The 72,089-nt window shown below is 47.6% G+C and overlaps 1 protein-coding gene across 3 annotated transcripts; it reads right to left on the bottom strand.

Annotated features, from left to right (window-relative positions):
* Positions 1 to 13,379: 13,379 nt before the first annotated feature.
* Positions 13,380 to 43,220, bottom strand: LOC142301837 (uncharacterized). 3 transcript variants are annotated; one of them, XM_075342871.1, is made up of 4 exons: positions 43,137 to 43,220; positions 41,612 to 41,774; positions 35,757 to 35,808; positions 13,380 to 14,878 (listed from the first exon to the last, which is right to left on the bottom strand). In XM_075342871.1, the coding sequence occupies exons 2-4, from the start codon at positions 41,753 to 41,755 to the stop codon at positions 13,440 to 13,442; spliced, it is 1,635 nt and encodes a 544-aa protein (XP_075198986.1). In that variant the 5' UTR covers positions 41,756 to 41,774; positions 43,137 to 43,220; the 3' UTR covers positions 13,380 to 13,439. The 3 variants fall into 3 exon arrangements, with proteins under 3 accessions (XP_075198986.1, XP_075198987.1, XP_075198988.1); XM_075342872.1 differs by having other exon boundaries at positions 41,612 to 41,758; XM_075342873.1 differs by lacking the exon at positions 41,612 to 41,774.
* Positions 43,221 to 72,089: the final 28,869 nt, after the last annotated feature.

Here is a 72,089-nt window from a genome sequence, read left to right as displayed (position 1 = left end):
AGCCGGGTCATCTGTGGGTGCGGCCACTTCCAGGGCCGACGGCTTCGCTTCGCGGATGGGCACCTCCGAAGGGACCTTCCACGGCAGTGGAATCGGTGCGGGCCGTCTCCGGGTAACGCCCACAGGCCGGTCCTCTAGGGCGGACGGGTTAGTTTCCGATGTTGGGGGTAGCGGACCGAGTGGAGGGGCAACAGCAACCGGTACGGATGGGAGACAGCAGGGTGAGCAGACACAGACCGGGCCCCTCAGCCGCAGCGACCGGTCCTTTTCGGACACAGGGGCGTGGGTCGCTTACCTGCTCCTCCAACACTGCCTCCACCTCGCGTCTCCGCACGGCCGCCGCCACTTCCTCCATCTCGGCCACCCAGTGCTCCATCAAGAACCGGACCTGGGTCTGCAGGCCGCAGCACATTTGTGTGGTCCGGGCTTCCACCCACGCCGCCGTTCCTGGCGTGGGCTCGGGAATTTCGGCATCACCGGACGGGACGGACATGCTGCTTGCAGGCTTCCAGGAACTGGATATGTTGCAGAGTCCTGACATCCCCGCTTTTTATGCCCTCGGCTACATTAGGCAGGCTTTCACCCGCCCTCCCCTTGGTTCTTTCTGGCACTTCCGGCTTCAGGGGCGGGGCTTCGCTTTTGTGCCTTTACTGCTCGGAGAAGACGCTCAAGCGGGAAATCTTCGCGCCAAAAGATGGCGGAACTTCGAATTTTTCAGCCGGACGCCGCCTGCGGGGAATGCAAGGCGCACTTCTATTAGTAGGTAGACTGGTTCAATCCTGTTCGTGACGCCAAGTTGTCGCGGGCGGAGGGGCGCGCTCGCCACGCTCGGGTCTGGGGCTTCAGCTGCGTCTGCTCCAGGATGGTGAACTCCTCGATGGGTGGGGCCAACCGCCTGGCTCCACCCCACCTGGTGTGGACATCAGCCCCTGGAGGGGGCAACAAGGATTTGAGTTTGACGGATGGACCTGTCTAGGGGAGGAGGTGTGGGCGGTGTCATGCCTGTGACTACCTGGCTAGTCCAGGGCGTCACACGCATGCTTCTATCAGGCCTCGTTCACACGTTGAGCATTTGTAGACAAAACCAGGAATGGGTAATAAATACAGAAGTGGTGACGTGTTTCTATTATACTTTTCCTCTGTTCCACTCCCAGTTTTGGCTACAAATACTGAGGTAAAATATTGACCACAAGTGAACGTGACCTTAGACTGAAGCAGCTAATGTGATGCCCGACTGTCGCTCCATTCATTTTATATGGGGTTTCTAGAAAAAGTTGAAAGCGGAGTAAAAGTGACCTATTCTGTGGATTGGTGGGGTTCTGAGCAATCTGACCCCAAACAATATATAAGTTATCACCTCTCCTTATACTTTAACAAAAAAACTTCAATCACTTATCTGAGTTAATAGTGGGGGTGAACATACAGTATTTAGAACACTTGTAAGGCATTTGGAAAAGACTTTAAGGGTACGCTCACACGAGCGTAAAAATTGGACGAGTGCAATGTGAGAAAATCTCACATTGCACTCTGACCAATGTTAGGCAATGAGGGCGAGCAGTTGGGCAGCTTTTATCGCATTTAGATTCTGGATGTGAGAAAAGCGGCAGCATGCTGCGATTTTCTGCTACAGCCGTATCCCTCGCACCCATTCAAGTGAATGGATGTGAGAGATACATCGGACTGCACTTGGATGTTATCCCAGTGCAGTGCGATATACGCACAGGCTGACAATGGAGGAGATGGGGGGATTAACCCCTCCCTCTCCTCCGCAGCACCCGCCCTCAGCTTCACAGCTGTGACCCGATCGCAAGATCGGGTTACAGTCGCATGACACTCGGCTCACACTCGCAGCAGAGCCTGAGACGGGGGTCATTAGCATATCACATCTGATGCTCTCGCATCGGATGCCCAGGGCCGGATTATAGGCGGGGCAGGCGGGGCTTCAGCCCCGGGGCCCCCACCAAAAGAGCTTCTAAGGGGGCCCCCACCACCAGGGCCATACTTGCCACCCGTCAGCAATTTTTTTTCTTTTCTTCACACCCGCTCCCCCTCCGTAAAGACAGTCTAAATCAGCTGTGTTTTCGGGGGGGAGCACCTACATTTATTTGTATCTGCGTCTCTAAGACGCAAAAACAAACTGCGGGCGCAGGATGCTGATTGACCTCGGAAGTACCATCGCCTGTACTTCCGGGGTCAGAGGTGTGCCTGCTCCCTGCTCTGCTGCGGCGTCCAATGCTGCGGACGTCACAGCAGGACGCCGCGGACGTCACAGCAGGACGCTGCGGACGTCACAGCAGGACGCCGTGGCGCAGAAGACCCACGCGCGCGGCCGCGAAGGAAAAGACCCACGTGCGCGGCTGCGGAGGAAAAGACCCACGCGCGCGGCCGCGGAGGAGAAGACCCACGCCGCGGCCAGGAGAGGAGACTAACCGGAGCAGGAGGATGGCCGCAGCACCGGAACAGCAGCAAGAGGATGGCGGCCTATACCGGAGCAGCAGGAGGCTGGCATCAGAGCAGGTAGGGGCAGAGCTGAAGAAAGATCTGTGGTGTGATGCAGAGCTGTGTGTGAGTGTGTGAGAAGCAGAGCTGTGTGTGTGTGTGTGTGTGTGTGTGAAGCAGAGCTGTGTGTGTGTGTGTGAAGCAGAGCTGTGTGTGTGTGAAGCAGAGCTGTGTGTGTGAAGCAGAGCTGAAGAAAGATGTGTGGTGTGAATCAGAGCTGTGTGTGTGTGTGTGTGTGTGTGTGTGAAGCAGAGCTGTGTGTGTGTGTGTGTGTGTGTGTGTGTGTGAAGCAGAGCTGTGTGTGTGTGAAGCAGAGCTGTGTGAGTGTGTGTGTGTGTGTGTGAAGCAGAGCTGAAGAAAGATGTGTGGTGTGAAGCAGAGCTGTGTGTGTGTGTGTGTGTGTGTGAAGCAGAGCTGTGTGTGTGTGTGTGTGTGTGTGTGTGTGTGTGAAGCAGAGCTGAAGAAAGATGTGTGGTGTGAAGCAGAGCTGTGTGTGTGTGTGAAGCAGAGCTGAAAAAAGATGTGTGGTGTGAAGCAGAGCTGTGTGTGTGTGTGTGTGTGTGTGAAGCAGAGCTGTGTGTGTGTGTGTGTGTGTGAAGCAGAGCTGAAGAAATATGTGTGGTGTGAAGCAGAGCTGTGTGTGTGTGAAGCAGAGCTGTGTGTGTTAAGCAGAGCTGTGTGTGTGAGAAGCAGAGCTGTGTGTGTGAAGCAGAGCTGAAGAAAGATGTGTGTGAGAAGTAGAGCTGTGTGTGTGTGAAGCAGAGCTGAAGAAAGATGTGTGGTGTGAAGCAGAGCTGTGTGTGTGTGTGTGTGTGTGTGAAGCAGAGCTGTGTGTGTGTGTGTATATATGAATCAGAGCAGTCTATGCGGCACCCCAGAACTATATGGGTCCCCCAGAGCGCTAAGCCACCCATCCCAGTAATGTGTACGCCACCAGAGCTGTTTACCACTCCAGTAACGTCTATGCCCCCCCAGTAATGTCTATGCCCCCTGCCCCTACTGTAATGTATATATTGTAGGCCCCAGCCCCTCCTGTGATGTATATACAGCAGTGCTGTGTCAGTGTGCATAGTGTGCAGTCATGTCTGTTATTGATGGCCATCATGCAACACAGCCATATGTCCTGGAGGAGCTGGAAACAAGCGGGAGAGGTGAGTGAGGCTGCATGTGACTTCTCCATATTAACACCTGTAATGCATCTGTGTCTGCATGTATGTCAGTGTATATGACTGTGTATATATTTGTCTGTTTAAATGTATTTCTGTGAATTTGTCTTCAAATATGTATATGTACGTATGCCTGTATGTGTATGTGCGTGTCTGTGTGTGGATGGGGCCCACTGAGACTCAACCAGGGACCACAAAAACCTGGAGCCGTCCCCGGCTGCCTTAACATTGGGATCAATTAAAAATATGTGAGTAACTCTACTTTCTGTGTATAAGTGACGGCTGTGAGTGATCCTGGACTGTATCTGTATTGTACTGTGTGTATAAGTGATGGCTGTGAGTGATCCTGAACTGTATCTGTATTGTAGTACTGTAAATCTGAATGTGGCAGAACAGGGTAAGATACATGTTCATTGGATTTATATCTAAATGCTACAGTTCGCGCTCTACTGTTATGGCTAAAAATGTTAATGTTTATGGGGCCCCCACCAGATTTTCTGCCCAGGGGCCCCCACCAACCTTAATCCGGCCCTGCGGATGCCATATGCTCGCGTGAGTCCAGCCTAAAAAAGGAAGTCCCCCATTATATTAACCTCACTGTTACATTCTGGACTTTCATTATTTGCATTTGTTGCTATAGATTACCTTTGTCCATGTTACAGAGGAGATACTATTTGGTTACTTACGTGTCCTTGTTGCTAAGCAAATGTTATTAAAAAGCTATGTCATACCATGATACATGTGCTATATACCACTAGCAAAGTTTTATTTCTAGGCAATGTTATGCCATATAGATAGGAATGTTGCAACAGAGTTGAGATTGGAGATATGTCCCCACATTAAGAAATGTCTCCCCAGTGAAGTACTGAGTGTAAAGAAAATGGGGCTGTGTTAGGCCCCCTTCACATGCCCGTGATTCCGGTATGTATGACGTTAGTTTTCATACGTACCAGAGACATGGACATATGCAGACCCATTAAAATCAATGGGTCTGCGCATACATCCGTGTTTTTTCATGGACATGTGTCTGTGTGGCGCACACGTGTGGCGGTGTGTTCCGTACGGAGACATGTCCATTTTTCTCCGGCAGCACTGATATCACACGGACCACACACTGATGTGATCTGTGTGACACGTACTAGAAAAAACATGTGTCTTTGAAATAAAATTATTTTCTATTCTCACCTGTCTCCAGCTCTGTTATTTTCGGCGCTCTTGTCACTTGCTTCAGGGCCCACTCATTATGCTCATGAACATTCACTGCACCGCGGACCCAGAAGCAGCAGCGCCGGGAACATCAGCGCCAGTGACAGCAGAGTCGGGAATAGGTGAGTAAAAAGTTAATGATCTCCGTGTGCTATCACGAATAGCACACGTGCTAAAATCACGGCACACGGATGGCCATACGCACCTTCAACATGGACCGTAAAAAACATGCATTTTTATCACGTACATGTGTAGGGGGCCTTAGGCGCAGGATATTTTTTCCTGTTTCGACACAATATCAGTGTGAAGGCAGCTGGCTGACCAGCTCATTTTAATAGCTAACCAAACCTCTTTCTCTGTTTAGGCATAAGCCAGGGCCGGACTGGGAATAAAAATCAGCCCTGGCATTTAGGGGTACACAGGCCCACTTTTCGCATGGTGAATGTGTAATATATTTCTGCACTTGTATATGTGAGTACTGTATGGTATTATGTGAGCACTGTATTGTACTATCTGACACTGTATGGCACTATGTGACACTGTATGGCGCTATGTGACACTGTGTGGCGCTATGAGACACTGTATCACTCTGTCACACTGTATGGCGCTATGTGACACTGTATGGCACTATGTGAGCACTGTATGGCATTCTGTGACACTGTATGGCACTATGTGAGCACTGTATGGCACTATGTGAGCACTGTATGGCACTATGTGAGCACTGTAGGGCAATATGTGAGTACTGTATGGCACTATGTGAGTACTGTATGGCACTATGTGAGCACTGTATGGCATTATGTGAGTACTGTATCGCACTATGTGAGCACTGTATGGCATTATGTGAATACTGTATGGCATTATGTGAATACTGTATGGCATTATGTGACACTGTATGGCACTATGTGAGCACTGTATGACATTATGTGAGTACTGTATGGCATTATGTGAGTACTGTATGGCACTATGTGAGCACTGTATGGCATTATGTGAGTACTGTATCGCACTATGTGAGCACTGTATGGCATTATGTGAATACTGTATGGCATTATGTGACACTGTATGGCACTATGTGAGCACTTTATGGCATTATGTGAGTACTGTATGGCACTATGTGACACTGTATGGCACTATGTGAGCACTGTATGGCATTATGTGAGCACTGTATGACATTATGTGAGTACTGTATGGCATTATGTGAGTACTGTATGGCACTATGTGAGCACTGTATGGCATTATGTGAGTACTGTATCGCACTATGTGAGCACTGTATGGCATTATGTGAATACTGTATGGCATTATGTGACACTGTATGGCACTATGTGAGCACTTTATGGCATTATGTGAGTACTGTATGGCATTATGTGACACTGTATGGCACTATGTGAGCACTGTATGGCATTATGTGAGCACTGTATGACATTATGTGAGTACTGTATGGCATTATGTGAGTACTGTATCGCACTATGTGAGCACTGTATGGCATTATGTGAGCACTGTATGACATTATGTGAGTACTGTATGGCATTATGTGAGTACTGTATGGCACTATGTGACACATTTTTGCAGTGGGTAGCAGACCTTGATGTATTTTCTGCTCTTTGCTTCCCTGATTTGTGTATTGTTCCGTCACATACCTGTGTCCTAATCACTCTACAAGCGCTGCAGTCACTACAGGGGATTGTACCTGTGCGGACAGGTCCAGGACTAATATCACTGATATCACGCTAATTAGTCCTCAATTAATGACTCCGCGCCCCTCCCCACACACAATACAATGCACCCCCATTACCCCTCCACACACACACACACACACACACACTGCACCCCCATTACCCCTCCACACACACACACACACACACACACACTACAATGCATCCCCATTACCCCTCCCCAGACACACACACACACACACACACAATGTACCCCCATTACCCCTCCCCACACACACAGTACAATGCACCCCTATTACCCACATGCACACACAAACACACGCACACACACACACACACACTCACACACTCACACAATGCACCCCCATTACCACTCCCCCCACACACACAATGCACCCCCATTACCCTCACACACACACACACACACTACAATGCACCCCCATTACCCCCCCTCCCACCCTACACACACAATACAATGCACCCCCATTACACACACACACACACACACACACAATACAATGCACACCATTACAAATACACACACACACACACATACACAATACAATGCACCCCCATTACCCCTCCCCACACACACACAATACAGTGCACCCCATTACACACACACACACACACACACACACACACACACTACAATGCACCCCCATTACTCCTCCCCGCACACACAGTACAATGCACCCCTATTACACACACACAATACAATGCACCGCCATTACCCCTCCCCACACACACCCCCCCAATACAGTGCACGCTCCATTACCCTCACGCACACACACACAATACAATACTCCCCCATTACCCACTACACACACACATACACAATACAATTCACCCCCATTACCCCTCCTCCCTCACACAATACAATGCACCCACCATCACCCCCTACACACACAAATTACACTACCCCATCACTACACACTCCTGCCTCCCCCCCTCCCTCGGAATACAGTACTCCCCCTCTGCCTGTCACAAAGCTGTGTTCCTTCACAAATGTTCCCCATTATGTGTCCTCAGCCCCTTCACACTCACCTCCATTAATTAAACCTGCCATCTTCGGCTCCTCCATGGAGAGCTTACCGCTTCCTGATGTCTCCTGTGTGACGCCCGCAGCACTGTGATGATGTCAGCAAGGTGCTGATCTCCTCACATTGCTGCACGTCGGGGGCGGGTCTAGTCCCGGCGCGCTGTTCAAATGTATTTACGTCTGAAAGACGCAAATACATTTGCATAGGAAGGAAGAAGCTGCAGTCACCGGCACCGGCACTGCCGCGCTCCTCAGCAGTGTGTGCCTGCCGGGCCGGCACAGCAGCACACATCAGGGCCGGCACAGCACAGCGCTGCCTCCTGGTCCTGCTGCAGCTAGTGTGCCCGGCATGTGTGTCGCCCTGGGCAAGCCAGGGGACACAGGTCACACACCACCACACCCTACATCCCAGTTAGGAACACCACAGCTAACCGAAAATCCTTGTTGCCTTCCTCCAGAGGCTGATGATTCACACCAGGGGGTGGGCCAGGCGGTTGGCTCCGCCCACCGAGGAGGACACAGCTCTGGAGGCGGGAAAACCAGGAGTTGAAGTCTAGCTAAGGGCTAGAGAGGAGATAGCTCAGGGACGAGCTTGAGTAAACAACTAAGTGAAAGTAGTGAAAGTAGAAGAAGTGGTAAAGGAGGAAAGCAAGTGAGGTGACAAGAAGGAAGGAAAGCCTGAAGGGTCCAGCTTTGTGTAGGGCCAGGTCAGCAAGGTCAGCAACGGCGGTGACTGTCTGGAGGGGGACCGTTTGGAAGTTCCTGGAAGGACCCAGTTGGCTGTGTGCCCGGCGGTCTGGAGCAGTGTTCCGAAGGACAGTCAGCACCAGGGCAGGGGCCTCTCGGACCCCGGCAAGGCTTGGAGTCGCCACAATTTGCCGAATCCATCAGTGAAGGGGACGTAGATCTCCCCAACAACCAAGTCCCGATTGAAGGCAACAGCTCAACCATTACAGGGGAGACACCGCCACCGCCAGGGCACCAGTTTCCCCAGGGCCAGCGCCTGCGGGCAAAGAGTAGAGCTCCCCCGGTCCAGCTTGCAGCCGGGGAGCGGGTTACCGGTGGGGACCCATCGCAACCAACAAGTACACCAAGGTGCAAGGAAAAGGGACATCACCGTCACCTACTGGGAGAGCAGGTGCAGCCATCCGTGGGACCGTCTATCCAGCCGTATGGTTTACCGTAAAAACTGTGTCACGTCTCAGGCTGAGTGAGTACCACAGTGCCGCAAGGCACAGCGCTGCCCCCGCGTCCCTGCGCCCACCAGGCCCTGCACCCCCATCACCATCACCGGGCCCCGGGATCACCAACCCCTACCCACGGAGGGGCAACACAACACCTGGTTGCTCCGCATCACCATCCCCGGGAGCCCCGTATAAAGCAGCGGTGGGGAAATCACCACAACCGTGGGTGGCGTCACGGACAATAATCATCCCCACACCCAACAAACCCCCCTTTCACTCACGGGCGAGGAGTGCCGCTCGAGAAACCCCCAGGATCCGGCCCACCGCTCGAGCCACCACTGAGCAGTAGCCGCCGGACCCGAGCAGAAGGGGGTCAGCGTAGTGTGCTGACACCCTCCTCCCCGCCCGCGACACATGCACACACTGCTGAGGAGCGCGGCGGTGACTGCAAATACACCGGCCCACTACAGGCACCGGCCCACTACAGGGACCGACCCATCTGGCATTTGCCAGAATTGCCCTATGGTCAGTCCGGGCCTGGCATAAGCCATAGTGGATAGCTGGGTTGGTTGTGATGATATATTGTATTAGTAAAATCTTTATAGCTGATATTCATCTAAAGATATTTTTTAACTTCACTGAGATCTTAAAGAGTACATAAATTTGTATTAAATTATTGATCAGCCTTTTTAAAGTTATATATATTTGCAATTTACATAATTACCTTTTTTACCTTCTTTCCGAAATGCCATGCTGCACTGCTGTTTTAACTGCCTTTTTCAGGCTCCCTAAGATTCTGCTTCAAACAGCTGCTCAGCAACAATCCTCCTACTCTATTTGCAAACAGTCTGAAGATTCCCTGTCAGAGGTTTGGGGAGGGCAGCAGAGAGGCTAAGCAGGGAAAATTCAGTGCTCTGATTGTAAACGGAATATAGGTCCCTGCTGAGCCGCTCAAATCAGATTTTAGGCAGCTTGAAATAGGCAGTTAAAACAGCACTGCAATTATCTGAAAGACAGAGGCAGAAGTGTATTACATAATTTCATAACTTTGTAAATTGTTCTAAAAAAATTACAAAAAAAAAGATTAGTTACATTTTAATAATAAATATATATAAATATATATATATATATATATATATATATATATATATATATATATATATATATATCACCACTTAATGTGTGGTTATGGTTGCCAAGTTCATGTGGACACCTAGTGGGAGGATATGAGGGAGTACATTGTGTACAACTTTGTAGATAATGTATTGGCAGAATTTTGTGCACTTTGTGGTACAATAATAAAATCGTCAGAGTTTTCCATTTTTAAAAGATTTTAACATTAATTGACTTCAGCTCTGATATTGTCTTCTTGCTCATTTGTTATATGCTCAAATTATGTGCTTTGGTTATGTATTTTCAATAACCGGAGTCTGACTGACTACCAGAAGGTGCTTTGGTGGGCCCAGTTCTGACACACTGATTGGCCTCAAATACAATTGGGCCCTAAATACCAAGCAACAGATAATTCTCACTGGAGCTCACAATTCAGTTAATTAATTGCTGGGATAAATACAGACATTAGTTTAAAGGGGTGGTTCATTATGAAGCATTAGTGTCCACATCACTGTAAAACTCATAGGGAAGGATTTTTTCAAATACCTTGTGTAGTACATTCTGCCTCTGAGCGGCGCTATTGCAGTCCGGTCATCTCCATCAAGTGACCCCTTGACTCCGTGACCTCTGAGATCCGGTGATATTGTAGCGCCCTGGAAAACCAGGTAGTTGCACATATAGGCCCCCGCATAACACCAATCCCATGAAGGGTTAAATCAGCCGACCTAAAACCCTAGTCACCCCCCTCAGGGAAGGACAGATGTGCCGCCCCCGTGCCAGTAGCCGGCGCTGCTCAGATCCAGATCTACGGTACGGCTCGAGGGATCCTCCGGTCCCGGGTCTCACGCGGACACGCCGAATGAAAAGGGGGACGTAGTTGTACGGCCTTGGCCGTATTCGGTTTTTGACGCCACCCACGGTGTGTGGTGAAGTGGGACACCACCGCCGCTGTTGTGGGATACCCGGGGAAGATGTAGTGGCAGTCGGATGTTAACCCCTCCGTGGGTAGGGATGGTTGCCCCGGGGCCCAATGTCTCTGTGCAGGGTATGTCGATGGCAGGGGCTCGCGCCCGGACGTACCAGGGGAGGTTTGGTTACTCACAGTCAAATGAATCACTCGGGTCTTTTGGTAAACCAAGGTGCTGGTGGCCGGCCGCCGCGGCCGGTTGTACTCTGGTCCCCCACCAGGGCTGGTGGTCGCCGTCTCTTCCTCTGCACTAGTTGTGGTTGTGTGTTTAGACTTCCCAGTATGGAACACGGGAGTCCGCTCCCGGCTTTCTATGTGCCTGAGGAGCCGTGCCCGCTGACGCTGACCCGTGGGATCTATGGGCCCTGGCGGTTGCCCTATCCCTCTCTGTGGGTGGTTGTCTGCTTTTGGGACTTTGGTTGGAACAGGACCTATAATCCTGCCCTCAATCGGTTGATTACCTAGGCCGTTGGTTTTGGTCCTGGCTTCAGGGTCCGATTACCCACTCTGTGCACGGTTTCCTCCGGTCGGGTCTCCGGTGTCAGTACCGAAGACCCGACATTGACACCGTTCAACTTGAACTTCTCCTCCGGTGGAGCTACACCTAGCTCCAGCCTCCACTCCTCTCAACTTGAACTCCAAACTTAATTTGCTTGTTTTCCCGCCCCGGGCTGTCTAGACCCCTAGGTGGGGGTTCCCTAACTGCCTGGTCCCGCCCACTGGTGTTCCTGTCTTGCCCTGAGGGCGGTGACTAGGGTTTCAGGTTGGCTGTATGTAACCTAGGTGAGGGATGGTGTTCTGCGGGGGCCTAATGTGTGACTACCTGGTTTTGCCAGGGCGTCACACAGACACACCAGTAGGCGGGACCAGGCGGATAGGAAATGTCCACCTAGGGGTCTGGAGAGCAAGGGGTGGGAAAACAGTTAGATAAGTGAAGGTTGAGTTCAAGTCAGGAGGTGAAGTCTGGAGGTGCCAGGGTCGGAGCCCTGACACCTTGGCTAGGTGGCAGATGGTAGCCAGAGCCTGCAGGAGACAGGAAGACGGAGCCGGGGATCCTAGGTGGACTGGGACATGGTTGGAGCCCGCCAGTACCGACATCGGAGAACCGACCCGGAAACAGTGTGCTCAGAGGGGGTACTTGGACCCTGAAGCCAGGACCGGCACCAACTGCCTAGCTAATTAACCAATTGAGGGCTGCATTTTAGGTGCTGTCCCAACCTAAGTCCCGAAAAGTAGACAACCACCCACCGAGAGGGATAGGGCAACTGCCAGGGCCCGTAGATCCCAAGGGTCAGCGTCAGACGGGCATGGCTTCCAACCAAAGGACCAGGAGCTGACTCCCGTGTTTCACAAAGGGAAGTCCTATCTACAATACACCGAGTGCAGAGGAGAGAGGCTTTGACTATCAACCCGGGTGTGGGATCAGATACACCCATCTGCGGCAGCCGTCCACCATCCACTTGGTTTACCACAGGACTCGTGTGCTTTATTCGACCGTGAGTAACATCCCCGGCCTGGCCAGGTGCGCCGGCTCCTGCAATCACCATCCTCCGCACAGAGACACTGGGCCCCGGGACATCCATCCCTACCCATGGTGGGGTTAACATCCAGCTGCCAGCCCAACGTCCCCGGGAGCCCCGCAACGGCAGCGGTGGTGTTACATCTTACCACACACCGTTGTTGGCGTCACAGACATCTTACAACCAATCCCGTATAAATACGTCCCCCTTTTATTCAGAGTGTCCGCGCGACCCCCGGGTCCGGAGGACCCCTCGAGCTGCACCGTAGATCCAGATCCGAGCAGCACCGGCTGCTGGCACGGGGGCGGCACAATATCACGTCAACTTCCAGTTGAACCGACATCACTGAGGCAGCCCCAGTCTCCCAGCGTGACTGGGCTGTGGGCAGAGTTTCACCGCTCGTCACAGCTCAGCATCTCGCACATGTTCTCCTTTGCAGCAGAACGCCACAAGCAGGAGCGATGCTGGGCTGTGATGAGTGGTGAAACTCCGCCCACTACCCTGTCACTCAGGGAGATCGGGGCCACCTTAGTGATATCAGGTCAACTGGAAGTTAACGTGACATCACCAGATCTCAGAGGTCATGGAGCCCGGGGGGGGTCACGTGATGGGGATGAGCTGACCGCAATAGTGCCGGTCAGAGGCAGAATGTACTAAACAAGGTATCTGACAAAAGCCTTCCCTATGAGTTTTACAGTGATGCGGCAACGAATGGTGAGTAGTGAACTACCCTTTAATTAGTGCTTACTGACATGTTCTACAGGTTTATAATTAGTAGCAACAAAGTTTACGATAGAATTAAAAGTTGACATTCACATAGATGTTCTGTTTGGATAGAGGGGGGACCCCAAAGTCATTTCCTTTGGTGTTTCTGGACTTCATATTTATCATATCAAATGACAAATATAGTATTTTCGATTGACTCGGTGAATCAATAGAATAACATAAGGTTATTAAAAAAATTCAAAACCTAAAAAACCCCAAGAACTCAATCTATTGAAAGTATTATTTATTGAAGCTAGATAGACTCTCCTCTTGGGACATGACATAAAAATGGTTGCTCCATATATTGCTATAGTGATTTTTGCCTTTCACAGAGTTCTTTTGTAGTTCTGCCACTCAACAGTCTTCTCTGGTGAGGATTCGGCATGATGGTGTTAAGAAGGAATGTTCTGAAACTGTTAAAAGAAACAGGATGCCTGAATATCGATGTATTATCTGAAACTGTGGTGTGTAAAGGTCGTGTTGATGTCTTTCCTTCTGAACATGAAGAGGTGACCTTCTTGATCATTTTGGTAGATAAGCATTGATCATCTACTAGAGAATTAGATGAAACATGAGGTTCTTGCACAGGGTTGGCACATATGTGACTGGTGACACCGGTGATTGGTCGTTCCTGAGACTTTGGAATAGTTATGTCATTGCTTTCATCTTCTTCTATCTCCTTCAATTTATTATTTATGTTTGTGGTTTGTTTTGATCTCTCAACCACTAAGTCTTCTTTGATTCCAGGTTCCAGAAAAGGGTTCTGTATTTTGTAATTAGCTGTTCTATTTGTTATTTCTATATGAGATTTATCTATGCAGATGTCAGGAGATAAGGTTTGCATAGTTTTTATACCAAAGTGTAAGATGGTGTTTATTGGTAGATCTGTTTCTTTTCTGGACTGTCTCTTTGATCTTTTAAAGCTTTTAAGCTTTTTGGAATTACTCTTCTCCGTAAAGGGTAATGGCACTTTTTCCGGCACTGTATTGGAGCAATATCCCATGACTGCTATGGTATTCTTAGATAATGGTGTTACATTTTGCACTGGGGTGTCACTCTTAAGTTTTGGGGTACGTTCTGGCGCATTATAATCCAGGTAAGGTTGTGTTGGTACACTAAACTTTTTCCAATTAGAAGATATCTGGCAATTTTCATTGTACGCTTGCACTGATCTCTGAACAATTTTGGGGTAGGACATCATTAGATTTTCAAAAATTTTCCTGAGGAAATGCATTTTGAGTTTTGAAACATTCCCGAGAGGTGATTTTATAGGAGATCTAGTTTGTTCTTGAAGGTCAACTCCTGGCATGTGTTTTAGTTCTCCATATTCCTGATGTTCCCAAAAATTTGAATTGGTGGGAACTGGTGGTGAGAACAAGTCATTTGAAAGTTCTTTAGTTTGCTGTACATTTGAGATTTGTTGTTCATCATGTGTCTTCAGTCCGTACTGCTTCATCTCATCATCAAGACCAAGGAATAAAGATGGAGACATGCTTCTAAAGTACTTGTTACCTGTTTTTACATTAAGTGCAGTTGATTTATCAGTGACGGAATCTATAGGGATCATTTCTGGTTGAATCCATGATGATGCAGACTTTCTTGGTCTTCCTGGTGCACAATCTTTGAAGTGCAATTTCTTTGTTGCCAAGTATGAAACCATATTTATTTGGACATTTTGTAAACGTAGGAATTGGTTTGAATGAAAGCGAGTTTTGTGCAAAATTGTAGGAAGTTGAGAAGATGGTTCTGCAAAGAAAAAATGTAACAAATATTACAAAATTTTAATTAAAGCTGCAATATAAGTACTATTAGTTTTTCTTATCTTACATATGGTTAGATACGTATATATAGTCACACATACTGAACACATCTGAGTAGTTGCACATTCCGTTCTCTAGTGTGCTGTGCGTGCCAAATTGTTCAACAGGGTACACACAATATTGGAAAATATGATGTAAGCTTTGCTAAAAAAAAAAAAAAAAGTCATGGAAAACTTAAATAAAGCCCCAATCACACATTTGAGCTTAATGGAAACTGTATGTGTATGTACAATTGTAATCAAGAGTATTCATCCCCAATTGCAAATAAGGTTTATAAACAAAATGTATAAACTTTATGCTGTTTGCAATAAACCTATTAACCCCTTCACCCCGAGCCTGTTTTCACCTTTGGGGGTGCCATATCACATTGGCAGAGCTCCTGACATGCCAGAAAATCAGACCCGCCATAAGTGACCGCATTTTACTAAGTACACCCCTCAATGAATTCATCTAGGGGTACAGTGAACATATTGATACCACAGATGTCCCACATACAGTACAGACCAAAAGTTTGGACACACCTCATCTCTAGAACAACTATTAAGAGGAGACTTTGTGCAGCAGGCCTTCATGGTAAAATAGCTGCTAGGAAACCACTGCTAAGGACAGGCAACAAGCAGAAGAGACTTGTTTGGGCTAAAGAATACAAGGAATGGACATTAGACCAGTGGAAATCTGTGCTTTGGTCTGATGAGTCCAAATTTGAGATCTTTGGATCCAACCACCATGTCTTTGTAGAAAAGGTGAACGGATGGACTCTACTTGCCTGGTTCCCACCATGAAGCATGGAGGAGGAAGTGTGATGGTGTGGGGGTGCTTTGCTGCTGACACTGTTGGGGATTTATTCAAAATTGAAGGCATACAGAACCAGCGTTGCTACCACAGCATCTTGCAGCGCGTGCTATTCCATCCGGTTTGCTTTTAGTTGGACCATAATTTATTTTTCAACAGGACATTGACCTCAAACACACCTCCAGGCTGTGTAAGGGCTATTTGACTAAGAAGGAGAGTGATGGGGTGCTACACCACATGATCTGGCCTCCACAGTCACCAGACCTGAACCCAATCGAGATGGTTTGGGGTGAGCTGGACCGCAGAGTGAAGGCAAAAGGGCCAACAAGTGCTAAGCATCTCTGGGAACTCCTTCAAGACTGTTGGAAGACCATTTCCGGTGACTACCTCTTGAAGCTCACCAAGAGAATGCCAAGAGTATGCAAAGTAGTAATGAAAGCAAAAGGTGGCTACTTTGAAGAACCTGGAATATAAGACATATTTTCAGTTGTTTCACACTTCAAGTATTTCATTCTACATGTTTTAATTCATAGTTTTGATTCCTTCAATGTGAATCTACAATTTTTAGAGTCATGAAAATAAAGAAAACTCTTTGAATGAGGAGGTGTGTCCAAACGTTTGGTCTGTACTGTAGTTTTATACCATTTGGTGGTGAAGAAAGAAAGAATAATTTTTTTTTTACTAAAATTACTAAAATATTGTTTAAAAGAACTAAAGTCCTCAGTGGTTGATACCTTTTAATGGTTCACTGAAAATATTGTTTAAGACCCACGTTTTTATGCTTTATAAGGGCTTGTAAGAAAAAAAATGTACCACTGTTATGCGCACAATAGTGCACATGTGGAAAAATAAAGGTGGAGGGTGCAGCGTAAAAAGTAAGTTTAACCAAATAGGTCACAATCTGCCAGAGAATAGAACTTGGCTGAAAAGCTGTAATTCAAAGCAGGATCTACTTCAGAATCTCACCAGGGGAAGCTCTAAGTAATAACACCTGCCAGGTGATGGAGCAGACTGAATTACAACATGGAAAACTCTTGCTGTCTTAAAAGGAATGAACACAAACAAAAAATGATCAGAACCTAGTCAGAGATTGAACCTGACTGTGGCGCAGTGGAGATGGAAACAAATCACAGCATAGAGGATTTCCGGATCTAGTCCTGAGGTATGACAGTACCCCACTTAAATGAAGAAGAGCCACTGGACCCTCCAAGATCTCCATCCTATGACATCGCTCACAGAACTCTTACCAGATGATCAGCATACTTATCGTCCGCATTAATCCAGGAGTTATCCTATGGACCGTAACCCTTCCATTTAACATTTAACTGCAGCCGGTATCTGGTGCATCTGTGACGCCCTGGGCAAGCCAGGGGTCACAGGTCATTACACCACCACACCCTACACCCCGGATAGGTACACCAAAGCTACACAAAAATCATTGTTGCCTTCCTCCAGGGGCTGATGTTCACACCAGGGGGTGGGCCAGGCGGTTGGCTCCGCCCACCGAGGAGTACACAGCCCTGGAGGTGGGAAAACCAGGCAGTTTTAGCTAGGGAAGTGAAAGAGTTAGAAGTTGGAGTAGAGAGTAGTGAGAGCTGAAGTGAAGTGAAGTGGTAGAGGAGCAAAAGAGAGTGACAGTTGAGAAAGCCTGAAGTTGGTCCGGGTGTGTGCCCCGGACTGAGAACAGCAAGGTTAGCAGACGGCGGTGACTGTCTGCAGGAGAGGCTGCTTGGAGGTTGCCGAAAGGACCGTGGACGGGTGGTGGCCCGGCGGTACCGGAGCGGTATACGAAGAGAAGCCAGCACCATTGGCAGGGGCCTTTCGGATCCCGGCAAGGCTAGGAGTCGCCGTGAATTTGCCAAATCCGTTAGTGAAGGGGACCTCTGGGTCTCCCAACAATCAAGTCCCGATTGAAGGCAACAGTCCAACCGTTAGAAAGTGACACCGCCACCGCCAAGGCACCAGTTTCTCAGGGCCAGCGCCTGCGGGCAACGAGGGGCTCCTCCGGCCCATATCCAAGCCGGGGAGCGGGTTACCGGTGGGAACCCATCGCTACCAACATCATCTTAGGTGCAGGAAAAGGGACCGTCACCGTCAACTACTGGGGAAAAGCAACAGCAGCCGTCCGTGGGAACCGTCTTTCCAGCCGTGTGTTTTACCGAGAACTGTGTCCCCGTCTCAGGCTGAGTGAGTACCACAGTGCCGTGAGGCACAGCGCTGCCCCGCGTCCCTGCACCCCACCAAGCCCTGCACCGGCCCCGCCATCCCTCATCACCCACCTCATCACTGGGCCCCGGGACAACTACCCCCTACCCACGGAGGGGAGAACCAACAACTTTGCTGCTCCCTGTCACCGCTCCCGGGATCCCCATACAGAGCAGCGGTGGTGTCCACACAATCACCACAACCGTGGGTGGCGTCACGGACAATAAATCCCCAAAACCAATCCCCTTTTCACTCACGGGCGAGGAGCGCCGCTCGAGTCCCCGGGATCCGGCCCATCGCTCGAGCCACCGAGCAGCAGAGGCCGCAGCAGCAGCGGCAGCCGGACCCGAGCAGTGGGAGAGCGCAGCGTCCCCTCCTCCGCCCGCGACACATCTGGCACCCAGTACTCGCTCCACCTCACACTTCCGATCCTTCTCCAAATTCACCTCAATTATGTCCTGAGGACCAGAGGTCCTCTCACACTTTTTAAGAAGAGATGAATGGAAGAAATTATTGATCCTCTGGGAGTTAAGCGGGCTTTACACGCTACGATATTTCTAGCAATTGCTAGCGATATCGTATGCAAAAGCACCCGCCCCCATCGTGCATGCGATATCATGTGATCGCTGCCGCAGCGAACCTTATCGCTACGGCAGCGTCACACGCACTTACGCACTTACCTGGTCGGCGGCGTCGCTGTGACTGCCGAACAATCCCTCCCTCAAGGAGGAGGTGCGTTTGGCGTCACCGCGATGTCACCGCGACGTCACTAAGCGGCCGGCGAATCAAAGCGGAGGGGCGGAGATGAGCGGGACGAACATCTCACCCACCTCCTTCACTCCTCTTTGCGGGCGGGACGCAGGTAAGGTGAGGTTCCTCGCTCCTGCGGTGTCACACACAGCGATGTGTGCTGCCGCAGGAACGAGGAACAACATCTATAAACAACCATTAACAATTTTTGGTTTTAGGACGACTTATCTATGGTGAACGATTTTCACCACTTTGGAGGATGTTTAAGGTCGCTGGTAAGTGCTACATGCTGCGATACCATTAATGACGCCGGATGTGCGTCACTAACGACGTGACCCCGACGATAAAACATTAACGATATCGTAGCGTGTAAAGCCCCTTTTAGAGTTTGACTGTCACAGGATTGAGAATTTTAATTACCTTATATGGATCAAGAAATTTGGGAGCAAATTTCTTAATGGTATTTTAAAGGCGAAGTTTTTTGAGGATAACCAAAACAAATTCTAACACCCTAAAGATAGGAGTCCTCCTAAGTCTGCAATCCGCAGTTCTCTTGGTCCGGTCACAAGTTGCCATAAGACTATTTTCAACTTCCCTCTATACCTTAGAAGTGATGGTGGTGCAGAGGATTACAAATCAGAAAAATTCCCAAAAACAGCATGAAAACATCCACAGGAGAAAAAAAGGTCAGTTACCGGTAGCTGTAGAGGTGCGGCTATTGAGAGCGAACTCAGTAAAGGACAGAAATTCTACCCAGTCCTCCTGATGAGATGAAACATTATAAATACTATTCTACCTCTTGGTTCATCCTTTCTCCATTAGTCTCGGGATGATAACTTGAGAAGAATGAAAGTTTAATACCTAATCTGGAGCAAAACTACATCAAAGGCTAGCTAAAAACTGAACCCCTCTATCGACAATAATGTTCTTAGGTACTCCATGTCATTTCCCGATATGCAAAATGAATAATGTAGCTAGACTCTTAGCTGTAGGCGATCTTTGAAGAGGAACCAAATGAACCACCTTGCTGAAAAGGTCCACCACCACCCACAATACTGTTTTATCAGCAGAATTAGGTAGATCAGTGACAAAGTCCATGGCTGCGACGGGACTTCGTTAGGTGAGTGAAAACCAGCTGGGACTCTCGAAAAGCTTTATCCTTGGCACAAACTCTACATCTGCGGACATACTCATCAACATCCTTAAGGTGGCTTTACACGCTACGAGATCACTTTAAAGTGATCTCGTTGGGGTCACGGAATTTGTGATGCACATCCGGCCGCTTTAGTGATGTCGTTGTGTGTGACACTTATGAGCGATTTTGAATCGTCGCAAAAACGTTCAAAATCACTCATCGGTGACATGGGGTCCCTTCCCAATTATCGTTGCTGCTGCAGTAACGATGTTGTTTGTCCTTCCTGCGGCAGTACGCATCGCTATGTGTGACGCCGCTGGAACGACAAACATCTCCTTACCTGCGTCCACCGGAAAAGGAGGAAGGAAGGAGGTGGGCGGGATGTTCCGGCCGCTCATCTCCTCCCCTCCTTTTCTATTGGGCGGCGGTTCAGTGATGCTGCTGTAACATCGCTGTGACGCTGAACAAATCGCCCCCTTAGAGAGGAGGCAGTTCGCCGGTCACAGCGACGTCGATAATGTTTGCTATGGCAGCGATCACCACATATCGTTACAACGACGGGGTGGGTGCTATCGCGCTCGACATCGCTAGCAATTGCTAGCGATGTCGTAGCATGTAAAGCGGCCTTTACAAGCACTCTGCCACCAAATGGCTCCAGAAATAGCTCTCCAAGTGGCAGAAGAACCTGGGTGACCAAGCAACATGGAATCATGCACTTTGTTAAGAAGGTCTGTGTGTAAAGAGGATGGTACAAATAGTTTGTTCAGAGCTCCGTTGCAGTATCCTTAGCCTCCTGAATATGCTGTCTGAGATCAATCCCTAAAGCACCCCCCACCACCAGCCATTCACTAAAGGTCCAGTCACACTAAGCAACTTACCAGCGATCCCAACAACGATAGGGATCGCTGGTAAGTTGCTAGGAGGTTGCTGGTGAGATGTCACACTGCGACGTTCCAGCGATCCCACCAGCAACCTGACCTGGCAGGGATCGCTGGAGCGTCGCTACACGAGTTGCTGGTGAGCTCACCAGCGACCAGCCCCCAGCGCCGCGTGGAAGATGCTGCGCTTGGTAACTAAGGTAAATATCGGGTAACCAACCCGATATTTACCTTGGTTACCAGCGCACGGAGCTACACGTGCAGACAGCAGGGAGCAGCGCACACTGAGCGCTGGCTCCCTGCTCTACTAGTTACAGCACACATCGGGTTAATTACCCGATGTGTGCTGCAGCTACATGTGCACAGAGCAGGGAGCAGCGCACACCGCTTAGCGCTGGCTCCCTGCTCTCTTAGCTACAGCACACATCGGGTTAATTAACCCGATGTGTCCTGCAGCTACATGTGCACAGAGCAGGAGCCGGCACTGACAGTGAGAGCGGCGGAGGCTGGTAACAAAGGTAAATATCGGGTAACCAAGGACAGGGCTTCTTGGTTACCCGATGTTTACTGTGGTTACCAGCCTGCGCAGAAGCCGGCTCCTGCTGCCTGCACATTAGTTGTTGCTGTCTCGCTGTCACACACAGCGATGTGTGCTTCACAGCGGGACAGCAACAACTAAAAAATGGCCCAGGACATTCAGCAACAACCAACGACCTCACAGCAGGGGCCAGGTTGTTGCTGGATGTCACACACAGCAACATCGCTAGCAACGTCACAAAAGTTGTTCGTTAGCAGCGATGTTGCTAGCGATGTTGCTTAGTGTGACGGGGCCTTAAGAATCTAACTCAGATTTTCATCTCTCAGCTCCAGAAGAAAGATAAGGCTTTACAATAAGTGAGAACTTTTTAATGAACTTTTGATAGTAATTAGCAAGACCTAAGAATCTGTGCAATGCTTTAAGGTTCGTAGGTTGTACCCAATCCAAGACGGCCTGTACCTTAATGGGGTCAATTTGAAATCCCAATGAAGAAACCAAATGACTAGAGATGGATTAAACTGAAGTTCGGTGTTTTATGTTCGGCATGAACTCATACTTTTCCCAGAAAATAAAGTTTGGGTGCTTTACGTATGCAAACTACTCGCGTGAGCATCACTGTGCTTGGGTATGCATGGTGCTCAGCCCAGTGTGAGCCACTTGGATTGTTTGAATGGCTTGCACTGGGGGTAACAACTGCGTGAGCAGATGTAGTGTGCAGCTGTACCGCCCCGCGGCCTCGAGTGCGGTCGCCGAGCCGCTCGGATCCGTGTTCGCGTTCTACAGATGGTGGCTCGAGCCTCTCACGGACCTGGGGGTCACGTCGCTTTGCAAGGGGGGTTGGCGTTACACACGGGGGATGCGGGTATTTGGTTTTGGGACGATTGTTCGTGATGCCACCCACGTGTTGTGGTGATGGTGGACACCACCGCTACGGTGAAGGTACGGGGACTCCCGGGAGCGGTGTAGTGGCGCAGCTAAGTATTGACCCCTCCGTGGGTAGGGGATGTTAGTCCCGGGGCCCGGTTGTGCGAGGGTCGGGGTGCAGGGCGCAGGGCTGCGATGCGGCGCAGTGCCGGATGGCACTGGTGTACTCACGATTAAACCACACAGAGTCACTGGTGAACCAAACGAAGGTATGAACGAGGCCCGCAGCCGGCTGCAGCTTCCTAGTCAGGTTTGGCAATGTCCGCCTTTCTCCTGCACCTGTGTTTGTAGTGTGACCACTGTGCCTGGGCACTGGTAGTCCGCTCCCCGGCGTGTATGTGTCGTAGGAGCCCCTTTTGCCCGCAGGCGCTGGCCCTTGGATCTCTGGCCTCTGGCGGTGGCTACTATCCGGACGGGTTGGGCTGTTGCCTTTAATCGGGACTTTGGTGGGAATGAACCCCTGAGGTCCAGACCGCAATCAGTTAATTCGACTATGGTGGTGGCATATAGCCTAGTTCGGGGTCTGAGTACCCTGCATGGTGCTCCGGTATCCAGTTAGATCCCCGGTTCGGTTCCGGGGGGCCACTACCATGTCCCAGTCCCTTACGGTTCCGCTGGTCGTGTTCCCGGTCTCCTGCAGGCGGCCACTGCCGTCTGCCTGCCTGACTGTTTAAACCGTCTGTCTGCACAGAACCCTGTACTGAACTGCTCTCTTTGCTGACCTCTACACAACTCCCTTGTCTTTTCCTGCCTCAGGCCAGCAGACTCCTCGGGGGCGTGTCTTTTTGCCTGACTCCGCCCACCTGGTGTGCCTGTCCAACACTGAGGGAGGCAATCAGGTCTTTGTGGTTGTGGGGGTGTCTGTGGTGACTGTTGTGACCTGTGACCCCTGGGGTCCAGGGCGTCACACAGCCCCCCCAAAAAAATGGGAAAAAAACCTTCCCATCCTCTCCTGGAAGTGCTCTGTTTATGGCTAGCTGCTTGTGGGTGGAGACCCAAACTGCCAATCAGTGACTTCAAATGAAGTTCAGGTCAATTTCTGGTCCAAAGCTGAACTTTAAAAAAGTTTAGCTGGACCAGCAGAACCAAACTTCCACGGGTCCGCTCATCTCTACAAATGACCTGAAAAATGTAAGTTGAACCTCGATTTGAGATTTCTCCAGTTTGGTAAATAAATGATTGTCAAAAAAGATTTGAAGCACCTGTTGAACATGCTCCTGATGTTTATCATGAGAATGTGAATAAATAAATATGTCATCCAAATAAATCACCATAACTCTATCTATCAAAGGGTAAAAAATTTCATTAATGAAGTTTTGAAAAACCACCATAGCATGAGTCAAATGGCATCATCAAATTTTCAAAGTAACCCTCCAGCGTATTGAAAGTGGTTTTTCACTCATTACCTTTTTGAAAATGTATGAGGTTAGATCAAGTTTAGAAAGCCATATGGTTCAGGCTATTACGGTATATTAAACAGGTCAAGTATAAGGGGTAAAGCGTAAGGATTACGGACTGTGATCTTATTAATCTCTCTAAAATCCAAGCATGGACGTAAACCTCCATCTTTTTTCTGAGTCTTGCCAAAGGGCTGTATATGCCCTTTGGCAAGACTCTTTTGAATATACTCTATCAATGCATCTCTTTCTGGAAGAGGGAGGTTAAACATTCAAGACATAGGCATTTTGGCACCTGGTATGCATTTGATTGCGCAGTTATATGAGCTATGCGGAGGAACAACTTCACACTCAGTCTCAGAAAACACATCCTCAAATCCTGAAAAGACCCAGGAAGATGAGATATCACAGATACCAATGGCTTGAAGGAACAAAAATCCCCCCAAGACTAAAAGTCTCAAGTCTCCCAATTAATAGTAGGCTTGTGTTTAACTAACCATAGCATTCCTAACACTAGTTTAGCAAGTAAAGAAGGAAGGACCATGAGTGAAATGGATTCTGTGCGTAACTCTCCCACTTTCATACATTTCATTGTCGACCTAAGAAGTAACATGACTTTGAGCAAGAGAAGAATTATCGATCACTGACACCTCAATAGGATATCCAAGATTAGAAACAATGTACGCACATTCAATAGTGAAATCACTGTCAATGACATCTAAGGTGGAACCTGGATCTACAAATGCAGAGGTGACAATAAACCCAGATTTTGTACACAAAGAAACTTGTAGTAAAAAAACAGATTTATGCATAAAGGATAATTTCGTCATTACACCTTAAAATGTCTTTTTTCTTTTAGAAATGTATTCTTGTACTTAAAGCACTGAATCATAACATGACCTGAATAACCACAGTACAAGCAAAAATGAGCATGGGTTCCCAGTTCAGTTCTATACTTGGACTCTCGGCAGGCACCAATTTGCATAGATTCACTGGAGTCTACTGAATGAGAAGAAGGAGTCACTGACACATCCATAAATGCGCCTTTATCCCTAAGGCTACTTTCACACTTGCGTTTTTTTCCTTCAGTCGCAATCCGCCGTTTTGGAAAACAGCGGAATCCATTAACGGGTTCCGCTGCTTCCCATAGACTTGTATGGACGACGGATTGTGACTGATGGACCTGCGTTGTTTCCGCTAGCCGACGCTGCGTTGCTTCCGCGGGGCGGAAGGAACGCAGCATGTAAGTTTTTTGAGCAGCGGAATCCTTAGGATTTTGCTGCGCATGCTCTCTCTGGCTCCCTGCACACATAACCAGTGTACACATTGGGTTACTAAGCAAAGTGCTTTGCTTAGTTAACCGATATTTACCATGGCTACGTGTGCAAGGAGCCAGCGCTAAGCGGTGTACGCTGGTAACCAAGGTAAACATTGGGTAACCAAGTAAAGTGCTTTGCTTAGTTACCCGATATTTACCCTGGCTACATGTGCAGGGAGCCCGTCACTTCCCCGCTTGGCTCCGCCCCCTCCCGCACTCCACTCCGCATGTACTTACGCACACACACAGAAACACACACACACACAGACGCACACCCGCGCACACACACACACACTCACCTGTCCCCAGCCATGCAGTCTCCGGCACTGACGTCCTCAGCGCCATAGCCCCTCTCGGCTCCACCCACCCCGCACTCCGCCCCCCGCACACATTCTTGGTGGCCGAACGATCAGCTGATCACCCGGCGGCCGGCTGCTGTGAGCGATCAGCTGATCACCCGGCAGCCGAGTGATCAGCTGATCGTTCACAATAGTGCCGCCGGTAAAACTAAAGAAAAAAAAAAAGCAGATTCCGTTGTTTTGTATGATCCGTGGCATCCGTTGTGCCACTATATGCAACGCATCCGTTGCATCCATCACACAACGCAATGCAACGGATGCCATTCAACGCAAGTGTGAAACTAGCCTAAGATGTCTGTATAAATGAACGGCCAGTGACATTGCATCTTCCAGTGACAACAGGGAGGGACTTTAACCTCTCATATCTTTAATCTGACTAGAATGTCCTTAACAAAACCTACTGTAGAGTGCTGGATCATTCCAGGAGTATTCCACTGTTCAACATCTGAACTGAAGGGAATAGTCCTCGACTTTATGATTACCCTGAAACAACCTGCGGATCGCTGATCAGCAACTACAACCTTATTGGGATCGTCCTAAATCAGACCAAGTGCAGAAAATAAAGAATCTACAATGGAAAATATTGGGAATCATCAGTCAAAGAATATGCCCAAGCCTCAGAATCCTCACAAAGCAAATCAAAGCAATGCTTACATGTTGAACTTTCTTCCCAGAGGACACTGGACGGGGGCAAGAAGAAGAAAAAATATTAACTTACATCGGTCCCCATTGAAGCAGTTTGGCAATTTTACCTTGGGTTTGGAGACAACCTTTGGATGAGACGAAACCTCTTCAGTGGTGGCAAGTGATGTTGTTGCTTAAACACCACCACTTCCAAAGCTAGGAATAGCAATTGCATGGCCAAGGCATTCACAGCGTCCATACTGATATCTCAGCACACACAAAAAAATGTGTGCTGGTGATAATGTTATGCTCACAATAGTACACACATGGAAGTATAAACTAAGATCTAACTCAATACAACTACACCTGACTTGCCTGGTTCTTGTACAGACTAAAGGTCCCAGCTGTGCAGTCCCTAAAGCCCCATGCCCAGACTGAAACAACCTTATTCGGGTGACTACGATGACAGCTCGGACCTTGCTTCCTAATAAGCCATCGAGTGTATTACATACCTCCGGGGAAGGCGCAGTACAAAAAGTAAGTTAAACCAAATAGGTGAAATCTGCCATAGAATAGTACTTGGCTGGACAGCTGTAATTTAAAGCAGGGTCCACTTCACAATCTCACTAGCGGGAACGAAAAGCCAAGTCAAGCTTTAAATAGTTACACCTGCCAGATGATAGGAAAGGCTGAATTGCGGCATGGAAAACACCTGCTGCCATAAAAGGAATGAACACAAAAGATGATCAGAACCTGATCAGAAACCAAACTTGACTATGGCTCAGTGGAGAGAGAAACCGATCACAATACAGAGGATTGGTGAATCAAATCCCGAGCAATGACAACCACATAATTAGTAGCATAATTTTTCCTGAGTGTGTCAATACCCTTCATGTAATTAGGAATTACATTTGAGGTACAGTGCAAAGCTGATAAGAGAAGGAGCACCATATTGGACTTCAGAATTTGCTGGAATGGTTTGTGGGTGTCATGTCACATTGGCAGATCCCCCGTGGTAATAGAATGCAGAATTCTCCCATAAGTGACCCTATTTTACAAAAGCACACCCCCTCAATGAATTTATATTCTTATGGTGATAACTGAAGGAGCTAAGTAGGGTCACAGTTTTATAGATTGGGTTGTTTCAGACACGGCAATACTAAATGTGTGTACCTTTTTTGTTTATTTTTGTTTTTACATGAATATATGTATTTGTTTGTATAACTTTTTCCGATTTTTTTTTCAAATTTTTTTTATTTTTTTTACTTTTTTTATTTACTTAGTCTTTTTTGAGATGTTAACTTTTATTACTCTGATCACTGGTATAAACCATTGCAATGTGCAAGAGTTATGATGCATTTTTTATGGCTTATGCCTCTGACTTATTTGATGCGTTTCTAAGTGTTTTTATAGTACAGAAAAGCTTTGATTCTGCACTTAAAAAAGTAACTGTAGTTTTTTCCACACAGAAGCCTCCAGATCTAGAGGGAAAAAAAAGTACCAAAACCGCACAGTTCAGCAGCATATTTAGATGCACAGTGGGTGCAGTTTTCATGAAATCACATCCACGTTGCTTGTACAGTTATATAAAGCAGAATGTTTACACATGTAAACATGGCCTAAATCTCCAAGCAAAATGGATGTGATTTCATGAAATCACCGAGCGCTGTGCAGCTAAAGATGCTGCTGAACTGTGAGGTTTGGGTGCTTTTTTTCTCTATAGGTTTCTATGTGGAGCCTGATAAAAAAAAAGCAAATGAATGCCATGGCATTTTTAAGGCAGAATGAAAGCTTTTCTGTAGTATTTAAAAAATCATTAAAAATCCTAATTTGCATCTGTGTGATGCCCCTGACCTAATCAGGGTGTCACAGGGAACTGCACTCCTTTCTCTTTTGGTGCAGCACTCGCCCTCCATGGTTCTGGGATCCTAACTATTGGTATTGCTCCTGTGGCGCCCCTGAGGCTTCCGTCGCCACAGGTCATTGCACCCCATCCAGCGGTGTGATGCCCCATTCTGAGAGAGGAAGAGAGTGAACTCCGGTCCCCTGGTAAATCCTCACTACACCCATTGCTAGGAACACACTGGGACCAGGGAAAGTGGCAGACAGCCCTCCCATGCTGCATGCTGGGAGGGGTCGTAAGACCCATCCCTGCTCCTATAGGGTAGAACAGGGCAACTGGGGAGGTGGGAGGAGCCATCTGAGAGCAGACACAGAGAGGAAGGTCAAGTTTAGTCAGTCTACCTCAGGGAGGGAGAGAGTGAGCATGTAGTTGGAGGAGAAGAACGAGAGCAAGGAGAGAGGAGGAGGCCTGCTGGAGGCAGGCAAGGAGGAGAAAAGAAAGACAAGAAAGAAGGAAAGAAAGCTCCAAGTCAGACAGGAGCAGAGAAACAGAAGGAGACACTTCCTGGTGAAGATCCTAGGACCCAGAGGTCCAGGTGGCACCACACGGAGACAGAAGGAGTCGCAGGGCCACGGGTAGTCCTAGAGGTACCACGAGCAGTCCTATAGGTACCAAGGAGAGGGCCTAGAGGCGCCACGGGTAGTTGTAGGCTGCGGTGGCCTGTTCCACAATCACATCGGTGGAGGGATTAAGCTGCAACAGGGGACGGTCCCTAGAGACTGGAGGAGTGCAAAATCATCTCCAAACAGTAAAAACCGAGGCCCAGGGAACGTTGTAAATTCCTAGGGCTAGAACCCATAGCAGACTTCCAGAAAAGGGGTAATCAGCCGACAGGTGACCCCCCAGCCTGGAGGCTGTAGTGGAGGCCAAGCCAGGTCCATCCTAACAAAGGCAAGGCTAAGGAAGACAGCAGAAGAAAGAGACACTAAGAGAAGGGTACCGGCTTTCACTCTCAGAATCACCCAGAAACGGCGGAGGTCCCTGACAGTGGTCCCAGCAGTCCAAGGGTCCCCACAGCTGTGACAAGAAGTGTGAGTAAAAGAACTTGAACTGCACCCTTGAAGTGGTCTCTGTTATTTCAGTTGCATAGACATTCACAAGCACCAACTGTGCCCCGGGCATTGCTCCACCTGTGGGGAGCAGTACCACCATTGCTGCCATATCATCATCCCGGAGGCCTCACACAGCAGCGGCGGCTTAATAGCCGCAGACCACAGGTGGCGTCACGAACACAAACTTTATTCATCAAGCCACATATTCTACTGACACCCACCAGGGCCATGGAGCCGGGCCCAGCCACCACTGACTACCACCGGACTAGTCCGGCCCGGCACCGGGTGTCCCATAGCCCTGGGGTGGGCGAGTCACTCCCATCAGCATCCAAATCCTAGCCACACCTCACACCACACCCTGTCAGGCACACCAGTGGGTGGTCTAGCTGGAAAAGGGCCACCCGCCTAGGGGTCAGGCAGACTGGTGGGAGGAACTTCGTGAGTTGTGTAGTAGCCCTCAGAGAGTGAGGAGCTGAGGGAGTTGGAGCTCCCTGGGAGAATTTGGCTAGGTCGCAGACGGTGGTCTGGGACCGGAGGAGTCGGAGATCCGGTCGCACGGTATTAGAGAAGGGTGCCCAGACTTAGTTTTGGAGAACGGTCGGCACCGGAAAATCTAGTAACCAGGGAGTAGCTTCACGCAACCTGATAATTAACCTGTGGAGGATAGTCTCTTTATGAACTTTCCTCTAGAGCTCAGAGATCGAAGGCACCAACACAACGAAGGGGATAGGGCTTTCCAGCATATGCGGCCCATTGAAATCCCAAGTGTCAGCCATCGAGAGCACAGCTCCTCTATATAATTATAGGGAGTGGGACCCCAACAGCTCCAGGCTGAGGGGTCACTCAGAAGCGTTTAAATACAAGTGCATGGAGGCAGGTTCTAGTCTATCAACAATACAAATGGGGATGGATTCCCGGACGAGCTCCCCTAGAGTGGCAGCGGCACCCAGAGATTTGGTTTACTCCTGTGTCAGAGTCTGCTTGATGGTCGCACCAACATCCACACTAACCTGAGCGAGTACGCTGCTCTCCCCTGCGTCCTGCCTGCCGCATAGCCTGCACCACGCTTCCCTACACCTCCATCATCCAGAGTCCCGGGGCCTCCCCTACCCGTGGAGGGAACATCATCTGGCTGTCCCACTCCATCACCCCCGGGTACTCAAATCGGCAGCAGCGGTACCCCCCTTACTGCGAACCACAGGTGGCGTCACAAACACTTATCCCCTGTAAATAACCCCCTTTCATTTTCGAGTAGCCGCAAGCCCCCGGGTCCGGAGACCCTTGAGCCACAGCAACCCCGGATTCGAGCAGTCCGACTGCTGCAGGGGCGGTACATCTGCACCAAAAACGCCAAAACCACCTCTCTGATCCACCCACGCCTGTTAGCCGCAGATGTCTGCTGATCGGAGCCCGTGGTTACCAGGGGGACACAACCTAGGACGTATATATACATCCAAGGTCATGAAGGGGTTAAAGTCTGTGTTTGGTATGAACACCGAACCTTGGTTTTGCTCATTTGTAGTTGTGTAGTGTAAAATAAATACTATGAAAAAATAGCACAGGGTCCCTCACATTTAGATACCCAGCACAGATAAAGCAGATGGCTACTGGCTGTAGCCTAGAACTATGTGCGTTATTTTGGCTGTGTATCAAATATGAGGGACTGCATGAGGCCTTTTAAAAATTATTGATACCCAGCCAAGATAAAGCAGACAGCTAGGGGCTGCTATTCGTAGGCTGGGGAAGTCCGTGGTTATGGAGCCCTCCCCATCCTAAAAATAGCAGCTATCAGCCACCCCAGAACTGGCACATACATTAGATGTGCCAATCCTGGTGCTTTACACAGAGATCTCCCCATTACATGTAAATAAAAAGAAACACAAAACACATAAAAATTCCTTTATTAAAAAAAACCACCCTCTTTCTACAGTTCATTAACCCCCAAAACACCCCTGCAGGTGTGACGTAATCCACACAAGGTCCCACGACAATTTTGGCTCTTATACATCTGAGATTGCAGTGCGCGATCACATTAGAAAATGCGACCAATCACTGTAGCCATCAGGGACACATTTACTGAGCTGCAGCTGTGAGCAGTAATGTCACTGAGTTCCCCTGAGGTCATAGCTGGCGGTTTCCACAGTACCCTAGCTGTGATCTCAGGTGAACTGACCTGAGGTGAACTCATTGAACTCAGTGACCTCTCATCAGGGGAAGTCATTGACGTCAAGCCGGATAACCAGATTAGGCAATGTGTGCACATTGAGTATTAGGTTGCAGACATTTCTTTACCAAATCTGCACATCTTGGCAGAAAAATGCACCAAAACCGTGTCAAAAACACATGCAGTTTTGGTACACTTTTTTGCCAGGAGACACAGATTTGGTGCAGAAATGTCTGCATCCAAATACTCAATGTGCACACATTACCTAATCCGGTAATCAGTCATTGAGTTCAATGACTTCACATGAGGTCACAGCTGGAGGATACCATGGTAACCCAGCTGTGACCTCAGGTGAACTGACCTCTGATGAACTCATTGAACTCAGTGACCTCACCTCAAGTGAACTCATTGATGTCAATGCCAGATTACCGGATTAGGCCATGTCCACAAATTAGGTATTTGGTTGCAGATATTTCTGCACAAAATCTGCATCTCTTGGCAAAAAAGCACCAAAACACATAAAAATACAGCACATATTTGGGGCTTTTTTTGCCAGGAGATGCAGATGTGATGCAGAAATGTCTGTAACCAAATACCAAACGTTTAGACATAGCCTAATCCAGTAATCACGCATTGACTTCAATAAGTTCACTTGACGTGAGGTCACTGAGATCAATGAGTTCACCTAAGGTCAGTTCATCTGAGGTAACAGCTGGGGTAACTTTGAAACTGTCAGCTGTGAGCTCAGGTGAACTCAGTGACATCATCGCTCACAGCTGCTGCTCAGTCAATGTGTCCCTGCTAGCTGTGACCTCAGGTGAACTCACTGACATCACCAACTTTATAATGTGACCGAGCACTGCAACCTCAGATTTAGCAGAGCTGGGATCATCGTAGGCCTTCATGTCAGTCGATAACATTGGAACTGCTGGGGTATTTTGGGGGTAAATAAATTGGAGAAAGAGGGTTTGTTTCTTTTCCATAAAAGGATTTCCCCCTGTATTTTGTGTTTATTTATTTTTTCTTACATGATTAGTAATGGAGGGGGCTCATAGACCCCTCCCCATTACTAACCTCAGGATTGAAGACAGCTGTGATTTTTTGACAAATCACAGCTGTCTATAACCCCTTATATTACACCGATTGCCACTGCTTCAGGACAATCTGGATGAGCCAGGTAAAGAGTCAGGATTGGCGCATCTAATGTAATTCTGGGACAACTGCTGGCTGATATTTTTAGGCTAGAGAGGGCACAACATCCATGGTCCTCTCCAGCCTGAGAATACCAGCCTCTAGCTGTCTGCTATATCTTTGGCTGGGTATCAAAATTGAGGGGACACATTGCCGTTTTTTAAAATATTTATTTAAATAATTTAAAAAGAGCCATATGGGGCCCTTGTATTTTGATATGGAGCCACGATAACGGACACAGCTGGAGGCTGCAGCATCTAGCTGTCTGCTTTATTTGCACTGGGTATCAAAATATGGGGGACCCATTGCCATTTTTTCCAATTATTTATTTTTACACTCTACAACCAATTACAGACACCGGCACGCTGGCAGTTTGACTGCAACCAATAACAGGCACTGTCTCAGAGGGTGGGAGGGTGAAGGCACTGCATATTTATGAGATTTAATGAGCAAAAGCAGTGTGACAGCCAAATGGAGACTCGGTAAGTATAATTGTCCTGCTTTAATCCCTGTTTTGCTTCCTTTTCCAGCCTTCTAGCCTTCTAGCCCTTACTAACCATTTTAAAGGATCCAGGTTTGAGTCCCCATAGACTTATATGGGGTTCGGCGTCCTGGCTCATGTTCGTGTTCAAGTCTGGTCCTGAACCAGACATTTTATTTAAATAAATAGATACCATACAAACCAAAATCATGTTGTTTTCAGCAGGGGCGTAACGATCGTGGTCACAGTGGTCACGACTGCAACGGTTCAGTGGATACAGGGGGCTCGCCAACCCCAGGGTCTACTTCAGCTGGATGTGCCAAACAGTAGCCGTCAGCTGACATTGGCGTGCATATGACTTGGAGCGCTTGACAGTGATGTCATGTGCCATGGCGCACATTTTTTTTCAGCTGCCAGCCACTGCACGTAGGCTGCAGAGGTATCTGTGCGGCATGGGAGCAAAGGGAGGTGAGTAAAATGTGGAGGAGGTTTTATGTGTTAGAGACAGAAAGGGGACTGTATGTATCAGGAAGGGTCTCAGGATAAGGACATACTGTATATAAAAGGATGGACCCTGGATGGGGACCATATATACCCTCATGGGGATCATATATTCCAAGATGAGTCCAAGATGAGGACATATATACCAGGATGGATCCAGAATGAAGACATACAGTTAGGTCCAGAAATATTTGGACAGTGACACAAGTTTTGTTATTTTAGCTGTTTACAAAAACATGTTCAGAAATACAATTATATATATAATAAGGGCTGAAAGTGCACACTCCCAGCTGCAATATGAGAGTTGTCACATCCAAATCGGAGAAAGGGTTTAGGAATCATAGCTCTGTAATGCATAGCCTCCTCTTTTTCAAGGGACCAAAAGTAATTGGACAAGGGACTCTAAGGGCTGCAATTAACTCTGAAGGCGTCTCGCTCATTAACCTGTAATCAATGATGTACTTAAAAGGTCTGGGGTTGATTACAGGTGTGTGGTTTTGCATTTGGAAGCTGTTGCTGTGACCAGACAACATGCGGTCTAAGGAACTCTCAATTGAGGTGAAGCAGAACATCCTGAGGCTGAAAAAAAAGAAAAAATCCATCAGAGAGATAGCAGACATGCTTGGAGTAGCAAAATCAACAGTCGGGTACATTCTGAGAAAAAAGGAATTGACTGGTGAGCTTGGGAACTCAAAAAGGCCTGGGCGTCCACGGATGACAACAGTGGTGGATGATCACCGCATACTTTCTTTGGTGAAGAAGAACCCGTTCACAACATCAACTGAAGTCCAGAACACTCTCAGTGAAGTAGGTGTATCTGTCTCTAAGTCAACAGTAAAGAGAAGACTCCATGAAAGTAAATCAAAGGGTTCACATCTAGATGCAAACCATTCATCAATTCCAAAAATAGACAGGCCAGAGTTAAATTTGCTGAAAAACACCTCATGAAGCCAGCTCAGTTCTGGAAAAGTATTCTATGGACAGATGAGACAAAGATCAACCTGTACCAGAATGATGGGAAGAAAAAAGTTTGGAGAAGAAAGGGAACGGCACATGATCCAAGGCACACCACATCCTCTGTAAAACATGGTGGAGGCAACGTAATGGCATGGGCATGCATGGCTTTCAATGGCACTGGGTCACTTGTGTTTATTGATGACATAACAGCAGACAAGAGTAGCCGGATGAATTCTGAAGTGTACCAGGATATACTTTCAGCCCAGATTCAGCCAAATGCCGCAAAATTGATCAGACGGCGCTTCATAGTACAGATGGACAATGACCCCAAGCATACAGCCAAAGCTACCCAGGAGTTCATGAGTGCAAAAAAGTGGAACATTCTGCAATGGCCAAGTCAATCACCAGATCTTAACCCAATTGAGCATGCATTTCACTTGCTCAAATCCAGACTTAAGACGGAAAGACCCACAAACAAGCAAGACCTGAAGGCTGCGGCTGTAAAGGCCTGGCAAAGCATTAAGAAGGAGGAAACCCAGCGTTTGGTGATGTCCATGGGTTCCAGACTTAAGGCAGTGATTGCCTCCAAAGGATTCGCAACAAAATATTGAAAATAAAAATATTTTGTTTGGGTTTGGTTTATTTGTCCAATTACTTTTGACCTCCTAAAATGTGGAGTGTTTGTAAAGAAATGTGTACAATTCTTACAGTTTCTATCAGATATTTTTGATCAAACCTTCAAATTAAACGTTACAATCTGCACTTGAATTCTGTTGTAGAGGTTTCATTTCAAATCCAATGTGGTGGCATGCAGAGCCCAACTCGCGAAAATTGTGTCACTGTCCAAATATTTCTGGACCTAACTGTACATAGCTGGATGGGCCCAGGATGAGGACAGATATAGCAGGATGGGCCCAGGATGAGGACAGATATAGCAAGATGGGGACATATATAGCAGGATGGGGGCACAGTATATACCAGGATGAGGACATACATACCAAGATGGGCCCAGGATGAGGACATATACATCAAAATGGAAACATATATACCAGGATGGAGACATATATACCAGAATGAGGAACAAATATACCAAGATGGGGAACATGTATGTCAGGATGGGGGTCATATATACCAGGATGGGGAACACATATACCCTGGATGGGACCTAGGATCGGAGACATATATACCAGGATAGGGAACACACATACCAGGATGTGGACATATTTACCAGGATGGGGCTTAAGATGGGGGACATATATACCAGGATAGGAGACTTATATACAAAGATGATGGGCATATTGTATATGCCAGGATGGGGGATATATTTACCAGGAAGTGGCCAAGGACGGGGGACATAGCTACATATTGAAGGAGGAGGAGGACAACGCGTATATCTTTATAGGATTTAGAACACTACAAGGGCCCATACATCTGACCAACATGTGGGGGGAGGGTGGGGGCCCTGGTCCCATCCCAACATTAGTTACGCTATTAGACTTCAGTATTCTCAATCAGTTACGGAGGAAAAAATCAACTGTTTTGTTGCATTAATATTGGTGCATTATTAGAAATAATCATAATTTCATGTTTATATGAATATTGTGAACACAAGAATAATGATAATGGATAACATACCTTTCTTCTTACAGGCTGGGCACTTAGTTTCCTTCTTAAATGGGAGAGTAGTCTGTTTTACAAAGAGGTTGTGGAAAACAAAGTCAATATTAGCATATTTTACATTGTATACAAACATACAGTAACTTGACCACAAGGCAGTACAATGAAATAGGAAATATGCGTAAAATGATACTTAGGCTGATTGTAGTATTTAAAGAGATTCTGTCACCACTTTGACCTATCTAACCTATTAATACGCCCATTTTATTTAAAATAGTCTCTGGAGGCGGAGTTATCTTCCAGGCAGCATCCGCCCCATAGCCTGGAAGAGCTCAATTACGTAAAGTAATAAAAGATGATTTATCCACGAGGCAACTGATATGAGACATATAGGTATGGCTTTTTTTTACCATCCTATTATATGTATGCCCATATGAATAGTTTCGACAGATGGTGACAGATTCCCTTTCACTGGGTTGCATAAATTGGAAAAATTGTTTCATCACTCAAAGGGCTCCAATTTATTTGTTGCTTCTACAGTTAAAGGGTTGTTCCCTAAAACTCAACCTGTTCAATGGAGTGATTGTCACACATTAGCAATACTGCTACATTAATAGTGGATGGGACAGGCAGAGATGAATGAGTACATTCCCATGACACTGAATGGATCTGCAGTGGGCATGTACCATTCAAACATTCAAATAAGAGACATGGAACCCCCATTCTCATGAATGATTGGGTCCCAAATTGGACCCATAATATTCATGTACTTATTATCTATCCTTTAAATGTTCATGTTTCAAACCCCTTTAACCTCTTAATGACCTGTTATATTATTTTTTTTATCACAGGACACTTACAGGGTGCATGAAGCTAGTGCTGATCGCTATTGTTTAACCATTTAATTGCCATTAACTGACAGCAAGATTTAAATGTACTGGTCGTCCTCCTCAACCCCTATGAAGTGATTGAGGGGAGCCAATGGGTTACAATGGCACTTGGGGACCTACTGTCCCCCATTTCTGCCATCTTGGTCCAAAATGTGATTGTCTATAAACCTGGCGACCAAATGAACGCAGTTTTAAATCCCCTAACAAATAAGGTAAACGTAAAAAAGTTTTTAAAAAAAGAGATAGTTTGAAAAAAACCTTGAAATCACCACCCCATTCCCCATTAAAAAATAAAGAAATAATAAAACAAAAAAATAAACATTATTTAAAGCATTATGAATAAAACCATCACTCCATATTCATATATGGCCTCAATTCATTAAGACTAGCATTGTGCATTAGCCTGAATGATCTGGCCTAATCATTAAGGGAACCTGTCACCAGTTTTATGAGCTATTGTGTTTCCACGAAAATAAGACCTACGCTGAAAATAAGCTCTAGCAGGAATTTTCTTAAATATAAGCTGTACCACAAGCCCTAGTCGCGGTTCAATAATGAAGTGTTCTTGCACATAAAAAAAGTTAAAGAATACTGCAGCACACTTCATGATAGAAAGCAGACACCCCCTTAAATAGAAGAAAAAAGACATAAGACCCTGCAATCATTCTCACCAGAGGCCGAATGGGAGGACCTGCGGTGGAACGCATCAAGGACCTGCAGTGATCGCACACCCACACACATCAGATCACACACAGAATTACACATTAGATTGCACTCACACACTCACCACATCTGGTGATATCAATTGCTTCTGGCTGGCAGACAATCGATCCTGGGATGCAGTGCAGTAGAGCGTGAGGACCAGCAATGGAACGCATGGGGGACCACATCGATGCGTTCCACCTCAGGTTCTCTATGCATTCCACCACACATCCTCGCGCTCCACTACACTGCGTCCCAGGATCCAATGCGAGCCAGAAGCAATTGGTATCGCCAGATGTGGTCCGTGTGTGTGCGATCTGAAGTCTGTGTGTCCTTATGTGATTTCATGTATGTGTAGGCCAAAAGCAGGACAGGACTGAGGAGAGCAAATCTGTGACCATTTGCCAAAGATCGCAGGAGGACCTGGGAGTGATGCAGGCGCCTGGAGTCTGGTATCATTCTACTGGGAGGGGGGGTTGGGGAGGTAAACTTTCCCCCAACCATGTTTCTCAGAGAATAAGCCCTACCCCGAAAATAAGCCCTATCGCATTTTTTCAAGACAAAACAAAATATGACAGTGTCTTGTTTTAGGGGGTACATGGTAATCCCACAACTTTCCTTAGCATCTATGCTGCATTCTAAAATGGGGTATATTATGCCCTGACCCACCTGCATATCCCAAAAAAACCATTTGAATAGCTCCCGCGCTGTATGCAAATGCAACCGGTCTGGTCCGATGAGTGTCTTTGCCGTGGCTCCTGTCCCTCCTCCCCACTGGTAATCGCCGTCCTCCTGATGTGATTGCTGTGGATGACGCGCCCTGCGCCATCCACATAGCTGCCCAAAATATCATGCCTTTGCAGGGAGATCGTGGTTTGTGCAGGCACACTTTGCTTTGTCCTGCTGCGGGCAGAGCCTGACACATAACTGCTCATGCGTCGGTAGCAACCTGCAGCAGTGCAGCGCAAAGTGCGCCTACACGAACCGCAATCTCCCTGCGCCAGGACCTGAAATACATTTCTGGCAAAAATCACAATACCAATGTGACATGAATTTGAAAGCAATTAGATGGCGGGCCTTAGCATTGCCCCTGTCCTGCCAATGCTCTGCCCATTTTTGTAGAGCAGGCAAATACTGGCATAAGTCACAACATTTTGGTCGATTGTCGAATTGCAACAATATTTTACAACTTTGAAGGTGCCTTAGGACCAGATTTATCATTTGTGATTTTTTTAAATCACTTTTATTTGTAGTCTTGTTATATTTGCTAAGATTTTTTGCTCCAAATTATTCAAAATGGTGCACGTGGTTCATGAATTTGGTGCAAAAATAAAATGCTCTTTATTTTTGTGTGTAATCAGTTTATATGTGTAATCAGTTTTTAGCACCAAAAGTAAAAATTTCTTTAAGGGCTCATGCAGACGATTGTATTTTTGATCCAAATGCAATCCGACAAACCATTGGATTACAGTCGGACCAATGTTATTCAGTGAGGCAGTGTACATGTACGATTTTTTCCTCAGACCACATAGACTGAGGAAAAAAACTACAGTATGCATGATTTGCCTGTATAAATCGGATGGCACTTGGCCATTAAAGTCTATGGGTCCGTGAAAAAAAAAGGCACAGTCGAATGACATCCATCTGTGGTCCGATTTTCACCCACTGATGGAATTGAGAAGATAGAGAATTTTTTATTTTTTTTCTCCACATCTGAGAAAACGGATCCCACTCTGATGAAACTCCGACTAAATGAAAGTCTGGTTAGAATAATCCGACCATTTTCTTGGATGGAGACAATACAGTCATGTGACCATAGCCTAAAAGTCACCAGTGTTGGTGGTAGTGGGGAGGCTGAAAGTGAGATGCAATGCAATATTTGGTAAAGGTCACATTTCATGAAACTTTTTAAAACCTTAGGTTAAGCAAAATTCTTGGGGAAAAATAACAGACTTAAAAAAGAAATACAACTAAAGTTTTGTAAAATGTGTAGAGAATAGGGCGCAAATACTAAAGCTACTAAAATGAAAACATTTCTCAAGAAAAATGGAACAAGAGAAAAGATGAATTGAGACCTAAATGTTTATTTCTTCAACAAAACATCTAACACTATAAATGTGCCGCCCCCAAGTGAGCAGTCAGGCTGCTCGTATACGGATCCGCAGTGGCTCGAGGGGTTTCCGGACCCGGGGTCGCGCAGACACTCAAACAAAAAGGGGACGTATAAGTACGGAGATTGTTGTAGATACTTCGTGTGGTAATATGGAAGACCACCGCTGCTGTTGGGAGGCACCCGGGGGCGATGGAATGGCAGCCGGTTGTTAACCCCTCTATGGGTAGGGGTGGATGCCCCGGGGTTCAGTGTCCAGGATACGGGGAGCGATGTGGGCCGGAGGTGGCGTGCTGGGTCGGACCGGGGACTGTTGATGTACTCACTGCTGAAGAACTGCACACGAGTCTGTTGGTAAACCAAGATGTCAGTGGCCGGCTGCCGCGTCCGGGTGTAATCGGGTCCCACACCCGGCTGGTGTACCAATGTTCCTTCCTCCGGCTCTCTGTACATTTTCCTCACTCTTGGACGACTACGTCTGGAATGGGGGAAGTCCACTCCCGGTATATTCTGGTTGGGAGACGTGCCCGTGAAAACTGACCCTTGGGATTTCAGTGGGTGTTTGCGGATACCCTATCCCCCGCGTTGGGCTGCCGTTTCGCTCTATCTGGGCTAACACTTCTGGAGCTAGGCTTGAAACCTGCTCCCGGCCTGGTGAATTAGAGAAGAGGCTTGTAGCCGTCTTCTAACTAGGGTCCAGGTACCCCGCCTGTGCATGGTTCGGGACCTAATCTCTGCGGTCGGTACCGGCGGGCTCCAACCCTGTCCCTGTCCACTCTGGATCTCCCGTGACCGTACTCCCGTCGCCTTTGGACATGGTCCACTGCTTGCCACCTAGCCAGTAGACCAGGGCCACTACCCTGGCTACCCTCCACTAGGCACAGCCTTGACCTTGCACTTCCATTCCTCTCCCCTTGAACGTCAGACTTCAACTACTGTGTTTCCGCCCCCGGATCCTCAAGACCCCTAGGTGTTATGTGGGGTGTAGTATTCTTCTGTGACCACCAGGCGGCGCCAGGCCATCACATAAATTGACACAAATGTGCTGGCATTTGATGCATTTTGGAATTAATCTTGCTTATTTTTAGGTTCCCTAATCTTCAGATGTCTGCACAACTTGTTCTTGAGCTTGAACCTTCACACCTGTTCCACCGCCAGGTCCTCCATGTGTTCCACTACAGGTCCTCGTGCTCTACTGCACTGCGTCCTGGGAACCTCTGTTGGCCAGAAGCAATTCGTATCGCCGGATGTGTGTGTGTGATCTGATGTGTGATTGTGTGTGCAATCTGATGCGTGTGGGTGTCCAATCTGATGTGTGTGGGTGTGCGTTCCACCGCAGGTCCTTGATGCGTTGCGCTGCATTCCTCTCGATCGGCGTCTGGTGATTATGATTACGAGGCCTTCTCTCTTCTTTCTTCTCTCTTTTGGGGGTGTCTTCTTTCTATAATGGAGTGTCCTGCAGTATTCTTTAACTTTTTTAGCTGCATGGACACTTCATTATTGAACCGCAACTAGGGATTATTTTCGGGGTAGGGCTAATATTTAAGCCTTATACCTAAAATGCTAAAAATTTCTGCTAGTGCTTATTTTCGGTGTAGGTCTTATTTTTGGGGAAACATGGTATTAATGTATCACTTAATAAACCTATTCATAAAATGACGAAAAGAAAAAGCTATCAAAATTCCAAAATTGCTAATTTTTACTGCATTTTGTCCAAAAGATGCAGTAAAAGCAAAATCAAAGAAAAATTACAGCTTGATGCGCAAAAAACACAGTTCCATCAATGGAAAATGGAAAATGCTATGGGTCTCAGAAAATTTGCTGTGTTAATGAATACAGATAGAATTTGTTCTTTATAGCTATTTCATTATCTTAGTTGTGTGTTTATTATAAATCCAGCTACCTTCATCTACCTTCAGTTGCCAAAAATTATGACTTTTATGCCGGTCTAATCAAAACCCTTGTTCCTCGGGTTTACACCGGCCAAAAATTGGTAATGAGCTTTTTTAAGAATGTTTGTTCATTGGCGGATTTAATCAGTTCTTTTGTTTATTTATACAGTTTAAGTTTTATTACTTTATAGAGAATGGAAGAATTTACTAAAAAAAACATGACAGGAGAGCTCATTGGTCCATTACACATACCGTAAGTAGATTTTTTTTTTTCCTTACCTTTCCTTTGATCTTCTTGGATGAGTACGGCCATTCAAATAGTTTGTGGATTATATTAAATGCTAAGTATGACAGGGCAACTGGATTGTAGATTACAACTTTGTGGATGTTATCAAGGAACATTTTTGATGGATCTTGCCCCATTTTCTTTTTACAGTTGATGCTAAAAAACGAATGTTTAATGCATTTATTCAGGATTGCAATAAATAACATTTATCAGCCAACAGGATACCTTATAAATGTAAATTCCAATTTATACAGGCCGATAACAAGGAACAAGCATTTGTAGGAAAGCTCATTCCCAATTATTGCCTCTATTAGGATATCTGCACACATAGAGATTCTGCCTGAAAATGTGCTTAAAAATGCTAAAAATAATTATGATGCACTGCAATGTCAAAACGACTTGCTGTGAATATCTCCTGTCTTTTTGAGCTTCTTTTAACTATTTCAGGCTTTGAAATCCAAGATGAAAAAACAAAAAGCCAGCACTAAATGTGCACTTCAGCACTAAAAATTCCAAACTGTACTTATAATAAAAATTTTGAGATTTTTGGCAAAAAATTGCAATTTCTTGAGCTGCTTCGCCACGTCACGGCAAATCTCATTTGGGGCAGTCCTACACTAAAATATTTTTATAAAATGTGCCATACGGCCTCACATATGAAATAGTAAAACTGCTCTTAGCAGCACTCACCTGGTCTATTTCAATCCCGTACCCATGACTGAGTCATGGCTGTGGGCGGGACAGGTCCAAGCAAATGCTGCATGAAGTAAATAGCCTGTGGACAGGGCCTAATGACTGAATGTGAACAGTTATCAACCTCCAAAAAAATTGAAATCCAAGATGCAGCTAAAAGAAGTGAGCTGACCATTCTTCAGGCGGCTTTGGTTTGGACGTCTGTCACTAGTTTCTATGCACAGATCCAAAAAAAGAAACTGGCGTAAATATGTGTAAAAATCATTATGTGTAAAAAGGAGATGTACTCTATATGGCATCAAGTTCGACGAGCACATAAAGATTGTATTAAAGAGGATGTCCGCTATTCGACAACCCCTTCTTAAATTCTAAGTATTCCATATCAAATCTAAAAAACATATACTCACTTCACAAACCAGGGCTGTGCCAGTGATGTTGGCGTTCTGCGACCACATGACATTATTATGTCATATGTCCGCCGCAGCTAATCAGTGGCTTCTGATCAGCTGCAGCCTAAACACTTCCATCCGCCTGAAATATGGCCACTGATATGCTGCATAAGTGGTGCAGCCTGTCACGTGACCACCAGGAGACACAGCATGCATTTTATTTCTTTTATATGAGGCACTTCAGTATTTAAGAAGGGGTTGTCCAGTAGTGAACCACCTCTTTAATGTCGGTTCTGCATTGGAGTAGTTTAATGACCGTGATCATGTAAATCCGACCTTGTGCCAGATTGAACATATAATAGACAGGGGGTGGTGATACAGGTTTGGATATTTAACAATGGACAGGCAGTTTAATGAAAAAACTATTATTAATTACCTGTTCAGAAAGAATCTCAAGCTGTACAACGCCCACCACAAATAATAATGAACATATTAGAAATAGTTGTCAATCTCAGCACATCTGCGGCCTTTCTATGACTGGAAGATATGGAATGTTGTATTAGAACCTTCAGAATGATGCCCCTGTGATGTCACTAGTGTTGTGTGCGCTGCACAGCTGCTCATAATCATCCATCCTCCTTCTAAATGAAATAAAGAGATTTATAAGTTGTGTAATTCAAAGATTTATTATTATACAGTTTAATGAAATTGAATGTTTTTTTTCCAGTGTAGTTTGGTTTTCTATTCTTCGCTATGTTTTTTGTTTGCTGATAGTGAATGAACCAATTTTCTTTTCATGTACAAATTGAAAATTTATTCAGAATTAAGGGAATGTGTTGGTGTTTAAAAGCTATCCTAACAGCAGACAATGTGATATCATTGTGCCAATGATCCAGTGGTGTGTTTGGTCTTCGCTTACTTGTCCTGCAGTGGTGATTCCAAATACACAATAGCTGCAGTCAATCACTGGTGTTAAGACCACGTTCACACGTTGAATATTTGGTGAGCTTTTTACCCTCAGTCTTTGTAGCAAAAAGCAGGAGAGGGTGATAAGTACAGAAGTGGTGCCGTGTTTCTATTATACTTGATTGTTCCACCCCTGCTTTTGGCTACAAATACTGAGGTAAAAAAGTCACCAAATACTCAATGTGTGCACATGTCCTAAAGGGGTTAACGTTTTTGAATTTCTCCCTTTTTTATGGGGTAGGTGCTTACTTTTTGATCACTAGTGGTCCAACTGATCTCGAGAACCGGTGTGAATGGAGTGGTGGCTGATTATGTGTCCTACTGATCCCATTAAGAATGAATGGAGCAGCACAGTGAATTCCATTTACACAGAGCTCTTCAAAGCCCTGATTCTCAAATTTGGTAGTGGTGGAACCCATAGCAATTTTTAAGTTAGCTCTATCCTATCAATAAGGCAGAACATCCAACCTTTAAAATACCCCTTTAACAGTCTTAAGCAGTGTACACAAGGCGGATGAAATTTAACGCCTTTGTGCATCTTGCAGTACATGTATTTCATGATGAAGTGTTATTTAGTGCAACATCCCGTACATATACTGTGGGAAAATGAAGGGGGCTGTTCTTGTGGCATTCGCAACAGGTACTGCATCATAACATGCTTCAGCCCTGTGTATCTGAACTAGGAAAACCTGGAAATTGAAACCCCAAAGGAACAGCAGAATCCTACATCCAGAAGGTCTGCAGGTGAGGATGAATGGTTTGCGGTACCCATTGAGCCTCAAGGAGTGGATCCCCCATCCCTAGCAAAGTCGGAATATGCACCGAAAGCCCCAAGTGTCTCTGTAGAGCCACCCCAAGAAGAGCTTCATAGAACTGAGCTTGCCAATGCTGGTATCCTGTCCATGAGACATGCACAAGATGATTTTACCTGGAAGAACATCATGCAAAAGGCCCAGGAGTGTGAACAGCTGTTGTCCACATTAGGAGGACTACCTAATCTTATTATTTAAATCGGTGTTTATGAGATAAAGATGACCTTTCACTGGATTTTTTAATTTAAACCAAGTACCCTTTACAATTGCTGCAGGCCTGCAGCTCTACTGATTCAGGTAGTGTTTTTTCTGCACCCCTCCATTTTAAAGCTTCACTCCAGTGTTTGTTTTATTGCACTTCTGGAGTGTTGCTTCAATCATAAGCACCCTGAACCCTGTCTTATACTCACCTGTCCTTGTCTTCACCTGTTTCCAGCGTTGCTCTCGGTGGTCTCCTTTGATTTATGACTAGTGATGGGCAGACCTGGACTGTAAAATTCTGGACCCAAGCGGGTTCAAAAGAACCTGAGCACCGACCCCGAACCGGGAATTCTGAGGGTAATGATCCAGGAATGACCACCTAGGTAATATAAGAAAAAAGAGAGAAAATAAGAATAAAGCAAGCGCTTCATACTTACCTGTTTCCGCGTGGCTGTAAACTTCTTCCGGGGCCGTTCACTCTACGTCTGGGTCTGCTCATTATCTTTATGCATATGCACTGCTTCCCCTACCCACTGGCAGTCTCCAGTCTCTGATTGGTTGCAGTCAGACAGTGCCCTCACCCTGTTTGACAGTGTGTCTGACTGCTTTCAATCAGAGGCGCTATGTATAGATTCACGTAAAAAATAAATAAATCAATTAAAAAATTGAAGTAGGGTCCCCCCATATTATGATACCCAGCGATGATAAAACATACAGCTACAGGCTGCAGCCCCCAAGCCATGCGCATTATCTTGGCTGTGTATCAAAATAAGAAACAACGGCATAATGCTTTTTTTTTTTTTTTTTTAAATTTAAATAAATAATTTAAAAACTGTGTGCAGTACCCCCAAATTTTGATACCCAGCCATGATAAAGCTCAACAGCTGGGGGCTCCTATTCTCTGACTGGGGAGGCCCATAGTTATTGCCCCCCCCCCAACCTAAAAAATAGCGGCGTCCAGCCACCCAGGATTGTCAAATCCATTAGATAATCCTGGAACTTTACCTGACTCATCCCGATTGCCCTGGTGCGGTATCAAATGGGGTAATAAGGGGTTAATAATTGCACACAGCTGCCACTACGCCCTAGATTAGTAATAGGAGGTGTCTATAACACCATCCCCCCATTACTAATCTGTAAGTGAAAAGAAATAAACACAAACGGTGAAAAAAAAAACCAAACAAACATGAACCTCATGTTCAGGTATTTAATTTTTGCCTGGCGGCATTAGATCAACTTATGAATTTTGGATGTGCGGCCATTTCTTTTTTCTACCACACTGTTGCTATGCATAATGTATCCCCTCATTTTTTTGTTTTTACTTGAACCAGCACTCCAACCATTTGGCACAGGGGATTTTAATTAGCAGGAGACTGCAAGAGGGTCTGCCTTTTCTTTGCTCCCAGTTCACATACTGGGAGCTGGTGTAAGGTGAGTTAATCTGCTCCCTTCACAGGGTGTTTGTGCTGTGTGGCGGCCATTGTTGCAGTGATTTTTGTGTCTGTGGGGCGGTGTGACCTAGAGTCATGGGGACTCAGCCTTGCAGTATGGGTGTTGTGAGGCACCAGGTCACCTGACCTGCTGGTGCAGTGTCGCCGTGGTGATGGTTGGCACATGGTTCTGCTCCATTAAGGCGTCACAGTAGGGACCCACTCAGAGGTTCGCTGTAACGTGGCAGTGGGCTTCATACAATGTGATCAGAATGTTAAACCAAGAACCTTATGTTCAGGTATTTAATTTTTTGCCTAGCGGCATTAGATCAACTTATGAATTTTGGATGTGCGGCCATTTCTTTTTTCTACCACATTGGAAGGGTTCTATAACACCTTCCCCCCATTACTAATCTATAAGTGAAAAGAAATAAACACAAGCACTGAAAAAATCCTTTATTTGAAATAGAATACATAAAATTCCACCCTCTTTCACCAATTTATTAACCCCAAAAACACCCAGGTCTGACGTAATCCACACGAGGTGCCATGGTGATTCCAGCTCTACTACATCTAATGTCTATTGTAATTGGAGGATACTTTGTTACCAGCTGTGTATAGAGGTGTTACCTGTCATTGTAATTCTACCTGTAATAAAGAGCCTTGCTGAAAATGCTTTCTGAAAGAACAGGATTTTAGGGTTTACATTGAAAAGTACAAGATTATGATTTATTTTTTTTTTTATACAAGTAACACAAAAAAACAGATTTAGACAGTAGGCCATTTTCTTACAACACTTTCATTTTAAATGTTAAGTATCATGAACTGTATTGATCTAGGGTAATTTTTTTTCTTTGGTAAGCTAGTATAGTAGAGGGGTTAACATTTGTTATCCCGGTGGTCTAGTGTTAATGATTAGGGATGAGCGAATACCCTATTATTCCGCTATTCAAGTATTCGCGAATATTTGACCCCCAATGTAAGTCTATGGGAAACCAGAATAATTTCATGTTGGACCTGTCGGTGAGCTGTGGTGACTGAGGAAGAGGCTGAAATGGATGGGAAAAGGCAGAAACAGTATGGGCACAGCCTGTGGAAGGTGTGCGACTGCATTTCTACCCCTCCCGATTCATCCAAGATGGTAGGCCACACAACAATGCACCGCCCGCATTCACCCTCTTCCTCTGATTTCTGTTGCATGTGCCATGACACATGCGACAGAAAACTCATGCCTGGGTCCAGCTAAGTTATCCCCCCAACCCCCCGGAGTTCCCCGGTGTTCCCCCGGTGTTTCTACCTTTTTGCAGCGTTGATCCCTTGCAATCCCTCCTCCTGGGAGCTGGGCGCATGCGCAGAGAGCGGCTGTCAGCTCAGCTTCCTGTGTTCAGTGAGAGCTGTGCTGGCTGCACGGACACTGCTGATGTGGACCTGTGGAAAGTGGGTGCAGATTCTTTGCACCCACACTCCTCAAATGGAGGGTCTGCACTCCTAGAAAATGGGGGCTACGTTCCCTGAGCATGCCCCCCATATTCTGAAAGGTCCAGAGTAGTTGTGGGACTTACAAAATGGATTACAGGGGATTTTTTTTTCTTTACAATAAATTGGTGAAAGAGGGAATGGTTGGGGAGTGTTTTTTCAAATATTTTTTTTTTTTGTCGTCTATTTTTTTACCATATTTATTACTGACAATTAGTGATGTCGGGTATCTGATAGACGCCATGACATCACAAACTGCTGGCCTTGGTGTCAGGTGACATTACACATCTGGTATCAACCCCATTTATTACCCAGTTTGCCACTGCACCAGAGCAACGGGATGAGCTGGGACGAAGCGCCAGGATTGGTACATCTAATGGATGTGCCAATTCTGGGGCGGCTGCGGCCTGCTATTTTTAGGCTGGGAAGGGCCAATAACTATGGACCTTCCCACCCTGAGAATACCACATCACAGCTGTCCGTTTTACCTTGGCTGGTGAACCAATTTGGGGGGAACCCCACTTTTTTTTAAAAAATTATTTATTTATAAATAATTATAAAAAAAGAACCTGGAGGCCCTCTAAATTGGATCCCCAACCAAGGTAAAATTGCCAGCTGTGGTCTACAGGCTGCAGCCATCTGCTTTACCCTAGCTGGCTATCAAAAATGGGGGAGACCCCACGTCGCTTTTTTTTAATTTTTTTTTTTTTTTGCTAAATACAAGGCTAGGCACTCTTTAGTGCCACATGAAAGTCACTAAAGGGTGCCAGCTGGACATTATATATGTTTGACATCGATCTGCCTGTCTATCTATCCATCCATACTTTTTTATCTATCTCTCTATCCATCTGTTTATCTATCCATAGATAGATTCAACAAATTAAGGGAAGAGCTTAAATGTGTAGATTGGGACAATGTTATGGTAACTGGGGATACCGAACATAAATGGGGTAAGTTTAAGGATATACTCCTAGAGTCCTGTAAAAAACGTATACCCTCTGGTAATAAAATGTCCAGGAATAAAAAGAAACCACTTTGGATAAATAAGACAATACAAAATATAATAAAACAAAAAAAAAGGGCATTTAAAATCTTGAAGGCTGAGAATACAGAAATAGCATTTCAGAAGTATAAAGATATCAATAGGAAATGCAAAAACGAAATCAGACAAGCAAAATTAGCTACTGAAACAAAAATCGCCAATGACCTTAAAATAAATCCCAAAACCTTTTATAAATACATTAATGCCAAAATGCCAAAAGGAAAACAAAGGATGGTATCGGCCCTTTAAAATATAATAACAAGTTAGTTATAGTAGACAAACAAAAGACTGAGATATTAAACAGGCACTTCTCATCTGTGTTCACCAAGGAACTGACTGTACCAGGGATCATTCAACAAGTGAAAAATCAAAGTTCCTCACCCGATATAGTTAATTTAACATAAGAAGTACACCTACGTCTGGGTAAATTAAACATTGACAAATCCCCCGGGCCAGATGGCATTCATCCACGAATATTAAGGGAATTGAGCTCCCTAATCGACCGACCGCTGTAGCTCATCTTTTTAGTCTCACTTGTAACAGGGCTGGTGGCTCAGGATTGGAGGATTGCTGATGTGGTACCGATATTTAAGAAAGGTAAGAGGGTAGATCCAGGGAACTACCGTCCAGTAAGCCTGATGGAAGTAGTCATAAGTAGTAAGCAATGTTTTTGAGGGCATTTTAAGGGATGACATGCAAAAATATATTGCAGAAAATAATGTAATAACTGACAGACAGCATGGATTCATTAAAGATAAGTCATGTCTAACCAACCTGTTGGGGTTCTATGAGGGGGTAAGTGCTAACCTGGATATTGATAATGCAGCTGATGTGATTTATTTGGACTTTGCAAAGGCATTTGATACTGTACCACATAATAACCCTCATACTAAAGCTCCAGAAGCAAGGACTAGGGGAAACTATATGCAACTGGGTCAGGAATTGGCTAAAATTTAGGAAACAAAAAGTAGTCATAAATGGTACATTCTCTAAATGGGCTATAGTCAGCAGTGGGGTGCCGTAGGGATCTGTGCTAGGACCGATTCTTTTTAATCTCTTCATTAATGACCTTGTGGATGGGATTGATAGTAAAGTGTCAGTCTTTGCTGATGACACCAAACTATGTAGGATATTAAAAACTGACCTTGATAGTACAATATTACAAAAAGATCTGCATAAGATGCCAGAATGGGCAGATACTTGGCAAATGAGATTTAATGTTGATAAATGTAAAGTAATGCACCTAGGACGGAGTAATCCTATAGCTGCGTATACATTAAATGGAAGTAAACTCGGGACTACAGAACAGGAGAAGGACTTGGGTATTCTCATTACAAATAAGCTGAGCAGCAGCACTCAATGTCAAGCAGCAGCTGCTAAAGCAAACACGATTTTAGGGTGTATAAAAAGAGAGATTAGATCCCGTGATCCCAACGTATTGTTACCCCTCTATAAATTACTTGATAAACCGTATCTGGAATATAGGATCCAGTTTTGGGCTCCACATTTTAAAAAGGACATTCAGAAGTTAAGGCCCTGTCACACACACAGATAAATATTTGGCAGATCTGTGGTTGCAGTGAAATCATGGACATATTGTTCCATTTGTACACAGCCACAAACCTGGCACTGATTATCCACAATTTCACTGCAACCACAGATCTGCCACAGATCTGCCACAGATCTGCCACAGATCTGCCACAGATCTGCCACAGATCTGCCACAGATCTGCCACAGATCTGCCACAGATTTATCTCTGTGTGTGACAGGGCCTTTAGAGTCAGTTCAAAGATGGCTAACTAGACTACTACAAGGAATGGAAGGCCTCACATATGATGAGAGGTTGAAAAAGTTAGATATGTTTAGCTTAGAAAAAAGGCGTCTCAGAGGAGATCTCATTTACATGTATAAATACATGTGTGGTCAATGTAAAGGACTGGCACATGACTTATTTCTTCCAAAGACAATACTAAGGACCAGGGGGCATACACTGCGAGTGGAAGAAAAGCGATTCCGGCAGCTAAATAGGAAAGGGTTCTTGTATGTAAAGCGCTGTGGACTTAATAGCGCTATATAAAATGAATAAAATTATTATTATTATTATTATTATTACTACAGTTAGAGCAGTCAGACTGTGGAATACCCTACCACAAGAGGTAGTAATGGCAGATACTGTAACAGCTTTTAAAAAAGGGCTGGATGATTTCCTCAGTACACACAACATTGTTGGTTATAAGTGACTTGGGGATAAAATGTAGAATTGGTGGAGGAAGGTTGAACTAGATGGACCTAGGTCTTTTTTAAACCTAAGTAACTATGTAACGATAGATAGATAGATGATTTTACAGCTTTTATTTGTGATGTATGTGTTCCCCCCCAACAGTATGTGTGATGGAGCAGTGACCCTGCGGGAGCTTGGATCTGAGATCTCGCAGGGTCACTGTCTGTCAGTGACATCATTCTGAGTTGTGCTTTACAGCAGCACTGAAGTTATCGTGAGCGGTAACGTGTGGACATCACCGACCATGAAAAATGACCTGAAGTTACCCCTGCAGCATCGTTCACAGAATGAGGCTGCATTGAGCATTCGCTCACAGACGTCGCTGAATCAGTGTGGTGACAGAGGGGCTTTTTGGTGTTTTATTTCAAATAAAGGATTTTTCGGTGTTGTGTTTATTTACTTTACTTACAGATTAGTGATCGATCGCGTGTCATAAACGCTGCCATTACTAATCTTGGACTTAGTGGCAGATATGGGCTGCTATTAACTCCTTATTACCCCGATTGCCACCGCATCACGGCAATCGGGAAGAGCCGGTGACACGCCGGGACTGTCGCATCTAATGGATGCGACACTCTCGGGACAGCAGCGGGCTGATATTCTCAGATGCAAGAGGTGGGGCCATAACCATGGCCCTTGCCCTTCCCAGCCTGAGAATACCAGCCCACTGCTGTGTGCTTACCTCGGCTGGGTATCATTTGCACGTTGTTGTTTTAAATTATTTATTTTTTTTACTACACAATATAGACCCACCCAATGCTGTGATTGGTTGCAGTGAGACAGCTGTCACTCAGCGTGGGGGCATGTCTGACTGCAACCAATCATAGGTACCAGTGGGCGGGGGAAGCAGGGAATATGAGATGGAATAATGAGCGGCCGGCATTTTCAAAAGCTGGAGAACCCACCACAGTGTGACAGCTGTGCAGCGCCGCGCCCGTGATCGGTGAGTAATAAAGAGAGAGGGAGAGACCAATTGACCAAAATGACCACTCGCTTATATAGCCCCTATGACGCTGTGCAGCCAAGCCAATCACAGTAACACCACAACAAAGATGGCTGCGGCGTTACTGTGAGGGCAAGCAACATCAAATGTGTTCACTGGCTGGAAAAAGGCGCCAGGAAGTCCAGAAATGAAAATGAAAGTATCGGAGCGAATACCATAATAGCCGTCGGATAGCAAATACCTCAAATACCCCATTATCCGTCGGATACCGAATAGTGGCGAATACATTCGCTCATCGCTATTAATGATGCTTTCCCTCATAGTCTAAAGTAATAGTTGTAATAGAGGATGTTATGAACACATTGCCTGTTTGTCTTGGATAGTGGAGTGTAGAAGGGATTATCAGATGAAGACTTGTTTTTATTGATCAGGGGGGGGGTCTGACTTCTTGGACCCGCACTGATCAGAAAAATCAGGACCATTTGTCCCAACTAGAATGAATCTGCAGGGTGTTTGCAATTTATTCCCATGGGGTCACAGCACCTGTGCCCCATAGAGAATGAAAGGAGCAGCTGTCGAACATTCGACCTACCTTTCTATTTTGTAAATAAAATTTTAAAAATCCACATTCTGCCAATCGGCGCAGGTCCTAAGCACTTAGAGCGCCACTGATTAGTACATTTTCACCTATCCTGAAGACAGGTGATAACTTGTTTTAGCCAGACAACCCCTTTAGCCACTACCTCCTAGATAAAGTAGATGGATTTTTTCCCATCTCTCTGGTAGCTAAGTACCGTGAAGGAGATAATGCCCATTTTCTGGTGGGCTAGGGTAGCGGAGATGTTAAAATTCACTTATCCAGAGTAGGGAACAGGTAATAATGATTAATGTTTATTAGTGCAATGCTCATCATTCCAGGTCTCAGGCCCTCACTCCTAGCACTGACCACGTAAATCTGTAATCCCTACAAATCACCCTAGGCTGCTCATTGTCATGGTTCTAATTTGTGGTGCTCTGCTCTCCTGCAGAGGCGATCGGTAGTTTTGTATTATTTCCCAGTGGTCTGGTTGTTCCTGGTTTTGGGCCCTGTCGGAGGGGCCTGTTTGTTTGAGCCTCGTTCCAGGTGATTGCTCTGCTTTATTTTGGAACTACTTCACCCGGAACGCCGCTAGTGATGGTTCCTGTGTTGCAGTAGTGTTGCTGGCTCCCATAAGTGACTGTCCTGATCTTGTCCTGCTACCTCTTTCCCAGTACCTTCCCCCGCCTGTTTCTCCAACCCTGACTTGACTCCCTGGCTTCCTGACCTCCGGCTTGTATCCTGACCTCGGCTCCGCTCTCTCCCTTTGTATCTGAAGTGTTCTCTTGGCTTTCAGACCTCTGGCTTGTATCCTGACCTCGGTTCTGCTCTTTCCCTTTGACCAGACGAGAATTCCCGGCTCCTGACCTTTGGCTTGTTTGACTACTCCTCCACTAGTGTACCTAGCGACATTTAGTGTTCTAACATCTCACGTCTCCTCCACTAGTGTATCTAGCGACACCTAGTGTTAGAACATCACACTCATCCAGTCTTTCATCCTAGTCACCATCATAAATGCTAAGCATTACCAGCGAAGTCATTCTAGAGCTCCAGGGATTGTATCAGGAACACTCCCACTAGCCTCTATGTAACGTGTGATACAGTACTTGTAGGAATTTGGATTCAAAGAATAAAATGAATTTGATGTGTCTGGTACAGGCATGAACACTCTCAAGTCTTCCTTTCAAAAATCCTGTGTTAATCCGTGCAGTGGTACTGGTTAAATGTAGAGACAGCTTCTCTCTGAAGAAAGGTTTAAAACTTCACTTTACAAGAGTGTGAAGCCCCACAGGTGTTGTGTCGGTGCATTACCTTCAGGGACTCCACTCGGCTGGATCTCGTCACAGGTAGGGAATCTTCTATTTGTCGTGACGCCACTCTCAGTATTGCGGTCAGTGGGGACCGCCACTGCAGGTTGAGGGACGCCTGGGGCTGATGGTGAGTGCAGTTAGTTGGAATAGCCTCCTGAGAGTGAGGCAAGCCCCAGGGCCCTGTGTAGGTGCGTAGTACCACAAGGCGCAGAATAACTCCACACACGCAGGATGTCTTTCAGGGGTTTTACTCACTTCAGGTGGCAGGGTGAGTAACCCGGGCGTAGCTGGGATGAACCAGGCGGGAACCAGGTATCCTTCAGGCTGACTTCCGATGGTGACTACCAACTCGCCTTCCTTAGCCCTTGGTGGTTTGGGGTAACCCCGACTTTTAGTCCCTATGGGGGTCACCCAGGGAAGTTGCTGAAGCCTCTCTCCCCTTCGTTTGCCGTGTGCTTGTTGCCTGGGCCAGATCACTCCAGCTGCTTGCCTCCTGTGAACTGTGGGCCCTAACTGTGGCTACGTGGCTGCGGCTTTTGGTTGTTGTGGTGTGGGCTTTGAGAGCCCCACACCGGCAGGTTTAGCAAAAGAAAGCTGGATCTATCTCCGCTCCGGGATCTGCCGCCCGTTTGGGCCTGGTTCTCCCTAGCAGTCTCCTTACTTCCCACTCTGTGCTCTCTCTCTAGCTGGAGATGGGTTTCGGGTAGCACTCCTAGGTGACCGTTCTCCCCCGTCGGTAGCCACTGCGCGGACGCTGTCAGACTACAGCAGCACCAGGGGTCTGCTCCTCTCTGAGCTCCCTGGACTCTGCACTGAACCGGCTCACATCTGGGACCTTCACTGCTGCTCCTGTCAGAGCCTCACTTTCCTGCTCCTCACTCCTCCACACTCTGCTGCAGACTGTTTACTCCTCCTTCTCTTTTCCCTTTTGTGCCTGCCTACGCCACCTAGCAACCAGACTCTCTTACCACACCCCTTGAGAGGAGATGGAGGCTTTTGGCCCCCTCCACTATTCCAGTGGAGGTGAAGGCTTTTCCCCCTCCTGGAATCCCCAGGGGTCCTCTCATAGGTACATGTGTGAGACCTGATCACTATGCGCCTGTGTAGTCACACCTCGGTCAGCCTTCTGGATTACCTGTATTGTACTGTCCCCAGCATGGGTGCAGTACTCAGTGGTGCCTGACCAGGTCAGGGGCGCCACATTCCCCCTTAGTTATCACCAGCACGTCCTCGGGCTGCAAGACAACATTTTTAAAATGCATAAAACATTAAAACATGGTAAAACATTTTTAAAAGCACCAGGTACCATACATCACCACCCTCCACCCACAAGTCCGTTAACCCACCCAAAACCCTCTCACGTTGGCCGCGCCTTCAGCCACTTCTGGCAGGATGTAGAGGCGGCTTTCATGGTCTGGTGGTTTCAGGGTATACCTGGCCTGGTGGAGCCGCGCCTTCAGCCTCTTCTGGCAGGATGTAGAGGTGGCCTTCACAGTTGGTGCTGACCAGGTACCCTCTTTGTGGTGGAGAGCCAGGCCCCATAAACAGGCATGCTCTCTGGTTGCAGGTAAGCCAAGGCCCTATATACGCACGTGCCCCCTGGTTGCAGACGAGCCAAGCCCCTAAACAGGCTGACTCTGGTGGTGGTGGTGCCCTCTGGTGTAACTATTTACACTGCGAGAGTTTGTGGCTATAGCCAGTTCATAGCCTTAAGGTTCATTTCTCACATTAGTTTATGTGGGCACATTGCTTAAACTTGAAAACGTTGCAAAACTTCAAACTGGTCAAAACTTTAACTTTTCAACTGCTGTACTTCTTACTTTAGGCAGATTCCTCTTCACCAGGGCTTGGGCCTGTAGGGCTGCGGCACCTGTTGGTTTCTCGGCCTTTTTCTTCATCTTGGTCATCAATGGGTTCCTTTTCTTTTCTTTCCTCTGTATCTTCTGTATCTGTTTCTTTCTCTGTATCTGTTTCTTTATCTTGTAACATGGGATGGCTGTGGGGTTTGCTGGTACATGGTACTACATCGAGCGCATACCACCCTCTTTCTCCTTGATGCATGGTAAATTGTACGGAGTCTCCCATCTTTAAGTTTCTGCCAGGGTGTCCTCTGGGCAAATTAGCTCTGACGTCTCTCCTATTGACAAAAATGCCTTCTTTGATACCAGGTGCAACGATGAATCCGTATCCTGACTTCAGGCTAAAGTCTTCCACAATTCCTCTACAAAGGGGTCCTCTGACCTGTGCTTTGGCTCTTCTCAGGAACCGTTTTTCTTCTAGGTCTCTGGCCGTGACTTCTCTCTGCTCTGGGGATGGCGGTGCAGGGAAAGACTGGGTTCTGCTACGGCGCCGTGTCTTGCGGGCTTGATTCTGCTGGGTGGCTGCTTCACTGCTGGCAGGCTCCCAGGTGAGGTTGCTGGATAAATCTTCCTCTTCATCCCAGCGAGAATATGGCAACATCTCTGGCTCTGGGCATGGATCCACCGCTGGTGGCTCCTGAGTCAGCTCCTCAGCTTCCTGGCCTCCCCTCCCCCTTAGTTCTTCTGAGCACTCCTTTGGTGGCAGTGCTGGGGATGGACTTTCTTCAGCAGGCCCAGGCGGGGGACTCTTTGGCGTAGTTGCTGCAGGGGTTGCCGGAATCCTCTTGGGGGTGTGCGGAGGGAGCATGTATTGATCCACCAACCATTGTGGAAACTTGGCCTCCATGTCAGCCTTCAGCTGCCAGTATGCGGGGTCCTCCCCCAGCGTGGGCTTTCCAGCAGGGACCTCTTTGGACTGAGGAGCGGTGTCTGCTCTGGCCTTGCAGGCCGGGGAAAATGATGATGCAATCTTATCTTGGCGGGCCGCGCCTGGCATGGCGGCGGCCTGGTCTTGGCGGGCCGCGCCTGGCATGGCGGCGGCCTGGTCTTGGCGGGCCGCGCCTGGCATGGCGGCGGCCTGGATCGGCGTCGCTGTCGCGATGGGATCGGTGCAGACTGGGCTGGGCGTCGCTGCAGCGATCGGAGCTTGGCGGGCCGCACCTGGCGTGGCTGCGGCCTGGTTCAGCACCTCACTTGCGGCGCGGACGAGCGTTGCTGCTGCGGTGGGGTCTCGGCGGGCCGGGCCTAGCATGGCGGCGGCCTGGGTCAGCGTCACACCCGCGGCATGGATGAGGGTCGCGGTGGCAGCCGGTTCTTTGCGGGCCGGACTGGGCGTCGCTGCAGGGACCGGGTCTTGGTGGGCCGAGCAGGGCATCGCTGCGGCGGCCTGGGCTTGGCGGGCTGCACCTGGCGTGGCTGCGGCCTGCTTCAGCGTCGCCGCGCCGGACGCCTCTTCAGGGACCGCGGACGTGGCAGCAGGGGTCGGGGCACTCGCGCTGGCAGGGGCATCACTGGACTCACCCATCGGTGGCAGCATCGGGGTCTGAGTCGTCACCGTCCGGTCTGGCACTCGGCGCGCGGCTCTCCCTTCATAGGCCTGAACCGCGGCAGCCATCTCCAGAAGTTCCATGCGTTCTTCTCTGATCTGCTCCACGACCCGGGTCTCCAGTCGGTCGCAGAACTGGGCCAGCTCCCGATACCACCAGGCAGCGGAGCCCGGTTCTGGGTTTCTGCGGTCAGACGCCATTTCTTCTGCGCCCTCTTCTGTACGATTTCCCAGCAGTGGACTCGTCGTTGCCTCTAGTAGCAAGCTGTTCAGTTTCCGCTCTGCCTCTTTCAGCAGCTCCTCTCCCAGCAGCAGGCTTCTGGCTCCCTTTCTGTCCCGACGTCTCTGGACGCTTCCGCTCTCTTCACAAGCGAGGTCAGAACTCTGCAGGGGATCTCTGGGTAGCCACACCTCTTCGTGGGCGGTAACTTCTCCCAGCGCGGGCTGCTGTTGTTTTTCAGCGCGCTTTTCATGGTGGCAATATGGCGGCGCTTCCAATTTTTCAAGCGGACCGCCCAGGCACATGGTCACCTGTCTAGACAGGTCTAGTCCTTATCCTGTTCGTGACGCCAGATGTGAAGCCCCACAGGTGTTGTGTCGGTGCATTACCTTCAGGGACTCCACTCGGCTGGATCTCGTCACAGGTAGGGAATCTTCTATTTGTCGTGACGCCACTCTCAGTATTGCGGTCAGTGGGGACCGCCACTGCAGGTTGAGGGACGCCTGGGGCTGATGGTGAGTGCAGTTAGTTGGAATAGCCTCCTGAGAGTGAGGCAAGCCCCAGGGCCCTGTGTAGGTGCGTAGTACCACAAGGCGCAGAATAACTCCACACACGCAGGATGTCTTTCAGGGGTTTTACTCACTTCAGGTGGCAGGGTGAGTAACCCGGGCGTAGCTGGGATGAACCAGGCGGGAACCAGGTATCCTTCAGGCTGACTTCCGATGGTGACTACCAACTCGCCTTCCTTAGCCCTTGGTGGTTTGGGGTAACCCCGACTTTTAGTCCCTATGGGGGTCACCCAGGGAAGTTGCTGAAGCCTCTCTCCCCTTCGTTTGCCGTGTGCTTGTTGCCTGGGCCAGATCACTCCAGCTGCTTGCCTCCTGTGAACTGTGGGCCCTAACTGTGGCTACGTGGCTGCGGCTTTTGGTTGTTGTGGTGTGGGCTTTGAGAGCCCCACACCGGCAGGTTTAGCAAAAGAAAGCTGGATCTATCTCCGCTCCGGGATCTGCCGCCCGTTTGGGCCTGGTTCTCCCTAGCAGTCTCCTTACTTCCCACTCTGTGCTCTCTCTCTAGCTGGAGATGGGTTTCGGGTAGCACTCCTAGGTGACCGTTCTCCCCCGTCGGTAGCCACTGCGCGGACGCTGTCAGACTACAGCAGCACCAGGGGTCTGCTCCTCTCTGAGCTCCCTGGACTCTGCACTGAACCGGCTCACATCTGGGACCTTCACTGCTGCTCCTGTCAGAGCCTCACTTTCCTGCTCCTCACTCCTCCACACTCTGCTGCAGACTGTTTACTCCTCCTTCTCTTTTCCCTTTTGTGCCTGCCTACGCCACCTAGCAACCAGACTCTCTTACCACACCCCTTGAGAGGAGATGGAGGCTTTTGGCCCCCTCCACTATTCCAGTGGAGGTGAAGGCTTTTCCCCCTCCTGGGATCCCCAGGGGTCCTCTCATAGGTACATGTGTGAGACCTGATCACTATGCGCCTGTGTAGTCACACCTCGGTCAGCCTTCTGGATTACCTGTATTGTACTGTCCCCAGCATGGGTGCAGTACTCAGTGGTGCCTGACCAGGTCAGGGGCGCCACAAGAGTATTAATGTTTTTTCACATACCACCTAAACATAGGAGCAAGTGGCAAAGAATCCGCTCACATTTCTGTACTTTGCTGTCACTTTACCATTACCCAGCGCTCCTTAATATCCCAGAGTCCCGCAGCATGACCACTGTAAACAGTATGTGCTCTTTGAAGTGAATGCACACCTGATTTCAGAACTTTCCTTTTGATCTGTGACCACTTTACCCCTCAGAAGTCCATGCTACAGCTCATTATTAGCAGTTGTCTCAATTCAACACAGCCCTGAATGTAAAAGGGAAACATCTGTGCCTCTTCTTCTACGAATCAATCTACTGAATGGCAGTGCATTCATGATATAGTATCGTAGGTCTATAGAAATTAATCTGTGTGTGATTGGCAGTTCCCCAATATCCCTCTCATTATGATACTATTTATTCTCTCCATTGATTCACTGTCTGTTTTGGGATTGCATGGCAATGTGAGGCTACTGTGACACTTCTGAGCTCATCCACACCATGGATGATGCATGGATGGCTTAAGTCCACCAGAGCAAGAATAGCCAATACAGAAGAGCTCTCTGTTCTGTTCATAAAGGGTGACCTAGAGCAGAGGTCCCCAACTCCAGTCCTCAAGGCCCACCAACAGTGCAGGTTTTTGGGATTTCCTTAGTATTGCACAGGTGTTAATGTAATTACCTGCCCAGGTGCTGGTTCCAACAGCAGTGCAATGCTAAGGAAATCCTGAAAACATGCACTGTTGGTGGGCCTTGAGGACTGGAGTTGGGGAACCCTGACCTAGAGCATTGGACCCTTCTCTGTGTCCTCCATCCCCCATGATGGAATATATGGACTGCTCTTGTCCTGATAAGACAGCCCATTACATGTTTCATGATCTCTTTAAGGGCTCGTGCGCACATTATTATTATTATTATTATTTATTTATAGAGCACCAATAATTGTGTGACGCCCTGGGCAAGCCAGGGGTCACAGGTCACAACACCACCACACCCTAAACCCTGTTAGGAACACCAAGGCTAACCTAAAATCCTTGTTGCCTTCCTCCAGGGGCTGATGTTCACACCAGGGGGTGGGCCAGGCGGTTGGCTCCGCCCACCGAGGAGTTCACAGCCCTGGAGGCGGGAGAACCAGGCAGTCAAGCTAGGGAAGTGAAGGAGTAAACAGTGAAGTAGTAGAGGAGCTTGAGTGAAGAAGTAAAAAGCAACAGTTAAGAAAGCCTGAAGTTGGTCCGGGTGTGTGCCCCGGACTGAGACCGCAAGGTCAGCAGACGGCGGTGATAGTCTGCAGAGGGACTGTTCGGAGGTTGCTGGAAGGACCGCGGACGGGTGGTGATCCGGCGGTCTGGAGCAGTATACGAAGAACAGTCAGCACCAGGGCAGGGGCCTTTCGAATCCCGGCAAGGCTAGGAGTCGCCATAATTTGCCAAATCCGTCAGTGAAGGGGACGTCTGTCTCCTAACAACCAAGTCCCGATTGAAGGCAACAGTCCAACCGCAACGGAGAGACACCGCCACCACCAGGGCACCAGTTTCTCAGGGCCAGCGCCTGCGGGCAAAGTAGGGCTCCTCCGGCCCATATCCAAGCCGGGGAGCGGGTTACCAGTAGGAACCCATCGCAACCATTATCATCATAGGTGCAGGACAGAGGGACCGTCACCTACTGGGGAAAGCAAGTGCAGCCGTCTGTGGGAACCGTCCTTCCAGCCGTGTGTTTTACCGAGAACTGTGTCATCATCTCAGGCTGAGTGAGTACCACAGTGCCGCAAGGCACAGTGCTGCCCCCGCGTCCCTGCGCCCACCAAGCCCTGCATCACCCACCTCATCATTCGGCCCCGGGATCACCAACCCCTACCCACGGAGGGGCAACACAACAACTGGCTGCTCCATACCATCCTTCCCGGGATCCCCATACAGAGCAGCGGTGGTGTCAACAAATCACCACAACCGTGGGTGGCGTCACGGACAATAAACAATCCCCACACCCAAAAACCCCCTTTCACTCACGGGCGAGGAGCGCCGCTCGAGTCCCCGGGATCCGGCCCGTCGCTCGAGCCACCGAGCAGCGGCAGGCCGCAGCAGCCGCAGTGCCAGCCGGACCCGAGCAGTGGGAGAGCGCGTCGTCCCCTCCTCCGCCCGCGACAACTTGGCGTCACAAACAGGATCTTACCGCTCTGCCGTTGGGTAGAGGTGCGCCTTGTGACCGCCGGAGGTATCCGGCTGAAAAATTTCGGAAGTCGCCATCTTTGGCGTGAAAAGTTCCCGCTCGAGCGTCTTCTCGAGTAGCAAAGGCGCGAAGGCCAAAACCCTGCCCCAAGAGAGGAGGGGCCGGAAAGAAGCTAAGGGGGACGCGATGGCGGCTGGCTGCATGTGAACGCAGCTATAAAAGCAGGGACGCCAGGACTCTGCAGCAATACTGGGTTCCTGGAAGGCACGACTGCCAAGATGTACAACCCAACTCCCAACGAGGAAGCCCCCGTGCCCGGGACAGTGGCGTGGCTGAGGGCCCGAACGGCAGGGATCTGCCGACACTACCGGAGCCAGATCTGCAGGCTGATGGAACAGTGGACCGCGGAGGTGGAGAATGTAGCTACGGTTGCACGAGTATATGGAATGGAGGCCATGATGGAGGAGCTGGTGAGTGACCCACGCCCCTGTGTCCCCGAGGGACCGGCCGCTGTGGCTGAGGGACCTGGTCTGCCCCTAGCCCCCACACCAACTCCGTCCTCCTTACCCGTGCACTGTACTGCGCCTGGCCCGTCGGGCGTACACCCCTCCGTGACCGTGGCCGAGAGAGTAGCCAGCCTGGAGGCTACGGCAGCTGGTAGCCACCCGTCTGGTGCAGAGGCCGACGATAGTGATTCCGGGCCTGACACCGAGCCCGTGTCGGAAGAGGATGAAGGAGTCGTCACTCTGCATGGCACGGAAGCCACCTATATTCCCCGGAGTGGAAATAATGGGTATCGGGCGGCCCTTCCTCGCCGTGCTTGCTATGCCTTGGAGGGGCTGGTGCCCGTGTTCTTCCACCCAGAGCCAGGTGAGGAGGACGAAAGTGCACAGTAAAGGCAGCGGAGCACCGTTGCACAGTCCCCGTTGGGACCACCAGTGTGTTTTGTTTTGAAAGTTTAAAAATGAGAATGATTACCGAAGCTTCACCTGATTCACCGAGATTGTGAGAAAACCGGCCGTTGCCGGCACCGTTGTCCCCGTGGGGACCGTTTAAAAAGTTTTGCATGGACAACTTTCCATGGACAAGCCCGTGAACTTGCAGGGCAACCACAAACGTTAGTGGCATGTAAATAAGTTGTTTTACCGTTACCGTTTCCGCAGTTACCGCCTCCGGAGAGGCAGGTTGGAGGGAGGGCCCTCAGCAGAGCAGGCTGGGGCCCAGCCACCACAGGAACCGGTGGCTACACTCTGGAGGGGAAGGACAGATCCCGCTCGGGTAACTTGTGCTGGACTTGGGTCAAGGGGTGCTGCCTGGGTTTTAGGGGCAGCATCAGGGCCAGGTTGCTTGGGTGGGAGGGAGCGGAGACCGTAACCGTAAACCGTTTGCAACGTTTAAGAAATGTGCCTCCCGATGTGGGATGATGTCATGAATTGTTATGTTACCGTTTTACCTTTTTTTTTATATATATATTTTTCAGAAAATAAAACCGGTGTTGGACGGGCAGCCCGCGGACGGTCTGCATTTTGCTAAGGGGGAATGTGACGCCCTGGGCAAGCCAGGGGTCACAGGTCACAACACCACCACACCCTACACCCCAGTTAGGAACACCAAGGCTAACCTAAAATCCTTGTTGCCTTCCTCCAGGGGCTGATGTTCACACCAGGGGGTGGGCCAGGTGGTTGGCTCCGCCCACCGAGGAGTTCACAGCCCTGGAGGCGGGAGAACCAGGCAGTCAAGCTAGGGAAGTGAAGGAGTAAAGAGTGAAGTAGTAGAGGAGCTTGAGTGAAGAAGTAAAAAGCAACAGTTAAGAAAGCCTGAAGTTGGTCCGGGTGTGTGTGTGTGTGCCCCGGACTGAGACAGCAAGGTCAGCAGACGGCGGTGATAGTCTGCAGAGGGACTGTTCGGAGGTTGCTGGAAGGACCGCGGACGGTTGGTGACCCGGCGGTCTGGAGCAGTATACGAAGAACAGTCAGCACCAGGGCAGGGGCCTTTCGGATCCCGGCAAGGCTAGGAGTCGCCATAATTTGCCAAATCCGTCAGTGAAGGGGACGTCTGTCTCCTAACAACCAAGTCCCGATTGAAGGCAACAGTCCAACCGCAACGGAGAGACACTGCCACCGCCAGGGCACCAGTTTCTCAGGGCCAGCGCCTGTGGGCAAAGTAGGGCTCCTCCGGCCCATATCCAAGCCGGGGAGCGGGTTACCGGTGGGAACCCATCGCAACCATTATCATCATAGGTGAAGGACAGAGGGACCGTCACCGTCACCTACTGGGGAAAGCAAGTGCAGCCGTCTGTGGGAATCCTCCTTCCAGCCGTGTGTTTTACCGAGAACTGTGTCATCGTCTCAGGCTCAGTGAGCACCACAGTGCCGCAAGGCACAGCGCTGCCCCCGCGTCCCTGCGCCCACCAAGCCCTGCATCACCCACCTCATCACTGGGCCCCGGGATCACCAACCGCTACCCACGGAGGGGCAACACACCAACTGGCTGCTCCATACCATCCTTCCCGGGATCCCCATACAGAGCAGCGGTGGTGTCAACAAATCACCACAACCGTGGGCGGCGTCACGGACAATAAACAATCCCCACACCCAAAAACTCCCTTTCACTCACGGGCGAGGAGCACCGCTCGAGTCCCCGGGATCCGGCCCTTCGCTCGAGCCACCGAGCAGCGGCAGGCCGCAGCAGCCGCAGTGCCAGCCGGACCCGAGCAGTGGGAGAGCGCGGCGTCCCCTCCTCCGCCCGCGACAACTGCATGGTACTGTACGCGAGAAGGGGTTACATACAGAATACATACACAAGTTACAGTAGACAGACTAGTACAAAGGGAAGAGGGCCCTGCCCTTGCGGGCTTACATTCTATAGGATTTTGGGGGGGAGACGTTGCGTAATTGCATGCATTTACTCTGTGTATTGCACTGCAGCGTAAATGCATGCGTCCTGCGTCCCCTGCACAGTCTATGTAGATTGTGCATGATACGTGCGCACGTTGCTTTTTTGAACACAGTGATTTGGATGCCAACATTTTGACCCAAATCCATGCGTACAAAAAAGCAGCATGTCAATTAATTTGTGCACTTTGGATGCTGCTCCCACTCTGTCTATGGTGGGGGCAATATCCCAAGCGCATGAATTCGGCATTTATTCTGCTGAAACACTGCATCCATTATGCAGTGTTTCTGCAGCGATTTGAAGTGCACATGTGCTGCCAAATTGCTGCAGAAATTTCAGCAGGTACGTGCGAACATAGCCTAATAAGGATCTGTCATATTTGCAGATACCTGTAAGGTCTATGGCAGGGTTCCCCAACTCCAGTCCTCGAGGGCCGCCAACTGTGCATGTTTTCAGGATTTCCTTAGCATTGCATGGGTGTTGGAATCATCAACTGTACAGGTGATTAAATTATCACATGTGCAATACTAAGGAAATCCTGAAAACATGCACTGTTGGTGGCCCTTGAGGACTGGAATTGGGGACCCATGGTCTATGGGATTATGTACTAGCTGCCCTAATAGAATCCAGCTAGTATGTGATAAGGTGCTGTCAATAGTGTGTTGGGTCCGCTGGTTACCTCTGCGAGATCCAGGATCAAGAGGTCTCAATGCTTAATTAATAGCAAGTCTTCTTTGGAGTCCACTTAACTATTCTCCTATAGAAGAGTAGATTTACTTTCATTTAATGCTGAAGAGGTTGAGAACCGTTTCCCTTTTAGCTGAGATTACCCATAGCCCTAATCACAGCTGTACCATCTTATCACCACTCCCTTCCGCTAAATTTACCCACTCCTGGCTTTACTTCATGCCGGTTATAGCTTCTCCATGCTGATCACTTTCAAGGAGCCGGTCTCTGGAGAAACTGAGGTGTAATTTCTGTTGCAGCTGAGAAGTCTCCTGCTGGAGAAACCGTGGAGTACTATTTGTTGTGTCTTTCCCCACCCATTTGTCTTACCTTCCTTGTGTTGTCTTATTGCAGTAGAGGAGACCAGAGTCTTACTGGCTACACACTAGCCAGGGTGAGTTCAGGGCAAGCGAGGGCCTAGATACATGAAGGTGCATGGGGAAAAGACCCATCCAGGTCGTCCCAGGTAGACACACAACAACACTACACACCCCTTCCCAGTTAGGTAACAGCAGTCAAACTTAAAAGCCTTGTCACCACCCTCCAGGTTTGATGTCCACACCAGGGGGGGTGGAGCCAGGTGGTTGGCTCCACCCACCAAGGAGTTCAGAGGCCTGGAGGCAGGAACCCAAGTAGAGTAGTCGGTTCTAGCTCAGGCTCTGGAAGAGTCAAGTTCAAGTTCACGGGCAGTCCTGTGTCGAGGCTGCCCAGAGACTGCCAGGTGGCTGGCTCGTAGCCCAGTTGCCACTGGCAAGGAGGCACATGGTAGTGGCCGCCTGCAGGAGACCGGGAAAACGACCGGCGGAACCGTAAGGGACCGGGACATGGTAGTGGCCTGCCGGAACTGAACCGGTGAGCCAACTGGATAACGGAGCACCAGGCAGGGTACTCAGACCCCGAACTAGGCTAGAAGCCACCACCATAGTCAAATTAACTGATTGCAGTCTGGACCTCAGGGGTTCATTCCCACCTAAGTCCCGATTGAAGGCAACAGCCCAACCATTCCGGATAAGTGCCACCACCAAGGGCAAGAGATCCAAAGGGCCAGCATCTGCGGGCAAACGGGCTCCTACGACAGATACACGTCGGAGAGCGGACTACCGGTGTCTAGGCACAGGAGTCAAGATTCACACAGAGGTGCAGGAGAAAGGCGGGCACCACCAACCTAATATGGGAAAAGCTGCAGCCGGCTGCGGGCCCCGTTCATCACTCCGTTTGGTTTACCAGTGACTCCAGTGTCTTGTGTCAGAGTGAGTACACCAGTGCCATCAGGCACCGCGCCGCGCTGCACTGCAACACTATACCCTGCACCCGGGCCTCGGCCCACCAGACCCCGGGACCAACATCCCCTACCCACGGAGGAGTCAACACCTAGCTGCGCTACTACACCGCTCCCGGCGGTCCCCACATCTTCACCGCAGCGGTGTGGTCTACAAGCACCACAACTCGTGGGTGGCGTCACAAACTATCATTTCAAACCAAACACCCGAATCCCCGTGTGTAGCGCCAACTCCCTTGCAGAGCGACGTGACCCCTGGGTCCGTGAGAGACTCGAGCCACCACTCGCAGTACGAGCACGCAGCCGAGCCCGCGGGCGGTAAACAGGGATGAGACTCAGGTGTGTGATAGGGAATCAGGGTCACTTCCTATTGCCAGGGTCTTCCGTTGTAATTCTTCCCTGGTTTTCCCTTCGTGTTGCGCCGCTCTCCAAACGTCCTCTCACACTTGGCATGACAGGCACAGCCTGAAGCTACCATCTAAAATACTAGATCATTCTCATCTGATTAGCCTGTATGAAGCATGAGATTATGGCAGAAATGTATTGCAGTGGAGTTGAGGACAGATTAGAGACAGGGCCAGCACCCCCATGGTTCCAGGAGGGGCCCACTCAGAAATTTTCAATATCCACTGCTCGTGTACAGCAAATGGGTGTACTGTTTGTTTAGAGCAGGCTCAGGAGTTGAGCCCACTCAGTGTGGGTGATGGCTATGTCATACAGCTGGGCACTCGAGTCTAAAGGGTGCTTTACACGCTGCAACATCACTAGCGATTGCTAGCGATTTCGAGGGCAATGGCACCCGCCCCTGTCGTACGTGCAATATGTGGTGATCACTGCCGTAGCGAACATTATCGCTACAGCAGCGTCACACGCACATACCTTGTCAGCGACGTCGCTGTGACCGCCGAACAATCCCTCCTTCAAAGGGCAGGTGCGTTCGGCGTGATAGCGATGTCACTGCGGCATCACTAAGCGGCCGGCCAATAGAAGCGGAGGGGCGGAGATGAGCGGGACGTAACATCCCACCCACCTCCTTCCTTCCGCATTGCCGGTGGAGGCAGGTAAGGAGATGTTCCTCCAGGAACGAGGAACAACAATCACTACGTACGAGACGTTTTTTGGTGTTTGGACGACCTCTCCAAAACCAATGATTTTTGTCTCTTTTGCGATCGTTTAAGGTCGCTCGTACGTGTCACATGCTGTGATGCCACTAACGATGCCGGATGTGCATACAAACACCGTGACCCCGACAATAAATTGTTAGCGATATTGCAGGGTGTAAAGCCCCCTTAACTTCTGCAATCAGGAGCTGTTACAGCAGATGTTACCTCTTCGATGTCATTGTAATTCTCAACATTTAAGAGGTTAGAAATGGGAAAAGGTGTCCTTTCAGACACCCAACGCCCACCTCTTGTCCTCCCAACATGATTGCAAAGTGCTGATAGCATTGTCATCCTAGCCGAGGTACCCAATAAAAGCCATCACGGTATGCTACATTTTTAAACCTTCAAAATTCATCATAGGAGTTAGATAATTCTACAATAGAGTATTGCAATATATTGTGCAAGTGATCAAATGATTCCCTAGGTATTCCAATAAAAAAAAATGTAAAAAAAAAAAATAAAAAAAAATTAACCCCTTTAGCGCCCAGCGATTTTTAGTTTTTCGTTTTTTCCTCCCCTTCTTACAAGAGCCATAACTTTTTTTATTTTTCCATCTATATAGCCATGTGAGGGCTTGTTTGTATTGAATTGAATTGTACTTTTGACACCATTAATTTTGCCCCATTTTGTACTGGAAAACATGAAAAAAAAATTCAAGTTCGGTAAAATTGCAAAAAAGTGCAAATGCACAATTGTTTTTTTATTCACAGTGTTCATTATATGGTAAAACTGACCTGGCATTATGATTTCGTAGATAGCAAACATGTATATTTTTACTTTTATGTATGTGGAGAAAAAAAATTCAGAAGCTTGTAAAAAAAAAAAAAAGAATTGCACTTTTGTCACCATTTTCCAAGACCTGCAGCTTTTGATCACCTGTTATTGCATTTTAAGACTAAAAAACTCCTAATTCTGGTGTTTTTATTTTTTTTCTCGCTACTGCCTTTACCAATTTGATGTTATATTTTCATAGATCAGGCATTTCAGAATTTGACGATAACAAATATGTGTATTTTTTATTATTGTTTCTTGTCAATGGGCAAAAGGGGGTGTGATTTGAATTTTTAACTTTCTTTTATAAAAAAAACCAAACTATATATATATATATATATATATATATATATATATATAAAAAGAAAAAACAAAAAGCCAGCACTAAATGTGCACTTCAGCACTAAGAACTCCAAACTGTACTTATTATAAAAATTTGGAGATTTTTGGCAAAAAATTGCAATTTATGAGCTACCCCGCCACATCACGGCAAATCTCATTTGGGGCAGTCCTACACTAAAATAATTTTTACAAAATGTGCCATACGACCTCACATATGAATAGTAGAACTGCTCTTAGCAGCACTCACCTGGTCTATTTCAATCCCGTACCCATGACTGAATCATGGCTGTGGGCGGGACAGGTCCAAGCAAATGCTGCATGAAGTAAATAGCCTGTGGACAAGGCCTGATGACTGAATGTGAACAGTCACCAACCGCCAAAATCTAGACAGGTGGAATACATCCTAAATTGGGGTGCATAGCAAGGTGGGGGTCAGCCACCGACCAATTCAATGAAGAAAAAACAAAAAGCCAGCACTAAATGTTTCTTGAGCTTCCCCGCCACGTCACGTCACGTTGCCGTGACGTGGCGGGGTAGCTCAAGAAATTGCAATTTTTTGCCAAAAATCTCAAAATTTTATAATAAGTACAGTTTGAAATTTTTAGTGCTGAAGTGCACATTTACTGCTGGCTTTTTGTTTATATATATATATATATATATATATATATATATATATATATATATATATATCTATATATATATATATATATAGATATATATATATATATATATAATTTATTTATTTTTTTCTTTTTCCTAGTCCCCTTGGGGGACTTGATGCCTACACTGTCCGTTTGCTTCTGCTGTTCAGCAGGGTGATGCTTCATCAGCTAACCCCGCGCTGTCATGACTACCCATTAGCGCCCCGTGATTGTGTCAAAGGGCTGCCCATGGTGGCTGGGACCAGTATGATCCCCGCCAGAGCACGGTTAAATCACACTGTCAAGAGTTTGACAGCGCAATCTAAGGGCTCATGCGCACGTAACTGCTGATTCTTCTGCAGCAATTTGACAGCACATGTGCGCTTCAAATCGCTGCAGAATGAATGCAGTATTTTTGTTAAAAAAAAGCCGATTTCATGCGCTCGGGATGCTGCCCCCACCATAGACAGAGTGGGAGCTGCATCCAGAACGCACAAATAATTGACAGGCTGCTTTTATGAACGCACGGATTTGGGTCAAAATTTTAGCTCCCAAATCGCTGCATTCATAAAAGCAATGTGCGGACGTCTCATGCACAATCTACATAGATTGTGCAGGGGACGTAGGACGCATGCATTTACGCTGCAGTGCAATACGCAGCGTAAATGCATGAAATTCGGCAATGTGCGCATGAGCCCTAAGGGTTAACAGCTGCGTCTATTCGCTGCACATGTCTGTTGATCAGATCGCCGTGCAAGCTCAAATTAAAGGGAGGGAGGCGACCTAGCACCTATAGGTACGTCTAGGTTGTGAAGAGGTTAAAAATAAAAAAAGTAAATGTTCACCCACATTTCACTTAATGTACTATTTTTTTTTAATTTTTTTTTTTACATATTAACATATTGCTACCTGTGTAACTATCTGAACTAATAAAATATAATATAAAAATAAAAATAAATACAAAAAAAAAAATCATCCAGTGAATGCCAAAATGAAAATAAAAATGAAAATGGCAGGATAGCTCTTTTTGGTTTACAAATAGATGAGCATATCATAATGACCCAAAACTGTTACTAATAGAAATTACAATTACAGTTTGAAATCCCTCGTAAAACTCTATTGACTAAAAACTAAACATTTGAGTTTTGGAAGATGAAGAGAAAAAAAAAAAATCAAAAATGAAGAAGAGACAACTAGAACTCTAGGTCCCCCATGATCCTATAGCCAGCCCTCATTGGAAAAGCTAGAATCATGCTTTCTCCAGCTACATTGCAGCATTACACTCTCCAAAAAATTATCCAGATCAAAGACACAAAGGAATTTTGTGCAGTAATGTACAATTTATGTAACAATGTTGTGTGTGCGTGATATTAATGAGATATCCCTTAGATATGAATCTTCCTTACATCTGGCTCTAGACTGCGCCACTAAGTGACAGTAATGCGTTTTGGATTAAACTCCGTGATGGATGATAAACAGTCGTCTTCTTCCAGTATATTGCGAAGTCTCTGGTAGCAGATTTTTTTAGACCAGAACAGGAAATCTTAAGGATATTTCTTGGAGGAAATCATATTTTACGTACATATCTGTGTTATGATGGCATAATTCATCTGTATAAAAACTATTAGTGAATTACTGAAGTTCACCTCCTACTGACGGTGCCTAAGTCCTAAATGAAGCTTTAAACATAACAGGGTGTATTCCAATTAGAAATCTTTGACCATTTTAGGAGAGTAATGATGAATAACTTACCGAAGCTGTGCCACTAACTATTCCCAGACTTAGGGGTACTTTGCACGCTGCGACATCGCAGGCCGATGCTGCGATGCCGAGCGCGATAGTCCCCGCCCCCGTCGCAGCAGCGATATCCTTGTGATAGCTGCTGTAGCGAACATTATCGCTACGGCAGCTTCACATGGACTCACCTGTCCTGCGACCGTCGCTCTGGCCGGTGACCCGCCTCCTTGTTAAGGGGGCGGGTCGTGCGGCGTCACTGCGACGTCACACGGCAGGCGGCCAATAGGAGCGGAGGGGCAGAGATAAGCAGGATGTAAACATCCCGCCCACCTCCTTCCTTCCGCATATCCTACGGAAGCCGCAGTGACGCCGGTAGGAGATGTTCCTCGCTCCTGCGGCTTCACACACAGCGATGTGTGCTGCCACAGGAGCGAGGAACAACATCGGACTGTCGCGTCAGCGTAATTATGGATTACGCCGACGCTGCACCGATGATACAATTACGACGCTTTTGCGCTCGTTAATCGTATCATCGAGCCTTTACACACTACGATGTCGCATGCGATGCCGGAAGTGCGTCATTTTCAATTTGACCCCACCGACATCGCACCTGCGATGTCGTAGTGTGCAAAGCCCGCCTTACATCACTAATCCAAAGGGCCTACAGAACATCGGGTTAATTTCATAACGTAACTTGTCCCTATAAATCATCTTGAATGAGCCATACAAAGAAGCGTCACAGCAAAATCCAATCTTTAACATCAAACTCATATATTTATTATCAAATAGTATCAGCTATATAAACCTTAGTAAAAGGAATGAAGAATAATTTCTCATTTATGGGCTCAAACCATCTAGAAATACAAAGTGATATAGCTAAATAGGTCTGGCTATTTTACACAAACAATAGTACATTTCACAAGCAGCAATACGCTCGCTCTGTCTGCAACAAACAATCCTACATCCATGATCTTTTCATCACTAATAAACTTTCCATTCCTGCCATCACAGAAACCTGGCTCACCCCCTCTGACACAGCCTCTCCTGCTGCACTTTCTTATGGCGGTCTCCAACTCTCTCACACCCCCCGCCCCAGCAACAAGCGTGGTGGAGGAGTTGGTTTGCTCCTGTCCGACCAATGCTCCTTTACACCAATTCCACTACCACCCTCTGTTACTCTCCCATCTTTTGAGGTGCACTCCGTACGCATCTACACCCCCTCCAACCTTCAACTGGCTGTCATTTACCGCCCTCCAGGCCCAGCCAATGCCTTTTTTGACCAGTTCACCACCTGGCTACTACACTTCCTTTCCACCGACATCCCCACCATCATCATGGGTGATTTCAACATCCCCATTGACACTTCCCACTCATCTGTCTCCAAACTTCTAACACTCACTTCCTCCTTTGGCCTC

This window comes from Anomaloglossus baeobatrachus, chromosome 4 (assembly GCF_048569485.1).
Source record: "Anomaloglossus baeobatrachus isolate aAnoBae1 chromosome 4, aAnoBae1.hap1, whole genome shotgun sequence".
NCBI classification, from domain to species: Eukaryota; Metazoa; Chordata; class Amphibia; order Anura; family Aromobatidae; genus Anomaloglossus; species Anomaloglossus baeobatrachus.
This window is presented reverse-complemented; position numbering and strand designations above follow the sequence as displayed.

Bases quoted from the DNA above. Each gene is read 5' to 3' on its own strand.
- LOC142301837 (XM_075342871.1), bottom strand. From the start codon at position 41,755: ATGGGGCAAGATCCATCAAAAATGTTCCTTGATAACATCCACAAAGTT. The intron at 35,809-41,611 runs GTAAGGAAAAAA...TTTGTAAAACAG, and splicing joins CCAAGAAGATCAAAGGAAAG to ACTACTCTCCCATTTAAGAA. The intron at 14,879-35,756 runs GTATGTTATCCA...TTTTCTTTGCAG, and splicing joins CCCAGCCTGTAAGAAGAAAG to AACCATCTTCTCAACTTCCT.